Here is a 72,089-nt window from a genome sequence, read left to right on the forward strand (position 1 = left end):
CAGACGAGAATTCCGGTGTTGAGTGCTGTCAAAGTTGGATTTATGGCGCTACTGGGTGTTAGCCACGAATGCGCAGGGAATTTGTCGACAGTGTTCCGCATGCTGTCGAAAAAGAGAAAGAAAGGAGAAAGGAGTCGTAAAGGAGAAAGAAATAAGAGAAGCCAGTAGTAGACTGCGTTGCGGTATTGAAAGCGTGACTGACATACAGAAGGATTAGGTCCCAAATCGAGTGGATGGAGCGACGTACATAGAGAGCATGTCGCCAAGGGTACTATTGAAACGCTCACTGAGGCCATTAGTCTGGAAATGATAGGCAGAGAAGGTTCTATGAATAATGTTGCACTTGGTGAGCAAGGCTTTCACAACGTAACTAAAAAAAAACGCGTCCTTTGTCGCCGAGCAGCTCTCGAGGTGCGCCGTGGCGACGACCAAATCGCTGCAAAATGAAGAAGCTACTTCTGACATTGTGGCGGATGGAAGGGCGGCGGTTTTTGCATACAACGTCAGATGATCAACGGCTACGATAGCCCAGCGGCTGCCGGCTGCCGTGTAGGGAAGCGGCCCGTACAAATCAATGCCGACGCGGTCGAAACGCATGGTGGGCTGGATAACGGCAGCAACTCCCCAACAGAACGTTGAGGAGATGGCTTGCGACGCTGACAGGTGAGGCATGAGCGAACGTACTTGAGTACGAAGGTGTGCATACCCCGCCAGTAGTAACGCAGCCGGAGACGAGTGTATGTTGACGCTCGCGTGACTGGATTGTGGATCGGCGTGGAACAGATTTGCGAACATAGCTGCCGGTGAATAAATAGCAACCACTTGTGGCTATCTGCGCAGTAGTTGCGGCGGTAGAGGAGGTTATCACGAATGGCGAAGTGGGAAGCATGGCGACGGAGAGCACGCGATGGAGATGCAGCCGTAGGATTGGAGATAAAATCGCGAAGAGAATATGTCTAAGGATCTTGCCGCTGCGCTGACGGCATGTCTTTGATGTGAAGCGATGGCGGGAAATTGTCGGAAGAGTGAAGGCTGGCGACCTCAGCTGTAAGGGGGCAGCGGGAAAATGCATCGGCGTGTTGATGCTGGTGGCCGGAGCGGTAAATAACGCAGACATCATATTCCTGAAGGCGAAGAGCCGAACTTGCCAGTCTACCGAATGGGTCTTTCAGTGAGGAAAACCAGCAAAGCGCATGATGGTCCGTCACTACCTCAGAAGGGCGGCCATAGAGCTGAGGGCGGAATTTAGTAAGAGCCAATTAATCGCTAAGCACTTTTTTCAGGAACAGAGTAATTGGATTCAGCCTTCATGAGTGTACGGCTAGCATTGGCGACCACGTATTCATTATAGCGTGATTTGCGCTGAGCGAGCACAGCGCCGAGACAATAACCACTGGCGTCCGTGTGGACCTCGGTAGGGGCTGTGGGGTCGAAACGACGCAGGACAGGCGGTGCCGTAAGGATGCAGCGTAAAGCATTGAAGGCATATTCGCACGCTGGCGATCACTGCGAAATGTCGGAACTGCCGGACAGAAATTCTGTCAAAGCAGCAGCAATGGAAGCCAAATTTCTAATAAAGCGGCGAAAGTAAGAGCACAGCCTGAGGAAGCTACATAGACCTTTGATGGAAGTAGGTTTGGGAAAGGCTGCTACAGCACGAAGCTTGGAAGGGTGTTGCGATACACCTTCGTTTGAGACAACGCGGCCGAGAATGGTGAGCTGGCGGGCGGCAAAACAACATTTTTTTTTTTCAAATTCAGCTACAGTCTGGCATCAGTCAGGCAGGTCAAAAGTGCTTCAGACAGTAGAGGTGTGTGTCAAAGCCAGGAGAAAAGTCCACAATGTCGTCGAGGTAGCACATACATGTCTTCCACTTCAGGCCACGCCAAATGGCGTCCATCATCCACTCAAATGTTGCCGGAGCATTACAAAGGCCAAATTCCATAACTGTAAATTCGTACAAGCCGTCGGGAGTTACAAAGGCAGTTTTGGTGTGATCAGCCGCTTCTAGGGGAACTTGCCAGTACCCGGAACGTAAATCTAGAGAGAAAAGAGCTCGTCTGCTTGCAAACAATCGCGAACGTAGTCGATGCTTGGGAGGGTGTAGACGTCCTTTTGCCCAATCTTATTAAGGCGGGATTAATCGACAAAGAAGTGGATACAACTATCTTTTTTTTTGCGAGGACCACAAGTGATGCCCAAGGGCTGCTTGAGTGCTGAATCACGCCGTTCTGGAGCATTAGGTCGACTTGATCTTCTATAGCCTGACGTTCGGCTGAAGACACGCGATAGGGGCGCTGTCGCAGTAGTGCGTGGGTACCGGTGTCGATGCGATGAGTGACTGTAGCAGTATGACCCAAGGAACTTTGATGAGAGTGAAAGGAGGAGCGAAAGTGATGGAGTGGGTTCAAAAGCTGAGTGCGGTGCGATGGAGGAAGATCGGCGTCGATGGAACGAAGGAACAAGTCTCTTTAGGGGGGGGGGGAGGGCGAGTGCAGGTGGAGTGGGGCTGAGCGCATTAATGGCCGAGTGCGGCGCTTCGTCGGGTTCCTCAGAGATCAGAAGAGATCAGAAGAGATAATATTGGCTGGACTGGATATTGCGGAGGCATTTACCATGGCGCAAAGCAGTAGGGGAGTTATGTGGGTTAGAGACCCATAATATGGAAAGGCCAGCGGAAATAGCGAGCGCAGCGTAGGGCAAAACAAGCCACTTGCGGCACAGGAAAGTATGCGCTAATTTGAAAAGAACAGTTTCATTGCTAAACGAGGCACAATCGATACAAACATGCACAGAAGAGCAGGCAGAAAAGTTGATATCTTCGGCGACGAGGGCTTTAGCACAGAAATTAGATGGATCAGCGTCTGGTAAGGCATCGGGGAAAGTTGAGAACCCCACTTCAGCGCGAGCACAATCGATAATAGTAGCGTGACGCGAAAGGAGATCCCAGCCTCAAATTACAACGTGTGAGCAACTTGACAGCACGACGAACTCAATTGTGTAATAGTAGTTTTGGATTACTACTCTAGCGGTGCACGCTGCTAACGGCTTAATATGCTTAGCGCTGGCCGTTCGCAACGAAAGTCCCGCAATTGGCGTCTTCACTTTCTTCAAAGAACTACATAGGTTTGCGTCCATTATCGAAATCGCAGCACCAGTGTCAATTAGAGCCATGACAGTAACACCCTCGGCGAAAACTTCAATGAGGTTGGCTGGCGACAGATGAGGATTTGGGAAGTTCGACGGGGTCGCAGTTCTTGCTTCAGGAACTGCGGCATCTAGTTTTCCTCACGTCAAGCGTTCTGTCAACGTTGCATCGGAGAGATAGAGTGGCGTCGTGGCGACGGTGAACGAAAGTCGGACATGGCTGAGCGGTCTGGGGAGAAAGGACAGCTGGCTGGAGGCCTAGTAGGCGCGGAATACCGAGGCGTCGAAGTCCAGTACCCAGAACCATGAGTAGGTGGTGCTGACACTGGGAGACGGTTTCGGCAAAAACGGGAAATATGTCCAGCCAGCCCACAAGTGCAACAAATGGGCCGGTTATCTGTCGTGCGCCATGGACTGCGTGCTCATGGAGCCGGTCGAATAAACTGCGCAGATCCAGGAGACGGCTGAACGTAAGCCGGTTGTGGCGGAGCATATGTAAGTGGTGGTCCGGCAGCAGCAGCCGCATGTGTCAACGGGGCTGTGGCAAGCATGGATTGAAGTGCTGGAGGAAGAGATTCAGCTACCTGTTCTTGAATAATCTGGCGCAAAGTGGGCGCTAGGTTCGATGAAGGCTCTTCATGGCAGGATCTAAGGGAGAGCTGTTGAGCAAAGTCTTCCCGAATGAAGCTCTTGATTTATGGCAGGAGCGCAGAAAGTTCACCTGCATCTGTCAAGCCAGCAAGCAATTCAATGTGCATGGTGTTCGCGCGAGTTATGGCCCTTTTTTTGCGCAGTTCATCAAAACTTTGACACAGCGTGACAACTTCCACGATGGTGCGGATATCTCGAGCTGTCAGCATCTGAAAAGCGTCGTCATCGATGCCTTGCAGAATGTGCGTTATCTTGTCGGCTTCTGACATCTGTGCGTTCGCGCTCTTGCGCAAGGTGACGTTGTCTTCGATTTAACTCGTAAAATTCTCGCCAACCTGCTGAGACCGCACACGCAAGCGCTGTTCAGCGCGGAGTTTCCTCACAGCAGGACGACCGAAATTTTAGAGAAGCTGGCTTTGAACACGGACCATGATCGAATGTCCGCTTCATGGTTTCGAGACCATAGATTTGCTACGCCGGTGAGATAGAAAATCACGTTGCGTAGCTTAGTTTCCGCGTCCCATTTGTTTTAAGCGCCCACCCGCTTATACGATGTGAGCCAGTCCTCGACGTCATGATCGTCAGTGCCGCTAAAGATGGCGGGGTCTCGCTGGCGGAGGGAGCCGGGACAGATGATGGGCGAGTCAACTTGTACGGCTTGGTGGTTGCGGTCTTCAGGCATCGCAGCGGGTAGTAACCTGGGGCTGCGGAGTTCCAGGGCGAGAGGATAGATTATTAACCGGCAGCTCCACCAAATGCAAGAAGGGGTTTTAGTGATGTACTTAGACTGGTCAGATCGGCGACAGCGAACAATCAGGTCCAACATGCGCAGCGATCACGATGCCGCTGACTGGAACGTTCCCCGTGCACTTCTTCCTCTTCACATTATATTTTCTCAATAAAATCCTTTTGTTTTTATTCATGACTCGTTGTTATGGATGACTCGCTTTATAGACAGTTTTGGTCGGAAACAAAAGTGTCCATGCTCACGAGGCACGAATATATTCCTATTTTTTCCTTATTTGATGCATTCGGTCTACGACAATGTACAGCGCATTGAAAGCAATCTTGTAATCAATTTGTTTTTTCAAATTACGAAAAAGAGCACATAATCATTGTTGTAATCATCACTAGAATCAATAGCATTTGTCTTTTCACTATATAGTGAGAACTGGCTTGTTTTATTTCTAATACAAATATTGTTCACGTGGATCGGATGGGATAATCTCTTTGTATTGCATTATGGCCTATACGTAGCCATGTGCTACCCATGTAGGCATTAGAATGAAACCGACCAAAAAAATGTAGGCGAGGAGGGGGAGAGGATTGCCACTTTAGTGCAGAGTTGGACATGTAGTCTCCGGAGTTTTTCTGCTTTTATCCGGGATAAAACTTCTCGTATAAAATTAAAAGTAAAATACAGCCTTCGTACAACAAATTTCTGGCTTGCCTTTATATCCCAGGATTACCGAGAAATGTATATTTGCTTTAGGTTAAGGTTTAATTTAATTATTCTTTTTTTAGGTCCAGCGCCCGACCTCAACCGCACATTTGGAGTTTGAGTTGAGGTTGAGTGAGGTCTTCAAATATTTTTTTGAGTTTGAGGTGAGGTCGAGGTTTTTGTGGTTAAATGCCGACGTCTGCTGAGCACCGGCAGCAAAGCCACAAAATAGAAATCAAACGAAGTGAAAAGTATGTATTAATATTCAAAAACACAGCTCAAGCACCAACATGAAACGCCTCGAACTATTCAAACCAGATCACTTCCGTATCCTTTCTTATGAACTTTTTTAATCTTACATTTCTTACGTTGTCGCAATTTTCAAAATGCGCACCTAATGCGGCTCCAGAAGCACAGCTTCCTTCTTCGAGAAGGGTGAAGAGAAATTTTTTTTGGAGACACACACGGAACGTTCTTCCTGTACAGAGCTTGTCTTCATTAAAATAAAACGCCTGTTGACGGGCAAAAGCTCGTGTACATTTATCTATTGCAGTAGCTCCATCATCATCAGCGTGACTATACCAACTGCAGGGCGAAGGCCTCTCCCATATTTCTCCAATTAACCAGGTTCTGTGTTAGCTGCATCCACTTGACCCCTGCGAACTTTTTAACCTCATCCGCGCACCTAAGTTTCTGTCGCCCCCTGCTACGCCTTCCTTCCCTTCGAATCCAGTTTGTTACCCTAAGCGACCATCTGTTATCCTCTCTTCAAGCTACATGTCCTGCCCATGCCCATTTCTTCTCTTAATTTCCACTAGAATGTCGGCAACTTGATTTATTTCTCAGACCCACTCTGCACGCTTCCTATCTCTTAATGTTATTCCTACCATTTTTCGTTCCATTGCCCTCTGGGTTATCCTCTACTCAAGTAGAACCCTCTTGGTTAGTCTTCACGTTTGAGCCCCATAGGTGAGTACAGGTAAGATGCAACTGTTGTATACTTTCCTCTTGAGCGATACCGGTAAGCTGCTAGTCATAATCTGCGAGTGCTTGCCAAATTTGCTCCATCGGATATCTTATTCTTATTATTTCCTTTTCATGGTCCGTATCTGCGGTTACTACCTGTCCTAAGTAAACATATTCACCTGCTACTTCCAGTGCTTCGCTAGCTAACATAAACTGCTGTTCCTTCCCGAGGCTGTTGAACATTACCTTAGTCTTCTGCATATTGATTTTTAAGCCTACTTTTTTACTTTTCCTGTGTAGGTCATCAATAATTATTTGCAGTTCATCCTCCGAGTGACATAGCAAGGCAATGTCATCAGCAAATGGCTGATAACTGAGGTATTCTCCATCTACCCTTATGCATAACTGCTTCCATTCCAAGTCTTTGAATACTTCATTTAAGCAAGCTGTGAATAGTACTGGGGCTTCAATATCCGCCAACTCTCATTAGCAGCACCACATCCCCGTCCTGGCCAGATATAGCATAGAATAGGTTTTCTTAGTCTGCGACACCATTTAGGAGGTGAAGCTCCCGTCAGCGCGAGTGAACGCGGGCGACCAGATAAGGTCACAATTGTATCGCCGACAGCACAGTGCATGACGGGGCCGTATTCAGTGGCGGCGGTATGCGGCATGTCGTAGAAGCCGCAGTGACAAAAAAGAAACCTCGACTTGTTGCTTTGGCAACCAAAACGGCGGTAATTTCTTTCCATGCCACACACGCCACCAGCACGATAGAAGCGCCGCGGGCTTGTGACCTCTTCTGGTCGCCTCAAGCAGCATAGTTTCCACTGCTAAAGGTTTCTTGCTCCGCGGTCTGGAAGCAGCGACAATGCGTCGCTCCTCAACTTGGCAAGCCTCCACGCATTGGTGCTATATTTCGACTACTGTAACCGTAATTAGCTCTCCGAACATGAGGAAATTGGTTGAGTTCAGCCCGCTCCCGATTTTTTTTTTCGAAAAGTTTGCCACAAGGTATAAGTTGAGAAAGGGGAAATGGGTTGCAGGAGATAGAAAGTTAAAAGGAGTGAAGTCCAGTTGAGCTTAGGTATTTGCAGAGGTTGGCGGTGTAGCGATTGTCCGTTGTCCACTTTTCGTAATCACAATCGCGGTTCCACCGCAGGCCCACCTTCATAAGTAGCCCACTCCTAAAGGTTTCTTGCTCCGCGGTCTGGAAGCAGCAACAATGCGTCGCTCCTCAGCTTGGCAAGTCTCCACGCATTAGTGCTATATTTCGACTACTGTAACCGTAATTAGCTCTCCGAACAGGAGGAAATTGGTTGAGTGCAGCCCGCTCCCGAGTTTTTTTTTTCGAAAAGTTTGCCACAAGGTATAAGTTGAGAAAAGGGAAATTAGTTGCAGGAGATAGAAAGTTAAAAGAAGGAGTGAAGTGCAGTTGAGCTTAGGTATTTGCAGAGGTTGGCGGTGTAGCGATTGTCCGTTGTCCACTTTTCGTAATCACAATCGCGGTTCCACCGCAGGCCCACCTTCATAAGTAGCCGTTGTCTAATAGGAGTCGTTGCTGGACAGGTGCACGAGTGACGCACATCACATATCTCAGGTGCAGTGTCACAGTGAGGACACCTGTCAGTCACTGGCAGATCTTTATCACGCCAACGATATCGTACAGATGGGGTCAGAGCTTCCCCTGCCTGAATCCGGCGCACTGATACCTCCTCCTGTCGAGTAAGATTACGAGGGAGAGGGTGTGAACACGGAGGAATGAGAGCGCGTGTTCGCTGGCGCAGAACTTGAGAATCGGAAACGTGGGACAGGAACGGATCTGGGGGAAGAGGGGAAGGTGGTGGATCGCCTGATGTGTTTATGTGCTTCATAGCATCCGCTTGAATATTATGTGGATCGCGAGGATGGCCGCGAATCCAGTGTATGCGCACAGGACGTGGGTACTTCGAACAGAGCAAATGAATGGACTGTGTTATTTGGAATGTGCGTCGAACGGCCTTAAGCTGTTTAAGGGAAGTGAGAGAGTCTCTGTAAAGATGAACTGCATTGAATGTAGGAACTGGTGGAAGCGAATAAATGGCATTGTAAATGGTTTGAAGTCACAGTGCCAGAGGGGTGCACGTATCCGCGGTATATGTCACGTGAGTGTTCAGATGCGGATGAGAGGGACTATACACAGAAGTAACTCCTCGCTGTGCAGTATGTGATGCATCGGTATATAATATGCACCATTCAGGCAGATGTACGGATGATACGAACGGAGAAGCAGTGGGGCGATTTTTCGTGAGCTGGCAGTGCGACCATGGAGGTAGTGTCAGTAAACTATGGAGTTGTAAAGACTGTTTGAGAGCTCCGTTTGCCATCCGCTGATCAATGAGTTCACTGAGCGTATTTAGCTCGGCGTACTCCTGAAGTACTGGTATGTGTTTTAGACGGGGGAGACATGTTATTGCACGCATAGCCTCACGACTGATGGCCTCAAGGGGACCCACTGTCTGCGGGTGAGACGTTGAACCTGTGCCTGGTAGATTATACGCGGCTGGAGGAAAGAGCGAACAAGTTGGCGGCCGTGTGAGCACGCGCGCCGCCAGAGCGCATAGCTATGCGACGAATCAGACCTAGAGTAGCGTGAGCGGACTTACGGATGATTGTCAGCCACAGGGTGCCTGTACCAGAAGAATGAAGAAGACCAAGGATGCGAACGGTTTGTGCCAAAGGAATCGGGGTTTCATCTATAATAAAACTTATAGAGCGAGCTTTCCGTAAGCCAGCTTTATTCCCAATGCGAATGAAACAAGATTTTGTATGCGAAAGAGTTAGACCCAAAGGAGGGCGGCGAAATGCCAATCCATCCAGCGCATGCTGGAGGGCCGCCTGATGGACAGGCGTATCTGGGTGACAGCACCATAAGATTATATCATAGGCATACGCAAGCACGCGTACAGAAGGGATGGTCTCTAGGGCTTGAAGAAGTGGAATGAAGGCCACAATAAATAATGTAGGGGAGAGAACGGAGCCCTGGGGCACTGCTCTGTTTGAGGGGAAGTGACCAAACAGCTTTCCATGGACACTCACACTGAACGTTCTATGTGTTAGAAAGGCGTGAATGGAGAGGAGATACCTGTGAGGGAAACCGAGAGTTTGTAAGGAGGCAAGAATGACTGAGTGAGGAATGTTATCATATGCCTTTGTTATATCTGTAGCGATCACTGTTCTAACAAGATGACGGTGTGGAGAGTGGTGAAGCACGTCAGTAGTCAAAGTAGCAAGGCCGTATTCCATTCATATTTGCGGGCGGAAGCCGATTTAGGATTCTGGATAACAATCATAGGATTCCAACTACCACGATAAGCAAGTGGCGAGAATATTTTCGTAAAGTTTGCAGATAGTTGGCGTCAGGAAAATTGGACGAAGCGCCGAGAAAGATAGTGGAGGATGACATGACTTCGGTATTGGAACAACAATAGAATGATTGCACTCGTCCGGCATGACACCAGAAGGCCACACCTCATTGAAGGCATCAAGCAGGGCCTGCAAAGCAGTCCCTTCCAAGTTACGGAATAAGGAGTTAGGTATGCCGTCGTGCTCGGGAGAAGAGTTAGATTTCAGGCGTTAAATGGAGGCCAGCAGCTCTGCCATGGTAAGGTCAGACGTAATCTCATTGGGTGGTTCGGTAACCGGTAAGCAAGGGGGAGAAATCGAGATGGAATCATAGTGTGGAGAAAACTGTCTGGATGCCTGTTTTGCAAATGCTCTCTATGTAATCAGAAACTTCAGAAGAGCGCTCCATGGCTGTAAACACTCGATAAATTTGTCGATTACCATTCTTGGATTATAGGCGCTCAGACCATGCAGCCCAACATTGCCTTCCTAGACGCTTTTCAACCGCCTCGCACGTGCGGTAGCCCGGTGAAGAGCGGGGATAGCCGATGGGTAATCGGGGTAACGAGCAGAATATTGATCCGCCTGGCGACGCAGAGCCCAAAGATTCAGGAGGTGATTGTCAGGGTTTGACTCGTCTTTATTTACAGTGTTGGTAATCGTGTGGGACGCAAGAACAGCAGATAGAGTAGACAATGCTGATGATGGGGTGAAATAAGATAAGCGATTGTCTGCGTGTACAGAGTCCCATGATGTTATTCGTACGCTACAGCGTATTTTACATATTCGCGAAGGAGCATGAGACCGATAAAGATAGGACTGTGATCACTACCCTAGGTATCTGGTTGAACAGCCCAACGAGGGCTACCAGGGACAAACTACCAAGTCAAATCAGGTGAATAAGGCCCATCTCGTTTACGGGTAGATGTATTCGGGTGGTTTAAAAGATGAAGAGAATTATCTGAAAGGCTGCCCTGGATATGTGCACCCCTGGAAGAATACGATGGGTAACCCATCCAAGATTAGGAGATGCGGAACCAGGACAGCCATAAAAGGAAACTACAATAAGTGGATTCCAAGGGAAGGAAAGCGTAGCAGGGGGCGGCAGAAAGTTAGGTGGGCGGATGAGATTAAGAAGTTCGCAGGGGTCAAGTGGATGCAGCTAGCACAGAACCGGGTTAAGTGGAGAAATATGGGAGAGGCCTTCGCCCTGCAGTGGGTATAATCAGGCTGATGATGATGATGATGATGATGATGATGATGATGATGATGATGAGAATAAGTGGCGTGCGTAAAGGCTTAACTAGGAGGGCTACAACCTCACGTGCAGGCAACTAGTTAACCGTGACTACCCCGACAGTGGATAAAATATTACCCTTATGGAGCAGGTGACCTCCCTTATCGTAGAAACTCTTCGGCCTAGCAATGGATAATGCACTATCTCTGGTGGTGCAGTGGAATTATCGAGGCTTTGTGAATAATGCCTCTGAAGTGAACATCCGTCTTCGCGACAAAAAGCTAAAGACGTGGGCCTTCCTACTTAAAGAGCATAACTCACTTCCTCGCCTTTCAGGATTCTGCGCTTATCATTCACATTCCATTCCTGATCGCCGTTGTACCATCTCTTCCTTCATCCCAGGTAAATCTGCAATTTATATTCATAGTTCAGTTCCCCACACACCGATCAACCTTTCACAGTGGTGTAACACACGCCAAGAGGTTGTAGCTCCTGAGTTCCCCGACATTCGCCTCTACCCTCTCCTTTCAGCCCCCGCGGTGTATGCAACAGTGTAGCCCTGGGTTACAAATACTGTACTCCCCAGCGCTCGATCACTCTGAACCCGTTCTGAGTGCTCAACGCAGACACCTGGTTTTTCCCCACTGAAGCGGCATGGAAACACAGAAACATCTCACTGCCACACTGTATACAGCCAAAAGTGATATCTTACCACCAGGCCCGCTAAACTAACTCGACAGCCTGCCAATTCGGAAGTCGAGTGTACACTCTCTATGTTGCGGTTATATCTTTTTTAGCGATTTATTAGAAGCCTTTTGAGTGAATTTTTTTATGCTAGATATATGAAGCCATCTAACCGTCAACACTGAGCTCTGTTGTCTGCATCCGCCCGCTTGCCGCATGCAAGGCTGTCTCTTTTGCATAGATTGTCCTGCAGAACCAAAGGTACTTTTTTCTTGAAGCCTTGTTTTGACTCTGAAAAACACATCCCTAGAGCCTCAAGAGACGGCCATTCCAACCACCTACAAGCATAAGTCTTCCTATATTGCGATAATGCACAATCCGCAGCGGACGTTTGCAGGATGCGTGTGGAAAAAATAATTACCCGTGATTATAAGATCGAGCTACCTGAAATAGACAGTGTTGCAGGCTGAACTCTCTTTATAAAAACATGAAAGCCAAAAAGCATACTTTTCAGCATTACCGCGTGGCAATGTAGTAATGTGTACTTTTTCAGAAGTCCTAAGGATTAGATTTTTGGTCCTACCTTGAGCACTGTGTGGGACTTTCACGAAAGCTGAAGGAACCTCACTTCTCAAGACTGCTGCCGCTGCGTGGCCTATACCATACACAAGAGAGAAACCTGAAAGACATCCACACCGGTGATGTACACGATACTACTTGACAGTTGATTTCAGGTAAGGGGGACTGAAGAAATCTAGGCAAACATAAAGAAAATATTGGTTAGGTGAAAAACAAAATGAATGGAAACAACCAATGAACTAAGCAAACATTCCCCCTATCTTGTCCTATTTCTTTAGTATACTTATAGTATAAGTTATATATTCTGCCTTTGTGCCTGCGGAATTGTCACTACCACGTGAAAAGGCTTCCTACACGAATTAAGTCTGGCAGTGCATTAAAGAAACTCTTTATTGGGCTGACTTGCGCCATCAAAAGAACAAAGCAATTCGGCGGCGGCGATGACAGTAGACCTGCTCGCTAGTCATTGAACGGAGAATTCCCGTCGCACCCGCCAGAGCTCAATTTAATGGTTGCGAAGAAACATCTACATAAAGCTTCTAAGAGTGACTAGAACTACTTGGAACATTGTAGAAGCATTTATGGGCAGCTGGAACCTTCGAGTTACATCACAGCGCATCTTGTGCGACAATAAAATGATAAAGCTGCGTCTCAAAACAACCGGCATGAACACAGTACAGAATCGATCTGTGCGCTGCAATAACAGTGATAATGCCTCATGCCAGCATTCCACATTTGAAACGTACGAGGCAGTATTTCCCCTTAAAAATCATCCCCTCGGCGTCCAAGACAAAAGAGAGTGAAGGCCGAACACCTCAGGAGCAAATGAACAAGACTGCTCTTGATTGGCACCAGAACAGGACTGCCTGCCGAGGCTGCATGAGCCACGACCAGGCACCGTCTTTGTTTTATTCGCTGGGCGGCGCGCGATATCCGGGTTCCCAGCGCCACCCAAGAGGGCGCTACAGGGCCCCCCTGCCAGACTGGTAGTCGAAATGGACTAAGGGCCGGCGACTGCAGGTAGCGATGCGAGATCGCCGACTGCGCTCTCTATGTAATCCGGCTTAAGGTGGTCTAGGCTGATGGTCTCTGCCCGGCCGTTCTGTGCGAAGGTAGCGGTTTGCGGAGTGGGGTGAAGTACGTGAAACGGTCCGTCGTAATACATCACCTCTGCATGCAGCTGAGCATTAAGTCTTCCGGATGACATCCGGTAGACAAAGGAGCACAGACAAGGAGTCGACCCAGATGGCGCAACTGAGGCTAGCCCCTAGGGCGGCCTTCTATTGGGAGTGAAGGTGTTCCACCTTGCCGTTGGCACACGGGTAATATGCACTGATACAGCAGTGCTTCGCGCCGAGAATATGATTAAGAGAAGCAAACTGGGAAGGCTCAAACTGGCGGCCACGGTCAGTTGTCACGGTACCAGTTCATCCATATCATGATACCCACGCAGATATTAAGCTGCTGGAATCTGTCCCGCATTGATATCAGGAATGGGAACGGCCCCCGGTCAGCGAGAGAAGCGGCCGACCATGTCATGATATAACGGTAACCTCGCGACACCGTTAGAGGGACCACGATGTCGAAATGTACATGATCAAAACGACAGCCAGGTGGCAGGAAAGCCTGGGAAGGCGTCTTGGTAGGACGGCAGGCCATAGTCGTTTGGCAGGGCGGACACAACAGCGAACAAGTGCGACATCAGCTTTCACTGCGTGCCAATCATAGCGCTGCGCGAGAAGTTGCTTAGCAGCCTGGGTGGCATCTGTCTTGTAGAGAATGAAAGATGGGGTGATTAGCAAAACCGGAACAAAAAGGCCGAGAAGGTCTGTTGACATATCGCACCACAAGGGCTCAGGCGAACAGAGATGGGGCATGAGCCGTAGTCGGGGAACGGAACGGGGGTTCTCTCGAAAAGCGGCGAAGTCATGGTCATTATGCTGGGCGGAAGAAAATGCGGCCCAGTCGACGGTCGGAGATGGTGTCTAGCGCAGCAATATGAAAGAGGGTATCAGGGGCAGAGTTGGTGTCACCTTGCACATAGCGAATGACGTAGTAAACTCTGATATATAAGCGAGTTGGCGGAGGTCCTGTGAGACGTACTTCGAGGAGTTGGTGCGGAATACATACCCCAGAGGCTTGTGATCGGTCAGCAAGTGAAACTGGGATCCTTCTACAAAACGCCGAAAGTTCAGTATCGCGAAGTAGATGACCAAGAGCTCTCGGCCATATACGCTGTAGCGCGTCTCCACAGGAAGTAGCTTCCGAGAGTAATAATGGGATGGTCTCCACTCTGAGTTCACGTACTGCTGTAAGACGGCTACGACGGCCGAACTGGAGGCCGGAGGGGCGTTGCTGCACGGACAGACCAGACGCACGCATTTCGCGACTGCTTGTTTTGCGGCTTGCGCTTCTAGTGACCAGGAAATGACGGACGACGAGCCAGCAGTTGACCAGAGGAGGTCGCTGAGCGGACGGAGCAGCTCTGAACAGTGTGGGATAGGCGCCAGGAAAGATTTACCAACCCAGGGATTTGCAACAGTGGCGCAGTGTTGTAGGCTGGACGCAAGAGTGCGTATATCCTCAGACGATGTGTTATGACCCAAGAACTTGAGCTCAGAGGCACGAAAACACACATGGAGGCGTTCACAACCAAGCAGTACTTCTGTAGATGCTTGAACAGAGCAGGCAGGTGCTGCTAATGAACCTGAGGCATTGGGCTGGCGATGAGGACATTATCCAGGTACGCTAAGAAAGGCGGCAGGCCCCGCGTGACCGTAGTCATGCACCGCTGGATGATTTGAGCTGAATTGCGTAGTCCAAAGGTATCCGCACAAAAACAAACCAAAGTGCGTCGTAATAATGGTCTTACGTACGTCGGCGGGTTCGAGGGAATTTCGTGATGCGCCTTCAGCAGGTTAACTTTGCTAAAAATGGCGCAGCCGGCGAGACGTGCCGTAAAGTCCTGGAAGTGGGATAGCGGATAGCTGTTTGGAAAGTCTTGGCATTCAAAGCCCAATAGTCGCCACAGAGACGCAAGTCACCGGGATGCCGCTTGGGCACTAGATGCAGCGAAGCCGCCGACGCGTTGATGTCGGGCGTATAATGCCGAGCTGCAGCATGGGGACGAACTCACTTTTCGCGCTAGCGAAATGCTCTCCAAATAAGCGGCGTGGACGAGAAGGTGCGAATGGACCCCGGGTGCGAATGTGGTGTGTCACCTTATGTTTCGGCACCTGAGTGAGGTTGCATGGCTTGGGCAGCTCCGGGAATCTGCCAGCACGTTTTCGAACTTGCTGGAAGCCATAGAAGTGCGGATGTCATGGGAGTAATGTAGGTCAAGACTACCGAGATAGAGAGATGAGTCAGACCGTCAATAAGGCTTTGACGCTGCAAGATGACTCCAAGTCGAAGTATGAAAGGAAGTCCGAGCCTATGCTGGGGTGATCCATGTCTGCGATGTTGAGACAGACCGTCAATAAGGCTGTGACGCTGCAAGATGACTCCAAGTCGAAGTATGAGAGGACGTCCGAGCCTATTATAGTGTGATTCATGTCTGCGATGCCAAATACGCACAAAAAGTGCGGTGAAGACCAAATTCGACGGTGAGAGATGTTAGTCCGTACGTGGCTATAGATGCGTTGGCAGCAAGGAGCGTCCTGATGACTTGGAATGATCAATCTTAGTCGGTGGAACCACACTGATTTGCGCTTCTGTGTCTATAAGGAACTGGCTGCTTGAGAAGGTGTCAATTCCAATAAAATGGCGGCTCGGAGGACTGACTGGACCTCACGCCGCCGTTATTGATCCCGGCAGGCATTTCTCGGACACGAACAGGTTGTGTATACTTCGTGACCTGGTGTCAAAAACACCGGGGGTACTGGCTGAGAGCCGGAGGGCTGGGACTCTAAGCGTGACGCGTGCGCAAAAGAGCGCAATGATCGAGACGATGCGGCCATATCTCCTGGGGCAGACTACGAAGCAGAGGTTGGCATTTGACCTCAAAAACCTCGACCTCACCTTAAACTCAAAAATATTTGGCCACCTCACTCAACCTCAATCTCAGCAATTGAGGTTGAGATCCCCCAAGCAACCTCACCTCACTTTTGAGGGGACCATTGCCGACCTCACTCAACCTCACCTCACACTGAAATTGTGAGGTTGAGGTCGGGCGCTGGACCTCAAAAAAAACCCAAAATGAGTCATTAAGCCGTAACTTAAAGCGTAATCCTGGGATATATAGGCAAGGCAGAATTTTGTCGTATGAAGGCTGTATTTTACTCTTAATTTTATACAACAATTAATATCCCCGGCAAAAATCAAAATAGTTCCGGAGACTACATGTCCAACTATGCACTAAATTTGTAATCCTCTCTCCCTCCTCGCCTACCATTTTTGGTCGGTTTCATTCTATGGCCTACATGGGTGCCACGTTAATACGCATATAGGCCGATAATGTAATACAAAGAGCTTATCCCGTCCGACCCACGTGAATGAAATTCGTATTAGGAATAAAACCAAGCCAGTTCTTACTATATACTAAAACGACAACTGCTGTTGATCCTAGTGACGATGACAACAATGACGATATCCTCGTTTTTTAATTCGAAAAACAATCATGGTTGCCAAGCTTCTTTTTTAATAAACGTTACATTATCTTGCGACTGAATACATGAAATTAGAAAAAAATAGTAATACCTTCAAAAAAATCAGCAGAGGAATACTGTTGATGTTATGAAGTAGAAACTGGCCAATTACTAGGTGTTTGTCGATAATTTTGTGATCCCGTGGCGTATTCCAAGAATTGGCGGAATTGCTTGTTCGAACCCCACGCTTATATTAAAAAAAACTACGGGGATCGGAAGTTCTAGGACAGAAGGTTAAACATGAACCACTTTTCTGTGGTCTTGTATGTCCGAATAGAATGCTGGAGGCCATCTCGCCAACAGGCCTGAGACGAGCTTTTTTTCACTCGTTTTTTTTTAAAGGATGAACTATTAAATTGCACCGTGTCTCTGACGCTTCTTCGCCGCTTGCACCGCGCATGCACCCAGAGAAGCCGTTTCCACGTTAGTGTCGTATTATTATCGCACATAAACGCAAAATAAAGATAAGAACAACAGAAAAAAGGCGAGCACGCAGCCCCAAGGGACCGCGATCCCAGCTGTGTACGCGCTCCTCCCTTCGCCGTCCGTCTCTAGGCATCTGGTTTTGCTCATGCGGTGAATGCCGAACTGCCACCAATACACACTGAAGGTAGTGGCGTATATGCGTCAGCTCCACTTTCAGTGACTACATCGCGTTTTGCAATACTTGCCACAAAAGAAGAGAAAATAACTAAACGACCGTGCCGGTAAGTGAAAAGGAGGCTTGTGCTATGTGCCTCTAAAGATGCCAAAGAAGTAGCCAACTGTGAGGGAAGAAGTCTCCTCTCTGCTGAAGTGACATACAAGAAAGTGCATAAAAAGAAATACCATGTTGACGAAATTACTAAGAAATGTCGCCAACTAAAACGACCGAGAACTGCGCTTCCCAGAGCGTATGTAAATGCCTCGGGACATCGACTTAGTACTGCATTCCTCAGTTCTAGCATTTAAGCGGTTTTATTCACATATATCTCAATTGATAAAAAAAAGAATGTCAGATTACTTATAAAAAAGAACTAAATTACATCATTTATTACTTTGCCAAAAATCGCAGAAAAGTAATTAAATTATATTACTCATTACTGCTTCCAAAAAGTGATAATATTACATTACAATTACTTCTCCTGAATAATACAATTACATTTAAATTACTTTCTAGTTTCCGTCGATGCAAAAACTAAGTAAAGCTAATAAACAAAAGAACAACTTATTATCCAGACACGAAGCACACACATTCGTCTTCTCGCCAAATTCCGTCCCAGAGAGCTCTTCCTTCCCTCTTTCTTACAGCACTTTCCATTACCAAAACAAGACAACGGCAAAAAATACAACTACAACAAAAGCGAAGCATGGTCTAAAGATCGTGAAATGACCGACGAACCCAGTGTCTTGCTGGCCCGGAGCTGTCTCCGCCATTTGAAGGGCACGAAGAAGCTAGGTTATTTATTGCTTCCACAGTCCCAAGAATCGACTTTTTCACCTTGTGCTCACTGCTCAGTAACTGTCAAGCAACTGTGGCTTACGCCATGAACCCTTCCTCCTATCTCCCCCAACCCCAATCCTCCCTCGCCTCGTGGTGACGAGTGTAACATGGCACAACTGTGCCAGCCGACGCAACTGGAAGTGTCACGGCGCCGTGCTCCCAACTAGTTTTCAATCAGCCTTCTTGCACTACCTCTCCCTTCGGCATTCCCTTGACGCCTTGTATCCTGCTGCTTGGAGAATGGTTGCCATGGGATAGCCGCACTAAGTGACTCTGTTGCTACAAACGAGGTCTCAGACTCATTGTTCTTATCAATTCCGTCTTTTTTTGCCGATCCGTAACGTTGGATTCGGCTTGCCGCACGTCGTTCCTGCTTTCGCGGCCAATTGAAGGAGTAGTGGCGCACTTTAGTAAAAGGTTGGTCTGGTTTGGTTTGTGGGGTTTAACGTCCCAAAGCAACTCAGGCTATGACAGACGCCGTAGTTCAGGACTCCGGAAATTTCGACCACCTGGGGTTCTTTAACCTACACTGACATCGCAAAGCACACGGGCGCCTTGCTTTTCGCCTCCATAGAAAAGCTGCAGCCGAGGCCGGGATTCAATCCCGCGTCCTAGGGAACAGCAGTCGAGCGCCGTAACCACTGCGCCACGCCGGCAGGGTAAATTACTTTAGTAAAAGTAATTTCAAAAGGACATAATTATTTGGCTGCAAAGTTACTAGCAAAAAGTAATTCATTATGTTACTAATGTAGCAATGTTACAAATTACCAAAAAAAGTAATTAAATTACAATAATTTATTACTATATCTCAATAAGAGATTTCGAGAGAGACCTGATATTATGAAGTTAAGAATCTCTTACAATCCTCCTTCCTCCTGCATTGCTTGGTCTCAATCGAATGTGAGAAATGAACAAAGGGCCTTAGCGAAGCAAAAAACATTTTTTTGTTTAATTGGGCTTTACTGCATACAAGCACCATATAATTTTTTGTCTCTTCTATTTAGGTAAATGGTTCAAACGCGCAGACTTCTTTCCTGTATACCGGCTGGGTCTTATAAGGTGTACTGTACTGTCCGTCTCATGCTCTTACAGGTTTTACTGCAATATTGGTTATGTAAGAACGCTAGTACCTTCATCCCATGCTGCAATGATTCGGCGCTTGTTGTTATTCGAGGCCACCTGTGAATCTATGAGAAGCAACAAGGAGCCCAAGACCAAAGATAGGTTATTCTGGAGAATATAAGAATATAAATTTACAGGACTGGAATATAGAAAGATAGAGTACGATAAGAAAGGGAGGACCTCGATAAAATGCTCAGACGATATTGTGCCGGTTTTCCTGGTTTGTTCATGTTTTGTTCATATCAGTATCACGTTCTCTAAAATTTCGTTGCACCATTTTATGTTACGTTTCCGTGTAATGTAGAGAGGGATCCTTCATTGAATGTAAGGCGGTAGCCGTGACGTTAGTACCTGTAAACGGGCTGCAGACGACAAGCAGTTCTTCTCCGCGCTGTCTACTCAAAGACAATTTGGTTTGCTTGTTTGTTTGCGGTATCCGTCAAAAGCACCGCTGGCCACCGTTAGTTATGTGCTTTTCGCGCTTCTGGGTGTTTGGCCGGCTGCAAGCGTCGGCACAAGCAAGTCAGAGAGAGCTGGAGAGGAGGCCGGGGGGGGGGGGGGGGGGGCACGAGGAGATCATGCCATAAAATAAAAAGAGAAAACACACACCTTCCACGAAGACCAGAGGAAAGCGTCCTCGGGCTGCGTCTATTACGGTTGAATACCGAAATCTGGGAAGGGGCCGCGGCATCCCGTCGTGCGTACCGGGGGTAACCGAACCCCAAGTCTCCGCGGTGCACACTACGACAGTATGCTCGTATTCCGCGTCAGAAGGGGCGCTCTTCAAAGTAAGCCGCTGCAACAGCAAAGGACTGGACCCCACAATTTCGACCTCGTACAATGACGACCTCACTCAACTTCAAACTCACGCGTGAGATTGAGGCCCAGTTTTGTGACCTCACTCAAAACACTTCGAGCTGTAGCTGACCTCACATTAACATCACATCATTCGGTGAGGCTAAGGTTAATTTGAGGTAGCCGTCCCCACCTCATGAGGTTGCCCATCTCTGCTACGAAGTGTGGCGATTGAGGTGAGAAGCTCAACGAGATGGGCCTCCAGGCCAGAAATCGCCGGGTCTGCAGGCGGCAAACGTGTAGTTTCGGATGGGTAGGTCGCCTCATGAATGTTATCGGCGAACTTAGCCAGGCGGTCGAGGGTGACGTCACCGGCCCCGCCAAAGTGAGGCGAATGGGATGGGAAAGGCGTTGGAGTAAAAGCTGTTGAAGTAACGCTGAGTAGATTGAGATATCGCTCTCATCGAGAAGCTGGCACGTTCAGCACTGAAGCTACTAAGGGCGGCGATCGCCAATGTCTTCTTCGGTAAGAAGCTACTGGAGGCGGCAACGCTCCGATGGTACAAATCTCTCCAACACGTTGAGTTTCAGATCCTGATATGGTGTATCACCCAGGGGGGCGTTGCAAACGTCGAAGAGCTCGCAGACAACGTCGAGTTATAGGCACGAGGCGATATAGTAGTATCACGTCATCTCCGAACTGATGCGGCCAAGGCAAAGTTACGCCTCAACCTGGCGGAACCAAACCTGCCGGTTCTGGGACCAGAAAGGTGAAAAACTCGCATGCAGTTACGAGACTTCTTGAGGACGTGTGTCCTGCAACGTGGATGCACCGGGATCCGTCATTTTTGTCCTAGGCCAACAGATGAAGCCCTAAAGACTCAGGAGCGAAGTAACCAGACTGCTGTTGATTGCTACCAGAAGAAGACTGCCTGCCAAAGCTGCACGAGCCACGACCAAGCGCCGTCTTTATTTTCTTCGCAGGCGGTGCGCGATATCCGCGTTCGCAGCGCCACCCAAGAGGGCGCTAGAAGAGAAAGCTAAACGTAAACATCAGAAAGATTAAACGTTACGGATTCTTCAACGCACGCAATGCGGCTTCAGATGTAAAACATGTATGACTTCTGGGCGCTCGCTTCGCCGTTCGGATGCGGTCCCACTGTCGCAAGTGACCTCAAAGTCCTGTTGTCCGACGCGGCGAAGGATTTTGTATGGCCCAAAGTATTGACCTAACAACATTTTACTGATTCCGCAATGGCGAATGTGCACCCATGTCCAGATTTGGTCTCCCGGCTTGTACTCTGCGTCGCGTTGTCGCAAGTTGTTTTATCGGCCTTCGGTGCATTGTTGGTGTTTAATGCGTTAATCAATGGGCTTCCTTTGCCCGCTGCAGGTAGGCGGCGACGTCACAGTTTGCTTCTTTCTCGTGCGGCAGCATCGCAATGAGCCTTCGTCATGGCTTCCTGCCGAACACAAGCTTGTACTGCGTCACTCTAGTTGTGTGCTGGAAGGCTTTATTATACTCGAGGATCACGTACGGCAGGATAGCGTCCCATGTCTCGTGTTCTGGTGTCCATTTCAGTTCAGTTCATTTGAGTCGTTCAGTCGTGTCCGACTCTTCGTGACCCTGTGGACCATATCACGCCACGCTTTCCGGTCTCTCACTATCTTCCTAACATCACATAACTTCATCTGCAGCGCCTCGAGGATGCCATCTAACCATCGCGTTCGCTGCCTACCCCTTCTCCGGTGACCCTCAACCTTTCATAACATCAAATCTTTCTCCAGCGACTCCTTCCTTCTCATCAGATGACCAAAGTAACTGAGCTTGAACTTTAGAATTTCACTCTCCAATGAGCAGTCAGGGTTTATGGTCAACAATATCGACTGATTTGATCTTCTGGCCATCCAAGGAGCTCTCAAGATTCTCCGCCAGCACCACAATTCAAACGCGTCAATTCTTTGACGGTCAGCCTTCTTCACAGTCCAAATCTCGCATCCATACATCACAACTGGAAATACCATAGCACGAGTTATACGGATCTTGGTTGACAGACTAATGTCTGCTCTTTACTAGGCGGTAAAGGCTAGCCATGGCTCTCTTTCCCAGAATTAGGCGTCTCCTAATTTCATGGCTGCAGTCTCCTTCCGGGGTGATTTTGGAGCCCAAGAAGAGACACCCTGTCACAGCTTCTAATTCTTGTCCCTTGATGCTCCAGGACTTGATGGGGCAAAACGCCATGATCTGTGTCTTTTTAATGTTCAGTTTAAGCCCAAACTTCTCACTCTCTTCTTGTACGCAATTATGTCTGCAATCGTTTATAAGGCGCTCCGCAAGCCCATCGGTCTGCGATTGATATGCTGTTTTTTTATTCTTTATTGCTTGGTCTTGTCAGATTGCACATAACGAAAACAAAATCAACAGAAATCAAACAAAACGCTATTTACATATGGCGTACTAATATTCACACATACACACACACCACAAAGGCCTTAGTCCTAAGACACACTCAGGAGGTTCGGAAGCAGCTGTCTGGATTGTCAAAAACCTGTTGTACGTCATTGGCTTGTATTATTCTTGGTCAAGATGACTTGCGTGAGCGGAGCAGTAAATATTGCTCCCCTCACGTTGATGAGCACTTTGCGCGCGCGTGTCGCAAGAAAATCGTTTGACAAAGAACTTTGTAATTATTGCCTCAGAACCATTAGGCAGGGCTTTTGCTTCGACTTAGCGGATATGGTTGTCAGTGGCCACGATGATATACTCTTCACCCAGACGTGAATTTGAAATTGGGCCGAGGAGATGCATCCTGGTTTGCTGAAATGACCTATTCTGGGGTGGTAAAAGGCTCAGTTGCCCCGTGGGACTGATAGGAGGCGTCTTGTGTCGCTGACACTCACGGCATGATTTCGCGTAAAGGGCAAAGTCGGTCGGTAGTTTTAGCCTGCAGTACTTCTGGTTTCAACTTATGCGGCAATCCGAGATATTCTGCTGACGGCTCATCGTGCAACGCCTGTAGAATTTCCCGCTGAAGGTTTTTAAAAGCTGCGCGCTCCTGTTGGGAACGAATTTATTCGCGAAGATGTCATTGCTCAACGCAAATGAATAAAATTACGTCTGATGAAAGCAGGTGAGGAAGCAGTCTTCCTCTCCTGATGAAACTGCTGGCCCTTACCGGTCCCAAGAAAGCATCGGTGATTTGCCTGAAATTTAAAATTACCCAGATGACCTCGAGGCGCTCTTTCTCGGTTGTCGAATAATTCGCTCCGACTTTCGAAAGCGAATGGCAGCGATACGCTATAGCTATTTCCTGTTTTTCACTTCTGTGAAGAAGAACTGCGCCTAGGCCTGCACTACATGCGTCGTGCAGGCGTTTCTATTAAATTTTCCTGTGACAAAAAGGGACTGTAGCTGCCCTTAAGTTCCTTAAAGGCATCTGATTGCGGCGCTTTCCATTTAAAAGGTACACCACGATTGGTAAGTTGAGTCAACGGTTCGGCGATGCGAGAAAAGTTCCTGACAAATTGCCGGTAACAAGCACATAGTCCACTGAATCTGCACACAGCCCTATTGTCGGCAGGTTGTGAAAACTGAACGATCGAAATTGTTTTGTGTGGATCAGGGCGAACTCCTTCTTTACTTAATATGATCCAGGAACACCAGCTACTTGTAGGCTAAGTGTCCCTAATTTCAGTATTAGCGCTTATAATTTGATTGCTCCCAGCACTGTTCGAGGCTTTTTTGATTATCGTCAAAGCTTGGGGAGAGACAAGAGTCTAAGTATACCAGAAAAGTTTGCCACTTCCAGCAAGACAAAGCTTTATCCATTGCCGGCTGGAACGTAGCTGGTTGTGGAGCAGAGACCGAATAGCATTATAGCATTGTTTTTCGTGTCTCGTGTCTGATGTTATTTTAACTCGGTTTTGTATAAATTTCGTGTTCCTTTCTTGTATTTGACTTGTACCGCGTTCTTGTACGATATTCTTGTACCGATTTGCCCCCCTCACCCAATGCTCTTCGGGGCCTGTGAGGTACTAATAAATAAAAAATAAATAAATATACCTTGAACTCCAAGAGGTCGCCTGGCTTGAAGAACGTGGTCTTCCCCCCTCACCCAATGCTCTTCGGGGCCTGTGAGGTACTAATAAATAAAAAATAAATAAATATACCTTGAACTCCAAGAGGTCGCCTGGCTTGAAGAACGTGGTCTTCTCGCAGTCTCTTTAGCCGACCTCAGTTCGCCAATGCCTCTTCGTTAGGTCGAGCGACGAAAAGTACTAGACGTTGCAGAGCATATTCCGTGTGTCGTCGATGTGGGGAAGCGGGTAGACATCCTTGTTTGTAATGCAATTCAAAAGGCGGTAATTAGCGCGGAAACGAAGTGCCCAGACTTTCTTCTTCATCAGAATTGCAGAATTGAAGCCGCCACGAAGAATTTCATCTACTTTTTTCTTGATGTCTTGGCGTTCTTGCGGCGGTGCACGATAGGGGCTTTGATCAAGAGGTCAGGCCTATTCGTCTGTGATAATGCGGTGTTTTGGCAGCAGAGACTGTCACACATTCGACACTGACCAAAAGTACTTGCTATACCTTTAGGAAGACAGCGAACCTCTTGATGTCTCCTTCTAGGCAGTGCTATGCTGATGTCGAACAGGTGCTGATCTATTGAGGGTGAATGATCTGTTAATTGAGAGGGGAGGGCGAAGATTTGCCAGGTGTCTAATAGCTCGTCGAGGAAATCGATCTTTGTGCCCTTATTGAGATGCCGGAATTCTTTGGTAAAGTTTGTCACCAGCACATCAGCTTGTCCTTCTCGGATATGGGAGATACCTCTTGCGATGCACACCCCCCCTCCTCCCTCCTCGTTCCAAGAGCAACTGCTAGTTGCTTTCGATGATGCCGTGGATGGTTTCAATAGCTGTGTTTCCCATGCACGCGACAACGCTCGATCGAGGCGGCCCGGCCAAGTCTCCGTCGAGGACGTTTAGATCGACGTGATGCGTCGATGTCGTCGTAGAAGGTATGGCGTTGTCCATCAATCGCTTAATTAGCTTTGAGTGCATGTTTTCTGATGTTCACTGAGAATATTCATACCCAGATTAACGTCTCGCGAGCAGTTTTTTGGGACCACGAAGCTTGTAGGATAAGCACGTACATTCAATGTCGCTCTTGCGGTGCATTGTCCGGAAGCGCAATAAATTTACCACCCTTGGTGCGGATCAACAGGCCATCTCAAGGGTTGTCACATTTTTTAACTAAGCTGCGAATGCTCCACTGATGACATAATAGTCGGCTCCAGTCAGCATTAAGGCGGTAACCGTGCGACCGTCGACAGCAATTTCGAAGTCACTTGTTCGTGGTGTTCGGCATCGGCTTCGCCATTAGCCGAATCATAACTGGCCACGCCGTTGTGACGTCGCTGGGCGGCAGTGTCACTTTGTAGTTTTGTTGCGTGATCGTCTTGGATATCTTCATAAGGATCGCCAGCGTAAAAGCGATTTCTTCGTCAGTCATCCCCGGCGCCGGAGGATCTTCGTGTTTTTGCAGTGACGTAAGCTCACCTCCAAAGGTTGCTCTTTAGCTTCCCCTTTGAAGGCTAGGGGGCCTCCCTTGCATGTAGCTTTGGCCCGCCGACGCAAAGCTGGAGCTGAACGGTGATGGGGGCATGAGAGATGACTTGGCAGCACGTGCTTGCCCCTCCGCAGGAAGTTGTCAATTTCCTGGGGTCGGTGCCAGGACGGGGTCGTTGGGCGTGGATTGCAAAGCCACATAGCCCGATAAGCTATATGAAACGTGATAGATGATGTTTGCAGCCTCACTGCAATTGAAGAATGATGAGCGATTGCTGGAAGTTCTCCAGGCTTCGCATTTCCTGGGGCTACAGAACTTCTCGGACAACGTCTGCGAGCGCGGCAAACTGGGGATGTTGGCAAGATGACATCAGCCGGCGAGGCTCTTCCCGAACGACCTCGCATATAAGGTCTTACAGGCTGTACACCGCTTCAAGTGGCTGGCTGTTGGCACATGCAAACCGCCATAGTCATGTCGGTGCAAGATGCTTCTTTTTAGAATTCGACAACTATTGACGGATTTTTGACAAGGAAATATGCGTGATATAATTTGTGTAAACTGAGTCCCTGAGCTCAATGCACTTTATTTGCGATACTTTTGGCGTGGCTGAGGGGTAGGATACTGTCTACGTCAACCGAGACGTCGAGATTTTGCACGCTACGAGTGGTGAAATATACTGCGGGCTTAGCTTGGCGGATATTGCTCCATGGAAGCTGCCTTCATCACAGGAGTGTTCACAAGAAGGCATGCAAAGCTATCGTGTGCCCTGATAGAAGTCATGCGGAGAACTGTAAGCTGCATCAATTTGCATATTTTATTGGAACCGGCAACGTTTCTGCGACAATTCTCAGGGTATCTGCTATGACCAAAACCGATTCAGGCGCGTGTTCCTCGGTTTTTTTGTGTCGGCACTTGTCGCACGTGTGCGGAGGGAAATAAGTTCTCTCAGAACGCCGCCACAAAGTGTGCGACTGCGACAATTATGAGGGACTACGTTTTTCTTTATTGCCCTGGCTCACGACCCCCTTCAGAGACAACCAGAACGGTTTTTTACAAATATATATTTCCTCAGGGCATCAGCAGGATAGCAGATGAAGAATGTGAAAATGTGTAAATGCATAAATAAATGAAAAAGGTTGGCTTATTTTATAAAATCTAGGAGTGAGTGATAATGTGGTCCCTGCGCCCAAGCGAAATACGAGGCATGATTGCTTGCTGAAAGGCCAGCTGTCGCCGAGTGCCGGATCCGTCTCGGTTTCATAGCTGGGCAGACCCACAGAAAGTGGTGAATGTCGGCTTTAACATTTTCGTCATTAAATATCGGATACCCTGTGCGGGGATATAGGCGTCGGAAGTAAGACCACGTCAGAGTGACAGCTGGTGTGAGGGCAACCCCGACCCGTATCCTCCTAAGCGCAACCTCCTCTGCACGGGTGAGACCGCCGGGGATACCGCACACGGAGGGAGAAGGGCATGTGTGCGGCACCGGAGGTGTTCCTTTCTTGATAAAAGGAGGATAGCATTTTATTTATTTGTTTATTTATTTATTTGTACATACTGCAGCGCCATCTGAAGCTATAGCAGGAGTGGGGCGGGGGAGTGCATGTTTCAAGAAATGACAGAAAGAAAAAGAAAGTAAGGTAATTATGCAGTAAAATGTCAACAAGCAATGGAGCAAACAATCAGACAAACGCAGACACAAACTAATCATTCAATTCAGGTTATGAATAGAGTGATCAACAGTGGCTGATTACCCTAACAAATTCATGCAATGGGAGAGAACGATGTGATCCAGGTATTTTGTTCCATGCCTTAGGTTTAGTTCATGATAATTTCTTGTGGATGTGTGATGCACTGGATTAATATAACTGGTAGACGACAGCCGATAATGACCATGCACAATGCAGTAAAGAAGTTTCAAAAATTCTACTTGCTGGCGACTTGATAATGTTTTAGCTGCTATGAAAGAAGAGTGGAAGTTGATGGGCAAAAAATTCCGGTGATCCCGGTGACAAATGAAACGAACAGCATTTTTTTTTTGCACTTTCGATCTGGTAGATATCCCTTCGATTATGCGGATTCCATATAACGAAGCATAATCAACTATGGGAAGGATTAACGAGATCTAAATGAATACCTTAAAAGAATTATATGTCGCACGTGAATAGTGAAAAATTATCAAACATTATCAAGAAGAAAAAAAATATAAAAAGACAGAACTTTCGGTAAACACGTTGAGTCATGCATTAGAAAAAGTATTCATTACCTACTGTCTAGAAAAACAAACATTGGAGAGACAGGGCAATGAATGAGAATAACATGAAATAGTTGTCGGGCAGGCACAAGCGAAACCTTCCTGAATGCAGTCTATAGCCTTTAAATGAAATCGGCCATTATTTTGATGAAATTAGGGTATTTATCTCGAGTAAGCTTTAATTCTGCACAAACCAACTATACGGAGCCATTTCTAATCTATGAATTTGGAGCAGTGGAAAATAAATATCTCGAAAGGAACGTTTGAATCCCTTAAATACAATCCCTCCCACACCATAAGTAGTTGGCTAGGCAGTCACATGCATCATTAATGGTGCAATATATTTACAGCAAGTGTATCTCCACTAGCATAAGCTCAACATGTTTATTAAACATTTCCTCTTTATCACTGGTGACTTTGGTTACCCCTTGAATCTTTCGTCTGATAATGCCTTTTTTGGCAGGTAAGGCTTACTCAAATTTATTTTTTCAGTTGTACTTTCTCCTCAGCATTTCATTTATGTTTTGCATGGCATTCTTAGCCTATGCTACACTTAACCATTTCCAAATAGCTCTTAACTATTTAACTGCACCTGTATTGCCTGTTCCTATCAAGAAACATGTGCCAGCGTTGAACCTGCTTTAGATGCTGAATTTTCTACCCCATACTGTAGTTTTCCCTGCTACTCCCACCTTTTTATTTTGTTTTTCTGGTGATAGACCACCCAGACCAAAGTCATAGAAGTTAATACTCAGGCAAACATAATTTCATCTCTCGCTCTGCCGCTCTTTCTCTCCTCTCCCTCCCTTTCTCAGTTTTCTTCTTTGGAAGTAAAAGGTTCTTCCCTGCCAGTGATGCTCATGGTGTCCAGATAGACATGCGCCTCTTCAAACTTTTGGCTTGGCTTGCAAACTGAAGCTTTTCTACTACCCTTCAATTGTCTTTCATGCTATGTAGTCACCTTGCTCTTGTTCTATCCAGGATCATCTTATAACAAGTAGCATGTTTATGTGCAGGTAATGGCCCCAGTTGTATGGGCGTCTACCGCCCAAAAGGGAGTCTATAATCTGAACAAATAACAGTAGTCCTGTCAATCTACATGCAAAGTAAAACCATAAATAAAAGGTGATCTAAATGCCTAAAGCATATTATGAAGAGCTGCTGAATGTCATTTTGATTCCATAGCTGACTGTCTTCAGGATTTGTTATAAGCTTTACCATGTAGCATTTAAAATTGTATTGTGCAGAAGAAAATAATTCCTTTAGAGCTATGACGGTAAAGAGCAACAGAAGCATCAAAGAGCTCTGGAACTGTGAGCAAGAGCAGGTGGCACATTGTATCTGCAGGTGGAGCAGTTTTCCAATCATACAAAATGAATAAAAAACAAATGCTGCTTTCAACTAAACGCTAAGTTTTAAAATGTGCAGTCTTCACGCACATACCTATTGTCAGCATTCCACCTGCACTCGTGCCACTTTTTTTTCAGTTTCATAACGAATTTTTAATGACATCTCTAAATAACATGCAGATTACAATTGGCAAAGAAATTGTGTCATGTGTATTTTCATCAGTGTTTAATTAAATTACAAACATATTGACATGAGTAAATTTGGAATAATTACAAATAAAACGAAATCTGCCAATTTAGACATTGTAGGTTTGCTGGCCTTTGCCCACAAATTTACATTTGGCTTAAGCAACTTTTGTGTGCATAAATATCAAACCAGCCATTTGTATTGTTGACATTCTTTGTATTATCGTGAGATAATTTGTAGCATTTGAGTACCTATAAAAGAAGTGGGTTTGAAGGAATACTTTAACAAATCTTGAAGATGGGCTAGATGTTGCATTGCAACTTGACGAAAGGTAAAAGCGCACAGGAAGACACAAACCCAAGTGAAGACGACACAGGACACACGGGACAGTGCGTGTCCTGTGTCGTCTTTACTCAAGTGTGTCTTCCTGTGCACTCTCAACTTTTGCAAGAATACCTCTTCAGGAATCGGCACTGATGCAATATTTTATTGCTACTGCAGGACTCGTGTACCAGCTTCTCCTGTCAGCATATACTCTGGGGAAAATGTTGAAGATGTCGACCTGCTGCACATCCAGGTGGACCGAGAAAAGCTGTTCTCTGCGACAAGTGGGTGGAGTGACTGGCAGCGGTTCTGTCCGCCAGCATGGTCTTCAACATTCAGTATGACTGCAAGCTATTCAACACATGTCCTAGGTGCCTCGTCTTTCATTATGCATTGTACCTAGAGTGGTGGCTACCAAGTTCTTGAACAGTCACCTAAAGTATCTCAATTTTCATGTGCTGGGAGTTGTATGTTCTGCTGTCTTGCCATAAATATACATGCCTTTTTTGTATATCTACACATTTCTTAGCCATTTGTGTAGGGGAGGGTGCCATGCACTAAATAAGTGATGCAATATTTTGCGCTTGCTCTGACATGTCATTATGCTGTGATACTACACTGCAATAAATTGTAGACATTCCTCCAGCCTAAGTAATTTTGAGTTGTCCAACCCTATAAACCAGCCAAATAACTTGCTGATAGTGTGAATAAACTTTACTACCAAAACTGTAGGTGTCACTTGTATATGATTGTAAATCTGCCTCTGAGTAACTTTGCAGCACACACTTTTTCCAATTATTGTTTCAAGAATCTCCATGCCCTATTTTTGGTATGTATTTGCTCAGTATGCTTGTTTGAACAGTTGCCAAGCATCTCTATGACATGCACAGATAGACCTTCAAATTGAGCAGTATACATGTCATTGTGCCTCATCAAAATTACGTATACTTAAACATGGAAAGTATTTGAGTTAGATGCTTATAGGATGTTCTTCATAGACTCACACTGAAGCCGAAGCCTGGGATTGATGTGTGGCAGGAAATGCATGCACAAATATAAAATTCTGTGGCTCAACATTCTTAGTTGCATTGTTTTTGCCCTCAACTTATTGATACAAACACAGGAACTCCTCGTCAAGGTTGACTAGCAACCGAGCAGACATCTCTGCAATGCTTTAACCAGTGCAGGGGAAAGTGAAAATGACACTTCGGACAGATAATGGGTGCATGAAAACTTTTGAATATGAGTTTTCATGCACCCTTGACCTGTCCGAAGTGTCATTTTCACTTTCTCTTGCAAATGGTTAAAGCATTTCAAAGATGTCTGTTGGGTTGCCAGTCAGCATTGAGAAGGATTTCCTATGTTTGTAGAAGACATCTCGAGCTAGTTGGTTCACCACAGAGCAAAACAGCGCAAACTTCACAACGGACAGAGAAGGGCAGACGAGACACAGGCGCTGACTAACAACTGAAGGTTTATTGTTCTGACACATCGGAATATATACAGCAAGCATAAAAAAAGAAGAACAACAAAGCCTGATAGACACTCATCTCAGCCAGACATCAAGCAGGAGCACCATGATCAGGAGCACCTATCGGGTGTTGGATGATCATGGTGCTCCTGCTTGATGTCTAGCTGAGATGAGTGTCTATCAGGCTTTGTTGTTCTTCTTGTTTTTGATGCTTGCTGTATATATTCCGAGGTTTCAGAACAATAAACCTTCAGGTTTTAGTCAGCGCCTGTGTCTCGTCTGCCCTTCTCTGTCCGTTGTGAAGTTTGCGCTGTTTTGCTCTCTGTGTTTGTCCCAATCTGTTGAGAGCGAAAACGATGCAAACTAAGAATATGGGCCCACAGAGATCTATGTTTATGCTTACAATTCCTGCCGCATATCAATCCCAGACTACTGCTTCAGAGCGAATCTATGCGGTGCACCCTCTGCCACCTATTTCGTAAGGGTGCAAAGGAAAAAGTGCACCCTTAGAGAAGGGTGCAACAATTGCACCCTCTAAAAGTTTAAGCTGGGCACCCTTCCTTAAGGGTGCGGTATCTGCACCCTCTTTTTTGCACCCTATTGGTTGCACCCTTTAGGTAAAAAAGGGTGAGCGTCTGGGGACAAGCCAATTTTCACCCTTAAGGGTGAAAAATTGTTTAGTGTGCTCACCGCCTGCCTTGGCAAGCAGACGGCAGCCACTCTCAACATCATCCCGGTATGGGACCAAAACCTTGTCATCGTAGGCACCCAGGACCCACCCACAGTGGACCGCCGAATTCACGACTTCAACTTTGACACCGTCAAGGGACCCCTCCCTATGCGTGGACATTTGAAACAGGCCGGCAAAATATGCCGAGGTGTGATCTCTGTGGCCAACCAGAAGACAAGCAGCACTGAAAGACAAAGTGCAGAGGTGATCTGGCGAGCTCACAGAAGTACTCAAGCTGGTAAAGATGAACGTCACGGTTCTCACTTTTGTGGGGATGGTGGTTCCGCGGCTTGTACATTGCAATTTGAAACTGGCTGTCGTGCGTGAATACAAGCGTACTTTGCCGGCGTGAGAGAGAGAGAAATAACTTTATTTGCTCGAGCTAAATACGACGTCTGCTTAGACGCCGTCGATGGGAGTGGTTCCCTCTTCACGGGACCCATATGCATCCCTGGTCGCCTGGCCCCTGGAGATCAGGACGAGCTGGTCTTCTACGGCGTTGCTGGCATGTGTGAGGTGCGGTACTATCGGGCATCAGGCAGACACGTGTCCAGTCCCGGACCCCTCAAAATGCGGCCTGCGTGCAGCCACGTCACGCCACTCGCAGAGCCAATGACAGCGCGGAACGCTGCAATCGCGCAACCAGCTCACTAGACGTATATTATGGTGAGGCTACCAAAACAAATACCTATATAAAATAATACGCCTCTGTCCGTGCCACTAGGTATAACGGGCTTAAACCAATAGTAAGAAAAATGAATAGGGATTGCCACAATAAAAAATTTCGGATTAAAAAAGAAGAGAACAGAAATAATAGAAATTATTGAATCTACTATCCAGTCCAGCCGCCGCCACGGGAACGGGCCAGCTCATAGCGGATTTATTCCGCTAGATGGTTTCACTGCGGTTGTGGCGCGTTCTACATGTTTCTTGCTGGTAACATTTTGTTTAGATGGTTTTCCGGGTTGGAGAAGGGTCCGTCGAAGAGGTCAAATTCTTACCGCGTGGAGGGGGCTGGTGGTAGGGGGCTTGTATTGTCCAGCTGTTGTTCCTTGGGGACAGTTGATGGATGGCTTGAGTACCTGTGAATTCTTGATGTAGATTAGATTAGATGCCCCACCCCTTAATTTTGTTTCCAGGTGATTTTCCCTTACTTCGTTTACCATTTCCCTCCCTTTCAGTTTTCTCTCTTTCCTTTTTCTTCTTGATTGGTTGGTGGTTCTGAGCCTCGGGGTTCCAGGGAAGACTGGTTTGTTGGAGGAAATAGGGCAAGGCGAGGTGAGGGAAGGCCACTGCTTGGGGCACCCCGTTGAAGATGATCGAGATCTCGGAAGAGGGTGAGAAAGAGGGAGTTGGAGGTTAATAGGACGGAAGGAGGGAATAGGGATGGAAATGAGAAAGGAAAAAACATTTGGAAGGCGAGGTTGTGTTGCATTGATAATTTGATTGAGGCTAGGGAGGTTTTGGTTATAGTTTACCTAGTTTAATTAGTTTCCTCCATCCCCCTCTCCCTCCCCTTCCTACGTTTTTTGGAAGTAATAGGGACGATAGGCATGTCCCCATGCAAGCAGTCGAATCCGAGAGTGCGGAAGCTGACCTCCGCACCAAATGACCTCCGTTGGTGTGATTGCCCATTCATGCTTCCTCCTCCCCCTCTTGTAATTCAATTTTTTGGTGGCTGGTTGGAGGGAACCCAGCCTTGATGATCTAGTAGACATTTGAAATTCTGATAGGTCCCGGGCGTGGTTACGAGCCTCCGTCTGGGAGCCCCTTCAGTGAGCGACTGACCACCCCCGTCTTACCGGATATTGCTTGTGTCTTCCTCCCGCAACCTGACGTCATCGAAAGACAAGAAGGCGCCCCCGTCGCCTCCAAGCAGCAAGAATGACAGACACTTCCCGGCACTTCAGACAACCTCCTTACTTCAGAACAAGCATGATATATAAACCTTGATGGAGTGGAAGCCGCCTATAGGCGCCTATGCGGGAGAGTGAAGCCTCGGCGGCCATTTTCCAGTGGCGCTCGTGCTTCTTCGCGCAGCCTATGAAGTTGCTCGCGTTTACAAAACAATGAACGCAAGTGTTTGTGGTCGTAAACGTTTATTTTCCATCCATCAGCAGGCAACTGGCATGGAGAAAGCAGTTAACCTTTAAAATATTAAGAAAAAAAGCCTTAATAAGTCAGACGCACAGTAAACATAATTTCGAGATGCTCCCTACTGGTGATTTAAGATAACCACCTTGACAGAACTGGTCTGACTTTAATCTTGATCAATTCCCGGTTTCGTTCTTTCGCCATGTGGTGTATTCTCAATTTCACGTTTTCTTCAGTAATTTTTTTGCACAAATTGTAGGTATGATATTCAAGCGGATCGAAATCAAGGATCTGCTCCTCCAGTTTCTGGAACCACTTTTTCTCGGAGGACACACCCAGGACTTCCAAAAAAAGTGTTTTGCCCTTTCCTGCACCGTCGTATTGGCATCACATTCATCCTGCAGCCGTCGCAGCCCCTTATCAACTGCTTCGGACAGGCCAATGACGTCATGCGACGGCGAAACAAGTCCACCTCGGCTCTTCTGATTAGTTAAAGGCGCAAGCTCATCTGAGTACTGGCTGTGATGCACTGATCACACGTTGTTGTTTTTGAACTAACGTTCGCTATATATGGCACCACGGCACGGACCAAAGCAAAACGACTTTCGGGCCAGTCAATGCGATGTGTGTAGTCTTGGTCATCGGGCTGCAGGACTGATGACCTGCGTATGTCAGTGACCGTGCTTTTCGTATCTACCATACCTACAGTTGTGGTTGAATTCAAGATGGAGACGATGACTTGGGAGCAGTTTTCAGAATTGGAATACGTCACTTGCGTCTGAACCAACAGACGCTCGTATGCAGCCATAAACAGCGCAGCTGTTGGATTTTTGTTATGTCTCTCTCGTCCACGTATGGGTCCGAAAAGGTTCTCAGCATTATCTTGACTGCGTATGTAGGTCAGCAAGTATTTCATTTGATGCTGGCCGACAAGCTCGTCGAACATTTTTTCGGTGCTTGCCATGCGTATCAAGAAGCCAACAAACCCAGCCTTTTTTAGCCCTTCTGTAACTGGACGTCCTGCCGGGTCTCTCAGCCCGTTTATGCACGCCCGGATCTCTGAAAAGAATGCTTTCTAGCAGGCTTCATTCTGCGCGTAGGGCTCAATTGAACTTGCTTTCGTGTACTTACAGGTGGAATGTAAGGTCACAAGCCTTCTTCAGCCTGTTTGCACATCTGTAGGCAACGCAAGAGGCAACCATTATCAAACCATTGGTGTTTGCATACCCGTCGCGTCAACTTGCACTCAAACGGCGCGCAAAAGCAGCAGCGCGAGCCGGCGTCTAGCGCGCTTTCTGCCACTGGCAAGATGGCGGACGCCGGCTTCAGTTGACGAGCGCCCCCTCCACACCAGCACCTTCGCGCTCCGCTGCTGTCTTCCCCGCTCCTCCTCCTTTGAGAAGTTAAGCCGCTGGTTGCCGAGAGATGGCCACAGCGACGTAGGGTCATCCTCGTCAGGCGGGTGCCTGGTGCGCCTAGCTGCAAAGCGGTCCGGATAGCCCCGCGCGGTTGCCTTGTCGCTCTCTTCCTGTTTCGTGGACTATTTTTCGGTGTGCAAGGTCATGCTACTACTTTTCTCTGCCTTCGGGTGCTGCAATAATACATCATTGCAACAAATGATAAGTGCCAGCTTTGCTTTATCCTTCCGGCGATTGCTGCGTAGTGTTCCGCTGCTTTGAGGCTTGTGAAATGTAGTGACAGCACCAAAAACTGTGTTTATTAGGCGTCAACAATGCAATAGTAGTATTAGATGTGCACGTTTGATTTCTAGGATGAAATGCTAATTGCTTCTCTGCCTTGCTCGACAGCGCAGTGTGTTGGATGTGCTCCTGTGCAGTTTTTTTCTTTCTCGCGGTATACGCTAATTACGAAATTTTGTGATAAAATAGAAACACGAGCTTTACCTATTGTGAAGATTACTACGTTAAAGTGAGGTAAACCCAATTTTGCGAAGCCTGTATTAGTTTCCCTCGTCAACTAAATCGCTGTGTCCCTCTCTGGCAATGGAAACCGCAAAACTTGTACTCAACCGCATTGATGTCTTTGAAAAATAATGGCAACACCAGAATATATATTTATTTCGCGTCAGTAAGGTAATATTATTGTTAACTGTGCCCTTTATTATCTGGATTGTGGTGCGAACTTTCTACCTGGTTAGCTCGTCTATGTGTCATATGTCACGAGTGCTCCAGCGCAGTATTTTTTGTTTCGCTAACTGCGCAATTCTGTGACAAAGTAAAAACACAAGCTTTGCCTATTGTGAGTACTACTTCGCAATAAGCGAAACAGAAAGATGCAACGCAGATATTTGTTTTCCTCGTTTTTCAAGTAAAAAAAAATAAAACGTTTTTACGACGCGCTGTATTATTGAAAGTAACAGCTGATACCGAAATTGTTCTCCTTACGGATGTCAATGGCATACTGCGATGCAGTTGTTCCAATCATCTGTAAATCGAGATGGCTTCTGAAGTGCTCCATCAGTGACAGCAGTCCCCGTGAATTTTTTCCCTACTTGTGGCAACTATTCATCCCACCACTTCTTGTAATCGTATAGCCCAACTGCTGTTGTGAAATGTGTAAATAAATACTGGTGCCTTTCTTCTTAAATTTTGTTTTACCGCAGCATAGATTAGCATTGTAATGTTTCGATTACCATTGGCGCTGGCGGAGCAGTCTTGCAGTTTTTCGAGCCATGCTCAGTTTCTTGAAACTGCCTCACATTAAATGTCATAGCGTTGGTGTCATTGCCTAACAAGTATCATGATCACATAGGCAGGTGAGCAGCTGGGCAAGGGTTGCCTCCACTCCTATCCCCTCCTCACCTTCATTCTCTCCCGCGGTGCTCGCCGTAGTTGCCGATAGCCGCAAACAAATCGAGCTGCTCAGGGCACTGAACGAGCAATTGCTAGCTACAATTCAACATTTGGAAGCTAAGCTCACAGCCGCGTCGAATCCCCAGATCTCAAACGCCATGGAGAGTGAGCCGGAGCTGCCGGCCGCCTTTGCGGAATCTATGGCCCTTATGGAGGTGGGTGTGGACTCCCAACTGCAAAACATGGTGGAGGCCGCCATGGCGAGTGGCATGACCTGGCTTTTTGCCAGGTGTGTCCGTTGTCAAGACGCCATGTTGCCTGGGCTTGTTTCTGGGCGTCCGACGTCTTTGGAATTTCGCCGTGCAATCCTGTGAGCCTGCGGGGTGGCCAAGTCGCAGACAACCTCTTGCTTCAGACAGACGGCGCTGCCGGCGCCCTTGCCTCCGCTCCGCAACATAAGCAGGTAAGCAGCTTGGCAGGAGTTGCCTCTCACCCACGGTATCTGGCGTAGACGCCGAGAGCCGCAAACAAATCGAGCTGCTCAAGGCACAGAACGAGCAATTGCTTGCTAAAATTCAAAATTTAGAAGCTAAACTCGCAGCCACAACGAGTCCCAAGAACTCGGATGCCATGGAGAGTGAGCCGGAGCTGCTGGTCGCGTTCGCGGGAGCTATGACCGCTATGGAGGCGCGTCTGACCTCCCAACCGCCATACATGGTGGTGGACGCCATGGACCGCGTAGCAGCCAAATGATGGTCAATGGTTCCAGCAACTGTCTCCAAATACATGCAGGATCATCCTAGAACGGGCCCTCGAGCTGGGAACCTTCAAAATATGTCCCGCCTCATAAACTCAGGCCGCCGAGCTGGAACTGAGAACCTTAACGATATGTCTCGTCTCGCAAAATGCTCCCGAATTAAAGATTCGGATGACGATGACTCTAACCCCGCACCTACTTCATTTGCCGGTTCCGGGGAGGCGTCTGATCTCAGTAAATATCACTCATAGCGGGACAGCCTAACCAACAGTCCCCCCCCCAAATAATCTCAATCCCTATTGGTAACGCAATGAAATTGTAGGGGCTTCAGGAACCGCCAAAAGCGCGCGAATCAGTGTCTATACCTAGGAACATTCGAAACTTTGCCCGGCATGGTCGCCCTTGAGGAGCCTGGAGCTGCGGCCAAGTTAACAACCTACATGACGTACCAGCGAGACTCTTCGTCGTGTCTGTGCGTACACAAATCATACATGGCCACAAAAAAGAATCTAGACCTAACACTCCCCTATTCGTATGTCAATGTGACAATCTTACCCTCCTGCCGGTCTGATCCTTCCATGCACATACAGAACATATATTGCTCCCCCAAACAGAAGCGAGTGACGTTCGCAGACATCTTTACCCGCGCGCTGAAGACAGCGGGTCGAGACCCCGTCCTGATCATGGGTGACATCAATGCCCCCAGTCAGCTGTGGGGATACCGTAAAGAAGAGGTGCAAGGACGCTACACTGGGCCTCACCCTTCACACCGACCCCGTTTACCCAACACGCGTAGGTAACTCCGTGACGTAGGAAACTTGTCCGGATCTTACCTTCCCTCGACAAATACGACACGCAGACTCCGTTAACACCAAGGAAACCCTCGGCTGCGACCACTGCCTTCTCAATACCACGATCTACACACGGTCCTTCAAGCGTCCTACCCCACACGCCCACACCCCTCATTGGACTACCTTCCGGCAACATTTTCCCGCCGCTACCAACACGCCCATAGCAGAGCAAGAATACACGAACTGTCCGCGGTCACTGATGGTGGTGGTAAATTTTTTATTGTGGGAACCAGGGTACATTACATGGATTGAGGTGGTTCCTGACCTCGGGTGGTGTCTGTCAAGCCGTGCCTGGCAGCAACCGCTTCAGCCCAGTGAACCAGCATCTTTTGCGCTACTGGGTCCGAGCTGGAGACCGCGATCTCCCAACCCTCTTGTTCCCTGAGGCCCCATTTGGGCGGTTGTTTGAAATCTTCGCATAAAAGCGTTATCTGATTGAAGGTGGCTCTAAGTGCGCCACATAGAGCATGTGGGGTTGTACCGGCCCGGGTGTGCCAAGGCCCACCAAGCTGGGGAGGGAAAGGTTTTGGCTTGTAGCTGTCGCCAGATTATTTGATGCAGTTTTGAGAGGGATGTATGAGGTGGGGAATATAAGAGTCGGTCCCGGTAGTGAAGTGTTACATCATGATAGGTGTGAAGTCTGCCTCGCTTGCTTTCCCCACTCTTCGGTATGCCCCACTCGGTTGACATGTGCTCGAGCAGTTGAGTGGGCTGCCTCGTTACCGGGATTGCCTGCATGGCCTGGTGCGCAAACAACGTGAATGGGTCGGGAAGCTGTTGAGCCACAGTTAAAGATTTGATGAGGGACCTGGTGTATTTTTACTCTTGTAAAATTTGAATGGCCGATTTAGAATTGCTGAATATGAGTGTGGCAGTGGAAGAGGAGATAGCTAGCGCTATGGCTACCTCTTTGGCTTCTGTCGACGTTTTTGTTTTCACAGAGGCAGAAACTATGTGATTGAAGTTATAAGAAATCACACTGATGGCATATGCTGTGGGGTGACTGTATTCTGCCGCGTCTACGTAGGCCGCTTGGGTGTCAGTTGCATCGGCTTTGTATAACGCCTTGGCTCGAGCTTCTCGTCGTGCCTTGTTGTGAATAGGGCGCATATTTTTAGGTAAGGGTTATACGGTAAGGTTGTCCCGGATGTGTTGGGGGACTAGAAGGTTGTTTTCAGTGGGTGGATCAATCGGTTGGAGTTTTAGCGCGGCGAGAACGAACCTGCCCGTCTCTGTGGAGGAACGTCTGTTGATTTGGGCAGTACGATAAGCCTCCACTACTTCTTGGATTGTGTTGTGTACTCCCATGTTCAGGGGGTGTGTGGTAGAAGTATATTTCGGGAGGTGAAAGGCTGTTCTGTATGCCTGACGAATAAGTGCGTCCACTTTCTCCGTTTCTGCCTTTGTAAGATGGAGACACGGGAGTGAACATTCCCTTAGGCTGATAACGAATGCCTGTACAAGGCACCGGAGATCGTGCTGTCGTATGCCTCTGTGCCTGTTCGCTATTTGTTTGATGAGTCTGATAGTTTGATATTTGGTGGATAGTTTCTGTGCGGAGTCCTTTGTTTTACCGGAACATTCCCAGAAGTCGCAGTTTGCTCACCTCGGGTACTTGGAGCCCGTCTATGGTGATGTGTATGCAGGCATGTTTTTACTTACTAAGGCGGCGGTTTGGGTAGAGTAACAGGAGTTAGGATTTGGTGGGGGAGCAAGCCAGGCCGATGGATGCTGCGTGCGTTGCCACTACGTGCGCTCTTGCTTGAATAGTGTCCACTCTGTTTCCTACATTTCCCATGGTTGTCTACAAGGTAGTGTCATCCGCATAGAGGGTGTGGGAGCGGTTTGGGCTTTGTATTATTTTTTAGACCTTCGGGATGGGGGTGATGTAAAATAGTAGTGAGAGAGAACTGATCTTCGGGGTGTTCCATGATTGCCTAGAGAGAAGAGAAGGTGGGGGATTCTATATGACCGAGTTTGAGTTCTGTGGTGCGGTCGCGAAATAAGGCTACGATATATGAGTGGGTGCGTTCTCCTACCCTTAGGCTGGAGAGGGCATCAAGGATTGAGTCAAGTTGCATATTATCAAATGCTTTAGTGAGGTCCAGAGCAGTAAGGCTGTTGTGCGGTTTAGGTGCTGCAGATGTAGAATTATCTAGGAAATTTAAACTATGTCTTGTGTGGATACGTGGCTTCGGAATCCCAGCATCGCGTGTGGGTAGAGATTTCGAGTATACATGTGGTTGTGTATTTTGTTAAGGATTACATGCTTGGAAAATTTGCCCATGCATGATGTTAGAGAGATTGGGCGGAGGTTGGTGATGTCTAATGATTTGCCTTGTTTGGGAAGAAAGGTGACTCTTGCGTGTGTCCATTCAAGGGGAACCGTACCTGCCTTCTAGTGCTTGTTTAACTATTCTGTCATGGCTTGGACAGAGTTGTCGTCGAGGTTGCACAGAACTTTGGTATCCCACCTAGTCCAGGGGCGGACATAGCGCGGAGTTTATGCATTGCTCCTCGAACCTCCTATGTCGCTATGTCTGCATCGATATCAAGGTTGGGCTTGTCCGTGTATGAAGGGAGGATAGTTCCTGGCGTAGTTGCAAATCACTTGGCTTTTAGGGTTTGTATTAAATGTCATTATCGATCTTTAAGCTGTCGATGAGACGAGTTCCGTTGCGGTGTTGGGAGCTTTTTGTTTGATTAGGTTCTAGAAGGCACCTCAGAAGATTCCACGCGTCTCGAAGTCCGACGTTGCCTTCCATGCGGTCGCCCATCTGTCCATACTGTTGTCGGGTTAATTGAGCTGCATGTGAATCTATGTCCTTAAACAAGACTGAGATTCTTCTTTCAGGGATCGGTTATGCTTCTTTTTGAGCCATCGCTTTTGCAAGCTGTTGTGTGCCTCCCACATATTTAGAAGGTGGCTCTTGGTGACGTCTGACTCTGGTGTTCGGGACCTCTGACGTGGCCATGGCTATGTTGCGGGTTAGGTCACTGACCCAATTTACGAGGTTATCTATTTGAGTGGGCGCATCTTTTCGAAGGTTTCGCAACTTGCCCCAGTTTGCTATTTTGAGGCGCTTTTTGGCATATGGAGGAATGGAGCTTTGAAGGAGGAAGTTTTGATAATGTAGTGGATGCTGCCTAATGATGTCTGCGTGTTCGTCCACTGGCATTGTGTGAGATCGTTTGTAAGTGTAAGATCAGGTGTAGTGTTTCGCTGCACACTGTTGCCAATTCATGTATGTTGCTGCGGTTCGTTCACCAACGTAAAGCCCTCGTTTTGTAGGAGCGCCCAGAGTTGGCATCCCTTGCGGCAATTTTATGTATAGCCCCAACTAACGTGTCGAGCATTGAAGTCACCTGCTACAATCAGCGGGTGGAGTGTGTTGATCTGCAATGTTTTTTTGTATTGCTGCCATAAGGGGCGCTGCGTTACCCTTTGGGTGACTCTATTTAGGATGAAGAGATTGGGGCTCATTGTGGTTCGGGGCAGGAGTTAAATTAGAGGACAGCGATGTCTTCTAATTCCATTGGGTGATCTTTAGCGGTGTAGTTGCGCTGTACCAATGTAGCTACCTTGGGCACGGTTGTGTTGGTTGGTATGGGGGGGCGTACTTGCGGAGTGTAAAAGGAGCATACGTTTCTTATAGCGCGATGACTGTAGATATTCCTGCCTCGGACAGAGATTGAATGTGGAGTTGCAGGTTGATGCGCTTGGAGTGAAAACTCCTGCAATCCCACTGTCACACTCTAATTTCCTCGTGGTTTGCTGCTATCGTTAGGTAGGTTGCAAGTTGGGGTAGCCGATGTTTTGGGGTGAGCGACTATGATGTGATTGAGCTTGGACTGGAGTTGGGCTATGATTTTAGCTTGGGAAGATTGCTGCTGCTCGATCGCTTGCAACCGAGTGCTGGTCAGTGGCCCTAAATTTGAGCTTTGGGTCAATGTTTCTGTTAAGCAGGGATCCAGGCACTGGTAGCGGGCACTGGTAGCGCGAAGAACCGGAGTGGTCGTGGCTTAACTTTTAGTCAGCTGGTCCGCAAAAGCACTTCCTCTTCTTCCTTCTCGGCTATCTGTCCGCTTACTCGGAACTTCTTTACAATGGCCCTCGCAGAAAAGAGGAGTCATCCTGGCGACTCAAGGAGTCGAAATGATAGCAGGATTGTAATACGGTTTTAAGCGGTCGACGTGAACAATCTCACGCCCACGGCGCAAAGGTCGGTAGAAGCGGCTAGCAGTTCAACTAGGTAATTGACGGGAGAAGTCTGTTGGAGCACTAGATAGGGTCCGTGGTACTTGGAAGTAAACTTACTGGTCAGACCGGGTGGTGTGGATGGGACCCAGAGCCATACGTGAGAACCGGGAAAGAATTGGAGGACAGAGTGGCTGCTGTCGCTGTGCACTTTCTTCTGGGCTTGCTCGTCCGAAGTAAGCGAGCGAGCCAGCTTGTGACATTCTTCAGCGTGCCTAGCAGCTGCTGAAAGTGATGTATACTCTGAGATATCAGGATGGTAGGGGAGGATGGTGTCGAGTGGAGACGTAGGTTCACGCCCGTACAGCAGAAAAAATGGGGAGAATCCGGTAGTTGATTGAATGGCGGTGTTGTACGCGTAGGTTATAAATGGGAGAATCTTGTCCCAATCGAAGTGGTCGGAAGCGATGTACTTGGACATCATGTCACCGAGTGTGCGGTTGAAGCGCTCCGTGAGGCCATTAGTTTGAGGGTGGTACGCGCTGGCTGTCCGGTGGATGGCCTGACATTCACGTAGGAGCGCTTCGACAACCTCGGATAGAAAAGATTTGCCTCGATCACTTAGAAGTTCACGAGGGGCCCCGTGCCGCAGAATGAAATGATGAAGAAGGACGCAATATTGGGTCCAGTGGCATCCTGAAGTGCTGCTGTCTCCGCATACCGAGTAAGGTTATCGACGGCCACGATGATCTAACGATTCCCTGCAGGTGCATATGGCAGAGGTCCATACAAATCGATGCCAACACGATCGAATGGTCGGTATGGGCACGGAAGATGCTGTAGTGGGGCCGGCTGATGGAGAGGAGGCGGCTTGCAACGCTGGCAATCGATGCACGAATGCACATACTTACTGACGAAGGTATACATACCACGCCAGTAGAAGCGCTGTCGCAATCGTTCATAAGTCTTAAATACACCCACAAGGCCACACTGTGGATCGTTATGATAAGATGCGCAGATATCACTACGGAGGTGCTGAGGTACGACTAGCAGCCACTTACGGCCATCTGGCATATAATTGCGTCGATAGAGGAGACGGTCACGAAGGGCGATATGCTGCGCTTGACGACGAAGGGCGCGAGGAGCCGGTAAAAGTGACGAGTTCGCTAGAAGGTCGATTAGTGATCTTAGCCACGGATCCTTGCGCTGTTCTGATGGCATGTCGTCGATGGACAGGGAAGACAAGGCGGAGCTGGAGGCAGAGGACAACGGAGTCTCAGGAGGCACCGGCGAGCGAGATAAAGCGTCTGCATCGGAGTGCTTGCGCCCTGTACGATGGATAACTCGTGTATCACACTCTTGCAGTCTAAGCGACCAGCGGGCGAGATGGCCGGTGGGGTCTTTTAATGAAGACAACCAGCACAAAGCGTGGTGGTCTGTTAACATCGAAAGGGCGCCCATACAAGTATGGCTGAAATTTCTGAAGCGCCCAAACAATAGCCAAGCATTCCTTTTCTGTCACCGAGGCCTTGGTCAACGTTCGACTTGCGTACGCCACAACGTATTCATCAATACCGGGTTTTTGTTGGGCAAGAACAGCGCCGAGGCCGGCGTTGCTGGCATCGGTGCGGACTTCGGTAGGAGCAGCCCGGTCAAAATGGCGCAATACGGTGGGTGAGGTAAGTATCGGGCGCAATTTTGTGAAAGCAGTATCGCAAGCCGGCGACCAGGCAGAAAGGTCTTTGTGAGCGCTGAGAAGTCGCGTTAAAGGGGCAATGATGGTCTCAAAGTTCCGAACGAAATGCCTAAAATAGGAGCAGAAGCCTATTAAGCTGCGTAATTGCTTGATAGATGTCGGCTCCGGGAACTCAGCGACAGCGCGGAGTTTAGACGGATCCGGAAGGATGCCATCCTTGGACACTGAATGCCCTAAAATAATGAGATGACGAGCGGCGAAATGGCACCTTTTCAGATTGAGCTGCAGGCCGGCATCACTAAGACATTGCAAGACAGTTTCAAGGCGAGTTAGGTGGGTCGCGAAGTCTGATGAAAATACAACGATATCATCCAAGTAGCAGAGACATGTGTGCCACTTCAAACCGCGGAGAATATTGTCCATCATGCGTTCAAAGGTGGCGGGCGCGTTACACAGGCCAAACGGATTGACGTTGAACTCATAGAGCCCGTCGGGGGTGACAAAAGCTGTCTTCGGGCGATCGTGCTCAGCCATTGGAACTTGCCAGTAGCCAGAACGTAAATCGATTGAAGAGAAAAATTCTGCTCTATGCAAAGTATAAAGCGCGTCGTCTATGCGTGGTAGCGGATAGAAGTCTTTTCGCGTGATCGCATTAAGGCGGCGGTAGTCCACACAGAATCGAATAGACCCGTCTTCCTTCTTGACTAAAACGACCGGGGACGCCCAAGGGCTACTGGAAGGCTGAATGACACCCTCACTGAGCATCTCGTCGACTTGCTCATCAATAATGCGCCGCTCCGAGGCTGATACACGATAAGGACGTTAGCGCAATTTGGCATGCGTAACGGTATAGATGTGGTGGGCAACAGTTGATGTACGACCCAAGGATAGCTGCTGGTTGTCAAAGGAAGCTCGGAATCGGTTTATCAAGTCGAGGAGTTTGGCGCGTTGATCTGGAACGAGAGCACTGTTGATGGCTTTGTCGAAGGCAGCCAGAGGTGACGAAGGAGACGAGGAACGAGGTGGGCTAAGGGCACTGACGCTGTCGGAGATTGTGTAGGCGCAGGTGGAGAGAAGCGGCGGGACGGTCACAGAATTTTCTGATCGAACAGGCTCGGCATGCCAAACACACTAGCCACGTTGCAAAGTGAGTGTATAGAAAGAATCAGTACTAATGACGAGTTCGGTGCGGCCGCTTCGTATGCTAAGGACGGCGCAGGGGAGGGGAAGGCAGCGTCGGGAGACGAAAAGGGAAGATGGGGGGAAGAGCACTGTACAGTCTTGTAGAGAGGAACAGTTTATAGGCACAATGGCTTCCCAAAGAATATTATCGGCGGTCGGTGCGGTGCACAACGGTGAAAGCTCTACTTCGGCACGAGCGCAATGAATTACGGCGCGATTGCGACACAAGAAGTCCCATCCTAAAATAATGTCATGGGAGGAGTCATGGAGAACGATAAAACTGATGACATAGAGAACGTCCTGAATGGGGACTCGAGCCGTGCAGTTACCGAGTGGTTCGATGTGCTGAGCAGTGGCGGTGCACAAAGAAATCCCAGAATACGGCAGAATAACTTTTCGTAACAAGCGGCACAGTCTAGCGTTAATAACCGACACAGCAGCACCAGTATCTACAAGCGCAAGAGTACAAACATTTTCAATGGTAAGTTCGATTAAATTGTTCGGTGGCGAAGCAGGACTTTCACTTGTCGACGAAAGCGCAGTTCTTGCCTGCGGAACTGCGTCTAGTGCTTTTCCGGCATTGGCGAGGTAGAGCGACGACGCATCAGTGACGGCGAGCGACGACGCGGAGAGGTTGAGTGGTGGTCGTGCGAGAAGTGGTCAAAGTTGGACGAGGGCTGAGGTGGCGCACGCGGTGGGGACGGCGGCTGTGCGTAGGCAACCGGGATCTGAATGAAAGCGTACGGGGTCTGGCGACGGCGGCACAGACGTGCAACATGACCAGGGAGACCACATGCAAAGCAAATGGGCCGGTTGTCAGAGTTGCGCCAAGGGCGTTGATTAGGTGGCGCACGGCGCTGAGTGAAAAATGCGCGCTCAGGCGGACCATACGATGGCAAAGGCGTAGGAGGGGGTGGTCTTGTGCCAACCTCAGCATAAGACAGTAGAGTGGGTCCGGACGTCGGAGCAGCGTCGGCATGAATGAGCGGAGCTGTCAGTGGAGCGGCATGTAAACTTTGTTGTCGAGGGGGCGGAAGTGCGCCGGCAACTTGTTCCTGAATAACCTGGCTTACGATCGGAGCTAGGCCCGAGCTGGAATGCGCAACGTGTGGAATTAGCGATAATTGCCGTGCAATTTCCTCCCGTACGAAGTCTGATTTCTTAAATAAGTGTGGTGCTTACAGTGGCGCCTGACATAGCCGAGATCGTAGGTTCAGGTTGTCGAAGGACGACGCGTTGGCGACGAAGGTCGTCGTAACTCTGACACATCGTGATAACATCACTTACAGTGCGGGGCTCTTTTGCCATCAGAATGTTGAATACGCCTTCGTGGATGCCTATCATAATATGGCCAATCTTCTTGGCTTCACTCATCGATGCATTTACACGGTGGCGCAAATCTAAAACGTCTTCGATGTAGCTAGTGAAGGTTTCGCCTGTCTGCTGCACCCGCTCGCGCAAACGGTGTTAGGCGCGAAGTTTGCGGACCGCAGGTCGACCGAAGACATCCACAAATCGGGATTTGAATGAGGCCCAAGTTGGAATGTCAGCCTCGTGATTTGTGAACCACAGCTTTGCTACTTGGGTCAGGTAAAAGATTACGTTGTTAAGTTTCAGGATCTCAGCCCACTTATTGTGGGTGCTTACGCGTTCATACGAAGAAAGCCAGTCCTCGACGTCCTGATCGCCGGTACCGCTGAAGATCGGCGGGTCCTGCGGTCGAAGTACCCGGGTGCATGGAATAGAAGGGGCCGAGGGAGCGGGGCCGGTGGTGTTCGTGCTGGACTCAGTCATTGAGGACGGAATTCGACGGCTGCGGAGCTCCAGGGCGAGGAAATAGAAGATAAATCCCGCGACCTCCACCAAGTGTTAAGCGGGGATCCAGGTACTGGTAGCGGGCACTGGTAGCGAGAAGAACCGGAGTGGCCGTGGCTTAACTTTTCGTCAGCTGGCCCGCAAAAGCACTTCCTCTTCCTTCTTCTCGGCTATCTGTCCGCTTACTAGGAACTTCTTCTTTAGACATAAAAATTTTCGGCTAGCCTGCGTTCGAGGAGAGCCAGGGATGTGAAGATGTCTGATTGGTTTTGGTCGGTCGTTTGCTGTGGGGTCTGTTCCGTAGCGTTACGCTTGGTAGGGCGTTGTGGAAGGTGGATGGTGGGGAGCTTGCTGCGGGGACAGGACATGGAGACGTGGGTGGAAGGTTCTGTGCTGGATAGGGGGTGAGGGGTTGGACTTCCATTCGCTCTGTGGGGGACAATTTATCCAGTAAAAACTGTAGCAGATTACTAAGCTTTGCTATTTGCGTGCTCTGTTGTTGAATTTGTTGGTCTTGTTTCTCCAGCCGGGCTTTAAGAAGGGCGTGCTCACGAACGAGGGAGGAAGATCGTGGGCCCCAGCTCACCCGTTTATCTGGAAAGGGCTGGTCTGTCAGAGGCGGGAAGGATGGCGACCGGCTCCGCTACTTGGGTGGTTTGGATTTTGTCCTCGCTGTCGATTCAGAGCTGCTTCGGGAGCGGCTGCGATTAGCAGAGTTTGACTGGTGCCTGGTGCGTGACATGCGGGCAGTCGATTGATCTGCTGCGTCATCGTCAGCGGCGGCTGTTGTTCTCTTGTTGCCCGAGTGGTTGTAGCGTTCTTTTATTGCAATTATAGCAGGCTTCAGCTTTGACCAAAAAGATCTAGCAATGATATAAAGTGCCATAGAAACGGAGTTGCCGGGGGACGTCTTCGTATTGATGAACGTAACCAAGAACTAATTTAGTTCATCCCAGCTTTTGGGCGTCCGTGATGATGAAGGGTTGGTTTCGGTTGAACATCTGCAGTTCTTGGAAAACGTTTTGTGGTGTTTTGTCATACAGGCGTTGTATATCATGCCTCTAATGGCGTTGTCAGGCTGGGCGATGTATGCCTTCATCGGGTATTGTTTATCCGCAACTTGGATGAATGCAAGTTGGGCGTAGCATTTTGTTCTGTCTTCGGAGGGAGTACTTATGGGGAAAGAGTTGTTTCGGGGATTGATTCGGATGACGTCTTGTTGACGAACTGCTTTCATTGGGAGCTGCAGAGTAGTCTCACTAGGGATAAGATATACCCTCCGTTATGCTTGCTGAGGCCTAGGCCTCCATTTGGGCGGTAGATAATCTTCAAATCATCGGCAGGTAGCTTATGTAACGGGGCGTGATGCCTCATAGTGTGGATGAAGCCCTGCCTGGGTGTAGTTGTGCCGTTGTGGCTTGGCCAGCCGGTGGCGAAGGCATGCTGGGCTGCCCGCACGCGAGTAGCGTCAGGGCATTCAGCGTTCGGGCTTCAGTAGCCCTAATCCATTTCGGATCGGTGTCGAGTTCCTCAAGAGTGACCGCTTCTCCGTCAGTTTGATGGGCCATGCTTCTGCTGGGCACGTCCATGTACCAGAAGAGGGTCTGGTTGCACGAGGGAGGCGAGGCACAGCCGCGCCTGGGTTCGGCGAAATCGCTAGGGCTACACTAGGCCTTGCGGGCGGCCGCCACTTCGGGTAGAATATGGATGGTTTCTGGCAAGTTCGTGCTCGAAATACTAAAAAGTAGTAGTGTGGCGGTGCAGAGAGTTTCACAAACTCTTTGAAGCATTTTAGTTCATAGGGAGTCGATCAAACCGCATAAATCAGTTGAAAAATTGAGGAGTCGATGCGAACGCATCCGCTCATTACGCGGCCCGGTGAGCTAATCGCGGTTACTGATATCACACCTTTGCACACAAGAAACGCAGATCCAGCTCACAGAGGCAATAACTGACGTGGATACCCACCTCCTTCACCTCTGGGAGGCTCGCTGCCTTACACGCCACTGGAGTCGCCAAAAACACAACCGCAACCTAAAGAACATATTGCCGATATCCCCACCGAGCCACTGAGTACGCGATCCAGCTCGCGGACTCGAACTTGGTGGCTCGCTGCAATACAGCTGCCCGACAAATGTCTAGACGTAATACATGGAGGCTCTTCCGAGCTCTCATCAATCCAACGCAGACCCGCCCTGAAACCCAAAAACATTTACACCTACCAATCCACTACTGTAAAGGCAAATAACACTATGCAGCTGGCATAGTCGCTCCTGGACAGCCAATTGTGCACAGCTCAATATCCCCGTGGATCGGTCTACTCCTACGCAGGTAAAGAGAACTCGGAGCTGGACAATCCTTTACAGCTTCACGAGCTTCGGGCCAGTCCATTAAATATCAAGAGAGAAACCGCGCCGGGTCGAGACAAGGTTACCGCCAAGCTTTCGGCGAACCTGCCTGACTCGACATACCAGTGCCTACTGGAATACATTAATGCAATCTGGACAGGGGAAACCCCTTTCCCATCGATTGGAAAACGGCACTTGTGACCTTCATCCCGAAAGCTGGCAAACCAATCGACATCGATAACCTCTACCCCATCTCTCTCACCTGCTTTGTGGGCAAACTAATGGCGACTACAGTGCGCGACCGGCTATCCGAGTATCTTGAACACAGGCTCACTTTCGCGGACACCATGTTCGGATTTAGCCAGGATAGATGCGCACAGGATGTTCTCCAACTTAACAGAGAGATTAGCCCATTCGAACGCCCCCACAATGACCGGGTTCTACTCGCCCTAGAATTCAAATGCGCTTTCGATAACGTCACACACGAAGTCACATTGGCCCACCTAAGTCAAACACACTGTGGCAGCAATACTTTCAATTATATAAGACTATTCTTCTATTCTTTACAGACCGACAATCCTACATAAAACGCAAGACTAGCAGCACGGACCATTCATGCTTGGTACGCGGGGCACACCTCAGGGCGCAGTTCTCTCCCCGCTGCTTCTTAACATTGCCATGATGTGTATGCCATCCCAGCTGGCTAAGGTCGCAGGCGTGCAGCACGCGCTCTACGACATCACCCTCTGAGCCACGCAGGGCAGCGTGGTCGACATTTAAACCTGCCTGCCAACAGCGGTGGGCATAGTGGATCGCTTTGCCAGGCGCTGTGGTCTTCTACGTTTCCCCAGAAATTGCAGTCGGTGCATCCCGCCCCTCTTTAAGATGTACCACACAGATCTCGCTCTCGCTTGGATGCGGTCCCATTCATGAATCAAAAGAGATCACAGTACTCGATCTCTTCATCCATCACCAAAGACGCCCTGACACAACACTAGCCAAGCTCCACTAGGTAGGGGACCAGGTGTGTCGTACGGTCTGCGGGGTATCTAACAACCGCAGGGGTTGCGAAGTAAAGATGCCTTGCGGCTGGCAAACGCCTTCAAAACCAGTGGAATCCTGTATTCGACTCCTTACCTTCACTTGAGGAAGCACGAGTGGGAAACCTTGGGGGCGATCCTACGGAAAATCATAAAACATGCCCTCGGCCTCTCGATCTCCACCTCTAACAGTCGGCCCATGCCGCTAGGGATGCTGAACACTTTAGGGAGATCTGGAAGCACATTTGAGGAATCAATACACCCGCCTCACACAAACAGTGTCGGGTAGCCGCATTCTTGACCGGCTAAACATTCAACGTGAACAGTTCAAAGAGGAGAGGCTCCGCATCTCAAAACTCTGGAGACCCGCCCTCAGGGTGCGTCCTCTGCCTGCCAACATGTCACGAGAAGACCATAATGGGTGGTGCCTGGATCGAGCGGAAGCCTTGGCTCGCCATTATGGCAAATCAGGTGTGCTCTACGTGGATACCTCGGGCCTCCATCCGGGGGGCAGGTATACAGCCGCAGTCGTTCACAACAGGAACACAGTGGATGGCCTTTCCTTCAAGGCCAAATTTACAATACACGCTGAAGAGGTAGTCATTGCACTCGTCGCCTCAGACACAACCTCTAAATAAATCACCACCGGCTCACTATGGGCTCGAAGGAATTACGAGGGGAAGAAGGAATCAGTGAGCGCGGCAGCATGGCCAAGATGCTGAATTTAAATTCGTTCCTTTTTGTGATTGAGGTGAGAAAACGCTTTGGCAAAACTTTTCGTAGTAACAGCCTTTGCTTGCTCTTGCAGCCATGCCCACTCATTGCAGTTTGAATGTCTTGTTATTACGTTGGTTTCTTTATCATCCCTATTGTTACTGGCGGGCGACGTCGAGACACCCTCGCCCATAAACGAAACGATTGAAGAGCAACTGAAAGTGATTGCGAAAGATATCCAGGAGATAAAGCAAGGAAAAACAGTGACCAACCAAAAACTAGGAGCAATTGATAAAAAACTAGAAAAAATCGGCAAAATAGAAAAGCAGGTCTTGGAATGCGTAGAGAGGGCGGACAAACTTGAGAAAATGGTTGTATCCTTCACTAAAACATCTGATCAGCTAGTTATAAGGAGTCGCAGGTCCAATCTCATTCTTTATGGTGTTAAGGAGCAGGAGGATGAGACCCCCAGGGCCTGCAAGACACTGTAGAGAAAGTTTTCCAAGAAAAATCAGAAATTAAAGATGCATGCAGACTTCGAAAGGATCCATCGTCTTGGTGAAAAGCAAGCATTTGACGATTCAAAGCATCGGCCAGGTATCTTGAAATTATTTGACTACAGAGATAAAGCTAACAATCTCGGAAACTGCACAAAAGCGTAAACAAACTGGGTACTCAATTGGTGAACACTTTTCCCGGGGTGTACGAGAAGTTAAAAAGAAGCTTTGGGAGCGAACGAAAGTAACCCGTGACCGAAAAGCCAAGGTGTACCTGAATTACGATAAAATCAAGATAAATACACGCTTGCACAGATGGGATGAGGGGAGCATCGACATTGTTGCCTGGACGATGCTTCAACTCGAGCAACTCGAAGCCGCCGACGTCCTTGACTCATTATAGCTAATGCTCGTAGCCTCGCGAACAAAGTTTAAGAGCTAGGGGCAGTTTTGATTGCCCTAAACCCTGATATATTTTGCATTACGGAAACATGGCTGCATGCTTACATTAAGAACCATGAAATTGTTCCACCTGGCCACAGCATAGCTCGGAAAGAGAGTTACTAGATTCGGGGGCGTGGCTGTGCTCCTAAGGCAAGGAATATGCTATTCGGTAATGTCAGACATTCCAGGCGTAGAAGCAGTCTGGTGTAATATTCAGCTGTGTCAGTGCTCTGTCTACGGTGGTACAGTATACAGACTCCCAAATGCAGAGGTCTCCTATCTTGAGCCGCTTCTTAAGTACATGCAAAATATCTGCTTGGAAGCGCCATAATAATGGCAGGTGATTTTAACCTTCCAAACGTTATTTGGAACTTATTAAGCCCCCCATCCATGGTAATAAAAAACATTCTGGTAAACTTCATGTTCATTTTAAATCTAACATAAATCATTTGCAAGGCTACTCGTGTGCAGGGTGCTTCAAGCTCTGTTTTAGATCTCATTTTTGGAAGCGATCATCACCTCAAGAAAAAGGCTAGTGTGAATATTCTTGATGGCTTATCTGATCATGACATGATTCTTTGCACACTATCGTTTCCGGGAAGAATCTGCCAACGTGCGTCCGCAAAAAGTGTATATGCACTTAACAAAGCAGATGACGCCACTATCATGACTTACCTTGCGCATGAGTACCTTGACTTTCATGAACTATGCACAGATGGTTCCGCAGGCATCAATGAAATATGGCTGCAGGTGAGGGCACATGCTATGCACTGCGTGAGGCAGTTTGTCCCACAAATAAAAAAAATACAAAAAGCCTCAATCCAAGGGGAACATGCGAACTAATTCATTTAAAACGCAGAATTAAAGGGTTGAGAAACTCCAACAAATTAAGCCCGGTCTCAGACTTCTGCGAAAAGATGGATAATTAAACAAATAGCTGAAAGAAAAGACAAAAGAAGCAAAGCAGTGTTACTGCAGTACAACACTATTCCATTTTATAAAAGAATCGCCCCACAAATTTTGGCACCATATTGAAACGTAACGTTACACAGAAGGTGGTCTGACACTCTGGCACCAAAGAACACCAACAACCAGTCAGGGCAGCACAAAAGCGGAGCACCGTTTCGCTTCGTAGTCTTCTCCGAATCGCCCGTTGAAATCTTCGTCGTCTATAAATGCCATGTGTCATTGCCCCCCCCCCCCCCTTCTTGGCAGCATCTCCTCGATGCTGCAAATGCTGCTTGATGCGATGAGCTGACAGATAGTATGCTAGGTTGGTATGGAATACCACAACACAAAACGGGGCGCCATCAGTCTCAAGATTAGTCAGCGGGGCGATCGCGGTAAGGTTTCCTCCGGACGACGTGTACATCAGTGAACTTGCGTTGTCTGTGGCTTGAGGGATCTTGGGTCGCAGATTCAACTTCGTAAGTAACGTCGCTGAGTCGGCGGAGGACACGGTATGGGCCGAAGTACCGGCGCAGCGATTTTTCAGAGAGCCCACGATGAGCAATGGGCGTCCAAATCCAGACATAGTCTCCAGGTTCGTAGGCAGCGAAGCGCCGTCCCTTGTTGTAATGGTCAACGTCTAGCTGCTGTTGTAGGTATAAGCGCTGCCTTGCCAGCTGCCGCACTTCTTCCGCATGCTCAGTAAAACTAGCAATGTCCAGGTCAAGCTCACGTGCGTCGTCGGTGTATACGGGCAGCATTGTATCCAGTGGAGTGGTCACTCGACGGCCGAAGACAAGCTCGAAGGGTGTGAGCCGCGTCGTCTCCTGAAGTGCCGTATTATATGCGAACGTGGCATATGGGAGGATTTGATCCCAGGTCTTATGCTGTATATCCACGTACATAGACAGCATGTCGGCCAGAGTTATGTTTAGCCGTTCCACCAAGCCATTAGTTTGCAGGTGGTATGCCGTGGCCCGTCTATGTCTAGTGTGTGTAAGGTTTAGTACAGCCTTAGTCAAGCTGTCCGTCAAAGCTGCCCCGCGGTCGGTAATGATAACAGCCGGAGCGCCATGACGCAACACGATGTCGTAGACAAAAAACTCTGCTACTTCGGTGGCAGTTCCACTTGTGAGCGACGCGGTCTCAGCATATCGGGTCAAGTAGTCTGACGCGACATCAACCCAACGCTTTCCATTAGTTGACTTCGGGAAAGGACCAAGAAGATCCACCCCCACTTGTTGGAAAGGAGTTTTCGGTGGAGCGATCGGCTGAAGAAATCCAGCTAGTTTCACGGGTGGAGTGTTTCGCGTTGATAGTCATTGATAGTTGATAGTGACGTTGATAGTTGATAGTGACGTAAGATCGTACTGAAGGTAATAATTTCGGCCAATAATATTTCTCCCGAATTCTTGCAAGCGTACGACTAACTCCCAAGTGGCAAGCGGGCAGTTTGTCGTGACAAGCGCTTAAGATATCAGACCATAGTTGCGTAGGTACTACGAGTAGAAATGTCTCTCTTGATCTTTCAAAATTGCGCTTGTAGAGAACTCCACTTCGTAAAGCGTATGACTGCAAGCCACGACGAAAAACAAGCGTTACTCTACCACCACGTCCTTCCAGATAATCGATGAGCGGCGCCAGCTCCGGGTCCTTGCGTTGAAGGTCAGCCATATGGGATTGGGTAATGGCCCCAATAAAGAGAAAATCGTCGGCGTTTTCCACTGCTTAGAGTCCAATGGCGCGCGTGACAAGCAATCCGCATCTTGGTGTTTATGACCCTACTTATAGACAACAGTAACATCATAGTCTTGAAGACAGAGGCTCCAACGAGCTAAGCGTCCAGACGGGTCTCTAAGGCTTGCCAGCCAGCACAAGGAATGATGGTCGCTGACAATACTGAAGGGTCGTTCATACAGATATGGTCGAAACTTGCTGATGGCCCAGATTACCGCAAGGCATTCCTTCTTCGTTGTCGAATAGTTCGCCTCCGATTGTGAGAGTGTTCGGCTCGTGTAGGCGATAACCCGTTCTAGTCCGCCTTGCCACTGAATGAGTACCGCGCCGAGGCCAACGTTGCTGGCATCAGTATGAACGTCGGTTGCGGCGTCTTCATTGAAATGAGAGAGTATTGGGGGTTTGTGTAGGCGGCTTCTACGCTCCTGGAAGGCTTGTTCTTGATCGTCTCCACACAGGAAGGGTATGTCTTTTTCTGGCTAGTGTGGTAGTGGTTCAGCTATCTTAGAAAAATTTTAGTCGAAGCGTCGGTAGTATGAACAAAGACCTAGATATCGTCGAAGTGCCTTTTGTCGGTGGGGCGTGGAAAATTTGACACTGCGGTAGTCTTCTCGGGGTCAGGAAGAACGCCCTGTGCCCTGACAACATGGCCGAGGAAGCGTAGTTCCTTGAAAGCAAAATGGCATTTCTCAGGCCTGGTCGTTAGTTACGCGCCTTTGAGTGCTTGAAGCACGATGCGCAACCGGTCCAAGTGTTGCTCGAAAGTAGGCAAGAAAATAAAAACATCCTCTAAGTACAACAAGCACGACTGCCAATTCAGACCTGATAAAACCGTGTCCATCAAAAGTTGGAACGTGGTCGGTGCAGAACAAATACCAAACGGAAGCACCTTAAACTCGATAGGACGTCGGGCGTCACAAATACAGTCTTCTCGGTATCTCTGATCCACCTCGATTTGCCAGTATCCGCTTTTGAGGTCTAATGAGGAGAAGTACCTGGCGTCGCGTAGTCGGTCGAGGGCATCATCAATCCTGGGCAGCGGATAGACGTCCTTTTTGGTTACGTTATTTAACTTTCGGTAATCGACACAGAATCTCAAGGTACCATCTTTCTTTTTAACAAGGACCACTGGCGACCCGCATTTGCTCGCCGAAGGCTGGATCACGTTGTCCGCAAGCATTTTACCCACTTGCGTTTTAATGACGTCACGTTCCTTAGGAGAAACGCGGTACGGGCGCTGGCATACCGGTAACGTGGTCTCATCGGTAATGATGCGGTGCTTGGCGACAGGAGTACGACCGACCTTAGAGCCTGTGGCGAAGCAGTCTGCGAAATCGCTTAAAAGAGCCGAGAGAAGATTCCTCTGATTGGGCCTCAAGTCGGGGCTAATTTTAACGGTTTGCAGAGCATGACAAGGTGCGGTCTCTTCTTTAGGGTTTGCTCCGGCGGTGCATATATGAGATAAGGCAGTAACATCGCGAACGACAGCTGCAGCCGTATCCTTCGCGAGATGCCGCATCTCCTTAGCAAAATTTGTCAGGAGGATAGTAGCACAACCGTTCTGGAGTTGTACGAGTCCTGGAGCAACGGCTAATTCCTTCTCGACTAGTAGCGGAAGCTGCCCATCCGCGATGCCCTCGTAATCGTGGAACAAATCATGCTTTATAAGAACCAGCACACTAGAACGTGCCGGAAACCTCACGTCATCATCGACTATACGCAAAACGTTCAGGCCCGGATCTTCGTTTTCAGTGCGCGCCACTGCTCGTTTCGTCGAAAAGGAAACACGCGCTTCTTTCAGGTCAATGACAGCGCCATTGGTCTGCAGGAAGTCTAGACCAAGGATCAGGTCTTTCGAACACTCAGGACGCACGATAAATTCTCCGACATACACAAAACCACGGATGCCGACCCGCTCTGTGGACTTGCATGCAGGTTCAATCAAGTGACTTCTCGCAGTACGAAATTTCGGGCCGGACCAATGTGTGAAAACTTTCTTCAATTCTCGGGCGAGACCACAACTTATTACTGAATAATCGGCACCAATGTCGAGTAACGCGGTGACATCCACTCCATCAATCGTTACACACAAATCGGAGGTAGCATGCCGGATGCTGTCGCTGCCTGACACAAGCGAAATCTTGTCCGGTCAGCCTGACGATGACGGAGGATCTTCACATTTCCCGACATCAGCGACCCTGCCTCCGAAGGCCGCTGGTATTAGTTTTCCCGGCCAGGGTTGGGATTGCGGCGTCGGGAAGAGTTGGGACTGGTCGAACGGTAGCTCGTCGGGGACGTAGGCCGACGCTCTTGGTAACCGGACGTGACGGGGTACGGTCGCGCCGCAAGGTCGCTTGCAATCTCAGTAGACCGTTCGGCATTTCGAGGGTAGAGGTCCTCCGAGGTGAAACCCCGCATGTTGACGCGGCGGTACGGGCCCGCCCGGTAAAGGTGACTTGCTTCACCGCAATGATAGCACAGGGGCCGACGGTCCCGGGGCCGCCATACTTGACTTTTACGGGGTCGCTGGTAGATTGGCGGAGGGGAGTAGCGAGGCTCCATATGGCTCCATGCGATGACCTCCATGCGAGGACCCTGCGGCTCCATTGCTGGAGCAGCGGCGTTGATACTATGGTCCGGCGGGGGAGCCTTACGTAGGACGGACGCGTTGGTGGGTCTCGCGTCGAACGTCTGGTGGGGAACTCGCTGCTGGGGAACGTCAGCAACTTGCTCAGCTGCCACACGCACCTCGTCCTGGATCACTTCAGCCAGTGAAGGAAATGGTGTTTTGTTGCAAGGCATATATCCTGAGCGCTTGCATTTTCTCCCGCACGACAGAACGGATGAGATTTCGTAATGCGCCCATGTCGCTGCCGACATGCACAGGGGGTGCGTCGGACCCAATGATGTTCACATCACGGTTGTACTGACGGGCTCGGTGTTGCAGTGTTGTCTCTATGGTCACTGCCTCGCTGAGAAACTCCGCCGCAGGGCGCGGTGGACTGCGCACAGTCCCGCGAAAAGTTCTTTTTTAATGCCCCGCATCAGGTGACGCAGCTTCTTATCTTCTGGCATTTGTGCGTCTGCACGCTTGAAAAGGCGTGTCATGCCCTCAAAGAACATACGCACGCTCTCGTTCTGGCGCTGACTGCGCGAGTTTAGCGCAGCTTCTGCTCGCTTTCGGCGGTCGGCGCTAAGAAAAGTGGCTTTCAAATCACGACAGAAGGCTGCCCAGGATAGGAAGGAAGCCTCATGGTTTTCAAACCATGCCCGTTCAGACTCTTCAAGAGCGAAGTACACGTTGTGGGGCTTACGCTCATCAGTCCATCCGTAGTAACGAGCGACTCGCTCGTAGGTCTCAAGCCAGTCCTCGGCGTCCTCGAACACGTCGCCATGAAAAGAGGGGGGTGTTCGCGGCTGATGACACAAGATGTGGGTGGGAAGCCTGCTCTCAGATGTTATTGTAGCAGGTTCTACGGCTGTCTGAGGGTACGTCGTCCTAGTAGCGGCCGGAAGGGGTCCGAATTTAGGGGGCTCTCCACGTAGGCGGCGGCCGAGATGTTGATGTACGGGGGTAGGCTCCGTAGTGATAGGTTGATTATGCAGGATTGGATCGACACCCAGCAGCTCCACCAGATTTGTAACGTAACGTTACAAAGAAGGCGCTCTGGCACTGTGGCACCGAAGAACACCAACATTCAGTCAGGGCAGCACGAAAGCGGAGCCCCGTTTCGCTTCGTCGTCTTCTCCGAATCGCCCGTTCAAATCTTCGTCGTCTATTAATGGCATGTGCCAATATTTGCGACAAAGAAAATCGTCCAGACCCTTTGCCTCCTCTTGAAGAGAAAAAGAAGGCAGAAGCATTTAATGTATTTTTTTATCCTTATTTGCACCTGACAGTGGTATTATCCATCCCTTTCAGCAAGAAAACAGAAACCAATATGGTGTGATAGGCACCCCAGTCGTAACTGAAGAGGAAGTATTATCACTGTTGTTAAACCTAGACGGCAAGAAATGAAGTGGTCCTGATGGAATGCGTACTGTCTTCTTCAAACTGTATGCCGAACGTATGAGAGAGTACTTATGCCTTGTTTTCAATAAGTCTATCCGCGAGCGGAGCCTCCCTATGAAATGGAACATTGCTAAAATAATACCAGTTCACAATTCAGGTAATAAGTCTTGCAACAACAGAAGGTTTGCGTACCTGGTTGCTTGTTTGATGTACTGGCTCGGTGTTCCGGCGTATCTCTCTTTGCTGGTGAGCGTTGCTCTCCGCTCGTACGGTGATGTCGCAAGCTTTCTCGAACGTGAGATCTCTCTCGGCGGACAAGCACTGCTGTAGCGACTCGTCACTGAGTCCGCACAAAAATCTGTCACGTAACATGGCGCCAATGGAAGCATGGCGGTGTTATAAGCTCCGTCCCTTTCCTGCCCGGTAGCTGCCCTAGCTGTGGTTAGCGTCCCAAAATTGCAGTCAGCTGCAAGCTTCTCGAGCGCTGCTACCTAGGCGCTCACAGTTTCGCCTTCCAGTTGATGTCATCGCTGGAAGCGGACTCGGCTGTAAACTTCTGATGGCCTCGGATGTTAGTTCTTTTGCACTTCCGTTGGTGTGCTTGGCTGAATAATGGCGCGGACAGTGTCGTCTGTCTTCTCCCCGCACAGCGTGAGCAGGTTGGCCCTTTTCAAGGCTGGGTCTGTGATTCTGTTAGCTTCAAAGTAGAACTTGAGGCGTCCAATCCACGAGGATCATGATGAGCCGTTGAATTCTGGTATTAACCCTCGCGTAGCCATGGCTTGTCAATAGCGTTGCGTAGCGCGGGTCAAATCCATTTTCTCAACGCCACTGTCATGTTTGTGCGTCGTCGCTGTAGTAAAGACGTACGCGCTACTGTTAAACTATTAACTTTGTTTATTCACCAGAGAAAAGGGTACGACCAGCGTCTGCCGAGGCATAAGCCGAACTGGCCGGGCGAAGAACGGAGAGAACGGAGGCCGGAGATGGGGATGGGGCTTACTTCCCAGAACTAGAGGAGGGTGAGGGAGCCGGCCTTGGGGGGCGTCCCGCTGGCCACAGGCAGTCGGCGAGTTCTCCCAGCGAAGCGCGGAGAGGGTGCCGGGGCTTGTCCATTTACTCGCACTGCTCGACAGACAAGGACAAAGCAGTTCGAACACCACAGTTTCACAGTGTTATGATTTGTCGACTGCACGTCAACAAACGCACTCCCGTAAAAGACCCTGAACGAATTGGCAGTGTGTTAAATAAATAAAAAAACTCATTACAAAAATTAAGGGCTTCGTTATTTTTTCCCTCAGGGTGTGGTTATGTGATCTATTTATATTTTCCTGTTTTTAGAAAACTATAAATAATACGAATATTTACATCTGTGAACCCATCCTCCTTTTTCGCGCTTTATTACCGCGTTTGTAAAAACAGCTACAAGTTTGCTCCTACCATTAACATGTTACCGAACCTGGCTCACTCCATTTTGCCACATGTACTTGACAATTTTACATGTACCCTTCCTGGAATAATGCCGGATAGAATTGGCAGTATTTGTAAATAAAAAATATAATAAGTCAAATTTACAGTCGGGACACGACCCCCGCGTGCCGATATCTCGTTTTGGCTCCTAGCCACCAGAGTCTTGCAGGGAACAATGCAGCTGACGCAACCAAACGCGCGCTTTCTTTCCGGGCGGTTTCCTCGGGACTAGAATCGGCTGAGGACATCGATTCCAATCCAGCCTACACATTCAAAGATATCGTAATTTTCCATCAAAACTCAAATCGCAAATACCCTAACCTCTGCAAAGGGTTAGGAAAAGCAAACGAGAGGCTGCCCCTTCGCTTCTTCACCAACACAATGCAGTACTTCAACATTTTAACTATCAAGTTAGTGGCCAGTGTCAGTACAGTGGGGAGGTGGCTGATACCTACCACATAGTATGGGCCTGCCAAAAAAGCCCATTCCTTCCACCCCGTCCCTAACCCTTCCCTGGAGGACTGAGAGGCAACCCTGCTCGGCTGCTGCGACCTACAGTCTCAAAGGGCCTTAACGCGGCGTGCGCGGACGGCGGCAAACGCCAATCGGGTCCCTGACTAGGGACTCCACCCAATAGTGTAAGGCCGAGGCCCTCAAGGCTCCACGCCACACAAACCTCCTTCAAAACGTATAAATGTTTTTACCACCACCACCATCCCGCTCTAGCCGTGGTAGCTGAAAACATTCTGTAACGAAGCGGCAGAAATAGCGAACGTTTTCGCTTGCAAGTAAACAGCCTATACTCAGCCCGCTAATTCCAACCAACGTCTAGGTTCTTTGCAACGTGACGACGTCAGTTAAAAAAATTGCTAAAAGCGGCGCACGGAGGCGAAAGTTATTCAGTTTATAAAATTATAAGTACCACAAGAAAGTAACAGCGTGCCTGAGCCGGTGTGAAAGGGCGCCCCTCGTCCATTTCACTCGCCAAGCACTTGACTTGGGCGGAACGTAAGAGAAAGACAGCTGTCTGCTGACATATCGGAAGCTATGCACCATGGCTGCCTGTACAATTCAACCTGTAGCCGCGCGTTTTGGCAGCGTTGTTAAAATGGTAACGACACTTGCCAAAGCCAGCCTAGCCTACCAGATTTTGCTCAACACTATCTTTATGTAGGGTACCTTTGCGGGGGTGTCGACGAAGTGGACCCGAATGTCAGCAAATCTGCGTCGACGTTTTGGTATTCCGCCGGCGTCCATCGTTGCTGCAGCTGCGGATCACTCGAGCGCTACTTGTACAAAAGCTCAAGAACGAGTGCGAAATGGAGACCGAGGAATGGCATACAAGAGCTAATCTGAAGCCTAAACTGGACCTGCACGGGGCAGAAAGGAGATCCTCTGCCAGGAGCGACTATATGAAAACTCCCATGGGCACCTCCCTGCTGGCGAACGCCCGCTGCGGAGTGCTATGGACTCGGGTGTGGTGAGCGCGCTTCACTAGCGATCTCGACACAACTTGGGCCATCTGTTGAGCGTCGGCAGAAACAATCAGCTACGTGATTTTGGCCTGTCCAGCGATGTTTCCGACATTCGAGATTCGAACCGCTTCTTGTCAGCTGCTTGGCAGTTGAGGAATCTGCGGGAGTGAAGACACAAAGTGGCATCTGTAATTCTGGTGACAACGAGGAGCCGTGCGACCTCGGCTATACCTCAGCGGCGGCTGGCGGCGGCTGTGTGGCGATTTGCCAGACTTTTTTGTTATTTTTCTTTACTCCGCCACTCCAGAAAGCAGCGGCGACCCGCTACAGAGGGTGAAGCTACCATCATCATCATTACATCAAGCAGACGCTCCGCAGCGCTTGTTGACAACACCGCATTTACTTGAGTTTACAGTCCCTGTGTTTACAAGCACTGCAAGAACACACGCTGAACTAAAACGCCTTTCAATTGTTTTCTGCTTAGTAACTTGCAGAACATTCGATTGTAAAATCATTCATGCTCAATCATTCAACGAAGCAGCGCCCAAGCGAGAAGGAAACGTCATATCCGTTAATGAACTTCGCTGGCGTGTGTCGCTCACATCAGCGCCAAAACACTGATTATTGAAGCGGAATAAAATATTAATCGCTACGATATCGCATTTATAATTAAGCTTAAGGGAATCAGGAAGTTGTAAACAACCTAGAGGCCGGCTAAAATTAGTCGTCTGGCGAACGTCACGGCACCTCTTTAAGACTAGCTTTATGCCCCAGAGTATTTGTTAGAAAACAGAGGCTCTCATTGCTGGATTAGTGATTACACGAGTGTGAAACTACATGTACATGAACGAGGATCCGCAAGGAAATCGCGGGCGGGGAGCAGTCAACATTGGCGGGCCATACCCATAACTATTTCGTTACCAGATAAAGATGGCTGTTCTTCATAGGCGTCCGACAAACTTTTGCTGCCGATTATTCGAGATAGAAATAAGTAAAATGCATACCTGTGGTGGAAATAGAATGCGCATACGAAAAAACATTTCTCTCAACGCAAATACTGAGCGCGAATATTTGAAAAAATCTGTGAAGTACAAAATTACATGGGGGTGAAAAATTGGAACGCAGAAGATAATAACGGGAGTGGAAATTTTTAATATACATTCTAGAAAATGCAAAATGTTTTAAATCTTTCTTGAAGTTCACCAGAAAAATCCTAAACTTATTACAGAAATGCCTTTCGAGGAACAAATATTTTCCTCATACTACCTGAATAAGGATCCAGGGTAGAAGGGGAGAGCGTAGATGGCTACGCAGCATGAAAGAACACTGAACAGTGGTTGAATGGGGGCCGCACTTCGCAAGCCGAGCCTACGCTTCTGCAAAAGGACTTGTGTTCATCTTAGCAGAGCGATCATTACTGGCGGAGTTTTAAATACGCTGTTGCTACTGAAAAAAAAAAGCCAGCCGGGAGGGGAAACAGGGGTGTGTGTGTGGGGGGGGGGGGAAGGAAAGACTCCGTGCCCTGTTTCGCCGTCGCAGCCAAACGACTTCCTACAGAGATTCAAACTAAGATTGATGTCCGGAGTTATAATCGGCCAAAACAAAATTATTTGCGGTGGTGGAAGGACGTGCACACCCAATTGATTGCCTTGGCACTACAGATTAACAAAATATCAATCATGGCGCAAGAAAGAACAAATGCGAGGCAGAAACTGAAACATAGGCACACGCAGCCGCCGCCAACATATGGGGCTATTTTGGTGAGTTTCAATATTTTAATGAATGTCCGAAAATGCAATATCGTCTTCTGAGCCGCTGATGCTGATAGCATCCAATAAACCTGCTCTGGAGACAACGAATTTGCCTGAAGCACTTTATTTGTGAGCGAGAGCGATTCCGGGTGTATTCGCTATCTTGGGAGCATTCCACACCATTGCCTCAACGTCAAAGGCGTTTGAAAAATAGCCGCAATGCGGCAAAAATACAAATGATATCGAAAGCAAAAATGTGATGTAAGAACTAAATAGTGTAGAAAATCCGTTACAGCGCTAAATGCACAATATTCGAACTTCTAGTTTCCCGATCGCTGATGATCAACGAAGTGGCGTGGTATCGAAAGAGTTTAAGATAGAGCGTAATCCCCCCCCCCCTCGCCAGTACATTTTTTTAACAGAGATACTAATGCTTCCACGTAAACAGAAATCTCAGCCGCAATGCCAATGCAGCAATAACAGTACATGTAATGATGCACAGTTGCAGAAATTATACTTTAGACATCGGAGACGCCGCTCATTGGCTCCACGATAGTGTATGAATTTGTGGTTTCTAAACAGATCTCTGTTATATATTTCTCTGTGCTGCATTGTCCTCTATAGCCACTACCATCTCAACTGAGGACGTACACAAATTTTACTTCTCAGGTTAGCAAATTAGGCTTTCTGTTTACAGCCTTACCTCGTTTAGTTGATGGTTTCGAAGTTCAGTTGTACTCGAACATAGTTGGTGCAGAGCCTGCTTTCGAGCTCCTGTTGAACACATCCTTAGCGGACCAAAGTCTCCTAAAGCACACGCGGTCTTCGTGCCGATCTGGTGCGAAATGTTCCGATGTCACATGGGACTTATTTATTGGGGAGGTTTCACGCCGAACACAGTTTTTACTTACATGTCACAAAGGTCCTCCTCTTTTAAAAAATTATGCTAAATCACGCCGTTTTCACACCAATTCATGTGGCCCAAACTCTGAGATATGCGCAGCAGATGAAGGTGAAAGCAGCAAGCTAAACTGGGTAAAGAAAGCACAAATGTCGCGAACTCGCTAGCGAATCCTCGGCTCCGAACATAGCTGACCGAGCCATCACGTTTGCAGTATGGAGTGATTCGAAAACACTGAAGTGAAACTTCGCAGGGCTAGTTGATGACTCCGGCAGAGTACCCTCCTCACAATCTGCACGCACCATGTTAGATCCATGCTGACTCCAAAGGCACCTTCTAGCTTTGCAATGGGTGCAAGATTTACCATTAAATTTCAGCTGTATTCTAGTGCGCCTTTCCTTTTTATTAGCAATCTCTTCTCTGAGTAGTGAGAAATACGCCCAACTTGGCATCAGCTAAACTGCCAAGACTTAATATTTCCAAAAGCTATCCGCTTAATGACCCTCAGTGTCACGCTCACATGTGGCTATTTACAGCCTTGGCTAGAGGTGAAAACGAAAAGTCTAAAGTACATTGGAAAATAGGCGCTCAATGCTTCTGAAAAAAAGACATGCCCTATCAGGCATCATTCCTGTATTAGAATATTCACAGTCAGAAGATGATTCATTTTTGTAGGGAGGTAAAAGTAGCGGTGATGGCGTAGCAGAAAATCCGCCTCGCATGCAAAAGGGCCGTCGTTCGAATCCTGGTTCCACACAATGCTCCACCGGATTAAAAAAGAACATCCGCGTGTCGATGGAATTGCATAAACAGGTTTGGGGTGCGACCTGATGCCGGTGAACACCTCCGACAACACACTCCCTCACCAGAACAGGAATTGGCCACCCTGGTGCTGTAAGTGGCCACAACCTGCCACTGTTAGTCCTACAAAACCCCGGCCTTCAGTCACCAGCGGCTGCTGAGCAACTGACCACGGCGGCGGTCAGACCTGTCACGCAGGGGGGGGGGGGGGGGCGCTAAGAATATCTGGCTCCGTTGGACAGGCCACCATTGGAAATTGACTCTGACAACGTTTAACGCTAGCATTCTAGCTAGTGCAGCTAGTTTAGCAGTGATATTAGCGGAGCTAGAAGTTTTTAAATGGGATGTCATAGGGCGTAGTGTGGTTAGGATGCCGAATGAGGCAAATACTGTAGTGAAGAATGGGCATGTACTGTGTTATCGAGGTTTACCGGAGAAACGAGAACTAGGGGTAGGTTTCCTTGTCAATAAGTATAAAGCTGGTAATACAGACGAATTATACAACATTAATGAGAGGGTGGCAGGCCTTGTAATTAAGATTAATAAGCGGTATAAACTGAAGGTTGTACAGGCCTATACGTACAGGGGGGGGGGGGGGGGGGGTCAAAAGTTCCCAGGCCACAGGGTCTGCTTCTGAGCAGTATAGTCAGGCAACTATGATGAACCTCAATCTAAAAATACATATGGAGGGTAGAAGAATCATTATTCTAACCTCTGAGATAATTTAGAACTTTAATGAGATCTCATGTGTCAGAATTTGCTGACCAGTAGCAAATCCTGCGGCCTGGGAACTTTTGACCCCCCCCCCCCCCTTTACCTACATGTAGTCATGATGGCCAGACTGTAAAAATATTATAAGAAGATGTATAATTAGCAATGTGCAAAGGAAAGACGCAGTAGGGCTATATTTTTATTGTACACCAGCCTCCACTTTGTACAGCGTGGTGTAGATTTGTGGAGGGGCTAACGGCTGTGACGTATGAGCTGCACTATTATGTGCAAGCATCGACCAAAGGCGAGATACCGAGTGTCATCGTCTGCTCAAGCAGACAACATATTAAAAATTTCATCGTCTTACAATAATAAGCGAAATAAAGACATATTGCGACTTTATATCGTGTTTTTATGCGGCGACGAAATGCAAAGAACAATTCTGGGTCGATTTCGTTATCATGCCGATTTCACGACACAACCGCATCATCTCCTTACTGCAAACATGGAACCTGCGGAACTTTACGGGATCGTAAAGTTTTCTGCCAGGTTTTCTTTGTCAGAAGATGACACTGACGACGAATTAGAAATCTTGATGCTTCAAGCATTCTGGCTTATGATTCTGGCTTTATGTTGAGACCGTCGTTCCGCGATACACGGAGCGCGAGTTCCAATGGCTCTTCCTGCTTACCCACAAGACAGCCCGCAATCTGAGGGATCGTTTCGAGGCATCATTGTACTAGCCGAGATGAGAGCATGGAAGGCCGCAGATAACAGCCGAGAAGTCTGTTCTGATCGGGTTGACGTATCTGGCGACGCAGATGACTATGATCCATATCGCCGACAAGTTCGACATCGCGGAATCTTCTGTCGAAATCTGTCTTAACTGCTTACTTAAATTCTTATTCAGCATCTGAGCGGAGATAATTCGGTGGCCCACTCCAGCCGAGCGTGAGCATAGTCATTAAGAATTCCAGACCTTGGCAACCTCGAAGAGCGGCAGGCAAGGCTTTCCCAAGGTCATCGGGTGCGTCGACGGTTGCCACATTGAAATATCCAAACCTGGAAATCGGCGCCGTCATAATTCAACCGCAAGAAGTACTACTCTGTAGTATTGCAAGGTATCTGCAATGAAAACAAAAAGTTCATAGCCATTGCGCCGGCTTTCCGGGACATGCGCATGACGCGCGAGCGCTTTAGAACAGCTTATTTTATGAGGTGGGATCTAGAAAGTGCGACGGTAATAGCACACACATATTGTTCTTCATTCATGAAACGTTGTAGCGACACGCATGCATGGCCAGGAAGAGCAGAGAGTCAGCATACTTTGTATTTGCAATGCACTTTTAACCCTAGAGTATTAATTGATAGGTTGCGCAAAAATATATATGCCCCCGTAGATTATATGACAAAGCCAGGAGGGCAAAATTTTCTCTCATGCAGCCAACAGCACTTTATCAACAATATATGCAGACGGATATCTTCTTGGCGACTCCGCCTACCCCTTGGTGCCATAGCTTCTCACTCCCTACAAGTGTGCAAGCATGAGCTATGAAGAGAAGTTCAATTATGTTTACAGTCAGCAGTGAGTCGTCATTGAAGGGACGATTGGCCTTCTAAAAAAACCGTTTGAGGAGGCTTTTTAAATATACTTCAGCACCGATTAAGCGAATTGTTCTTATTATAATTGGGTCCTGTGTCATACACAATGTGTGCAGTGAGACGCAAGCACTGATGAGGACAGTGAAGAGGTGCCTAGCCATGGCCTGGATGTTGGCAACGAAGAAGAATAAAAGGCGATTACATCTTGAGCAAGCAACACTCGGGATGATGTAGCGAAGTGTCTGTAAAAAATGCTGTATTTTTTCAATATTTGTATCACACGTGCTACGCTCACATGTATATTCTGTTGATAGTCTATAAAACTAATGGTGAATGAGAACACACGTGCTCATTTATGTGTGTAGATATGAAATAATCCCAAATTTCACCATTGCAAAATGTTGCACTGCTTTACATTTGCTTCCATTGTTTAAACATACGTACACATAGTGTTTGGACACATGAGTGGGCTATGACAACTTCATCTTGCTTAAAAGACTTATGCACTTCAATATGTCGTTCACACAATGCACAGGTAATTAATTGTTTGAGCATTCCTTACATTGTTATGTATTCACAAATCGTTAATATAATACACGCTTGTTTGTAAATTCTAACAATGTTTTTACTTAGCATTCTTATCTACATGCATGTGTTTTCATGACTGGCTCTTGTATTGTAAGACCCAGAAAGGTCTTGGTATATTATTTGTAGGTTGACAGGGTGCTCATACAAAAACTCATTTCCGGTACTGTTTGTTGGTTGCAGAAATTTGTGTTTGAGAACAAGTTCACAGCAGTCGCCTACAGATGCATGTTTGTAATGTATAGTACTGTGCATGGCATAAAAAAATCCCTGATGAACTTGGCCAAAAACTCGGCTACCCAATATTTCCAATGCAATCTTGCCCAGTGGTTTTGCATTATTGGCATCCAGCCAGAGCAATTGGCAATCCGGCACATTATAGTGCTGAATGTTTCAATAATTAGTACTACGGCTAGTTGCTATTTCGTGCTATGGCTAATAGGCAACTGCAAAGCCATCCCATACGTATGCAGTGCTGATATTTTTAATGTAGCTTTTTATTTAAATAAAGCATGCTGAGAATATCCATGCACAGAAAATAATACAGCTGAAAGGTACATTGCATGGTGATTTATTAGGTGTGCATGGGTTACAGGGCGTGGAAAAATTTAGGCAGAACTCTTAGACTTCAGTGCTCCTCCTGTTTTTGCATCCCTTGGCAAGGTGTTCTCAGGTCCCAGGTTCGAGGAAGGCCCTGAGTTCATCGTAGCTTCTTTTGTGGTCGGTTGTAGGGGCAGCAGCTCCCAGCAGCCTTTAAAGATATGGACTTGAGCAGCGTGCATAACAACGTATTTCCTTTCGCAGATGGCACCTGGAAATAAAAGCAACATTCATAAATCCCATTAAGAGAGAAAGCTTTTGGAAAGTGGAAGTACAGCTAGACCGTGGAGTAAAAATGCAAAATAAAGCACCACCTGTTGGCCCTCAGACAACTTTCTTGTCTGGTTTACTCAGGTTGAAATAACCTGCATACTCGGTGAGGCCGGCCATATTAACTTGGTTACATTGGTTGCGACATCTGGCAGTGCACTGCTTCCCATGTGGATGTGTTGTTGACGCCGGAAACATAAAACAAAATGTATTTGCTGCTATCTATTCGTTAAGCGGTAGTCAGTGCTTGCCCCCTTCTACTTGCAGTGCCTTTGTGATCGAACACCTGTAGACGAAAGACGTCGTCATAACTGCATGCTTCAAATCAATAGCTTTCCTTTGAATAGTTTTCGTTAGGATAGATTGCCGCAAGAACTAAAGGAAAGTACAAAAGAAAAAAAGACGCAAAAAATGGAAGTCGCACTCCGACAGAGGCTGCTAAAATTAGTGTACATTGCATCATTACTGCAAACAGAACATTTTAAAATTTGTCAAAGCTGCAGCCAAAACAACGTACGACAGAGATGCTTTGGGGTTCATATGATATACTCAAATTCAAAAATAAAGAAATCCATAGCTTACCATCACTTTTGTTGTGGGAACAAGTTTGTACGTGTGGTAAAGTATAAGAACTATGGTAGCAACTGTAAATAAGAATCCCCTTTTCAGATTTTTTTATTCATAGAGTTCTTCGCGCGGACAGTAGAAGCTCTTGCACGTAGAAGAAAAAGTGTCATGTTTCAGGCAAGCCCCTTTTTTCTTCCAGATATAACAATGTATAATTGTGGATACGAGCATTTTTGAACGAAAACTTTTTTCCATTATTTCCGCAAATAATCAAATTTAGCAGTAAGCATAAGTGCGTCGGCAGATCTTCTTTCCGGACGCATTTAGTTTTCTACATTTGATAGTAAAACTGCACCTGCTGGATATTTTATGACACTTCTACTACTCGGGATTAGCGCAGGAGAAAGATCAAACACGTGAATAAGCTACACGTCGTTTAGACCATTCGAAACGCGCATTCATGACGGCAAATTACAATGTTAAATATTCGCTCGCAACTAACAATCATGTTCCAGAAAGCTCAACTTAACCATGAGTTTTGAATAAAGTGTGTAAAAGAAATTGATCACTTCAGACACACAACACGCGCGATGAAGTTGTAACCTGAAAATCACACAAAACACGCATCATGTTTTACAGGGTCACATTTTTCTTTTGCAATACAAATTGGCCACCTCTGCGCAGTTAATTTTGTCTTTGTGGCCAGAGTTTATGCATACAATATTTTGTATGCATAAACTCTGGTGCGCTGAAAATACAGTTCAGAATTGACTGGCGTGGTGCGGTCGAAATAAATGGCTTTCCGTTCTCGTAAGCATATCGGTTATTGACACGATGATCAAGGCTGACAACATACAGCACCAAATCATGCAAAAAAAGGTATCTTACCGTACGGCTAGAGCAGATTCCCAGATCTCAGTTGCAACAATCCAAAATGAATATTGCCATTTGAAGTACATCCCAGTGATCTGATGCTTTATTAACCTGGTAAGAAAAAGTAGCGATCTTAAGACGACACAAAGCAAGAAATAATCTCGGAAAGCTCAGTTATGAACAAACAACTTAAAATGCTGGTGGTACTCACAGATATCCTCTTTCAGGCATGGTCATTAAAACGAATTGGAACTTTCACAATGCTTGGTTTTTCGGATCTGCTGTCCAAAGCTGCAGGAGCTCGAACAGCTCGAGCGGGTGGGGATTGTGTGGCCGGCCCGACGCCTCTGAATCAGCCGCTTGTGTCGAGTTTGAGGCACGGTTGGAAGGGGGCAGAAGGGTTGGTGTGATTTCACTCTCTCTCTCTCTTTTTTTGCTTGAGATCTGTCCAAAGAGGAGGCATAAAGCTCCAAAGGCGGTGAGAGAAATGAAAGAGGTCACGTAGGACCGCGTGAGCCCAGAAGGCTGCCGGCCAAGAATGTTGGCTCCCCCCCACCCTTCCCCATGTCCCATCTCCCCTTACCCGGGATGCCAAGAGTGCCGCCGCGATAGGCTGGTATAACGCGCGTCCGGTAGCCCCCCCCCCCGCCCCCCCCCCTCAAGAATATCCCACAGATCCTAGAAGGAGAGGTTGGCGGGAAGGAAAGGAAGAGTGCGGGGGAGTAGAGTGGGAGGCATTGTGAGCAACCCATGCCTAGCCGGGAAGAAAGAAAGGGCAGTGAAAGTCGCTGCCCTTCCGCGATGAATGCTTCACGGGGAGAAAAGGCTACGAGATGTGAAGTTGAAAGCGGTTTGGAAAATTGTTTTAGTCAAGGCCCTCGGGCGGAGAGGCGTCGAAAGGACGAGAGAATGGAAACCATATGTTCTTTGCGCCAAGCTTGTGAGGAGGAATGCGAAGAGTTTTGCCCTCGGCTTCGCTAAAACAACGAGAAGTGCTTTCGTAGCTCTTTGGTCGCCTCGACTATTGGATCGGTAACGTTTTCAGTGGCACGATAATTTCGCTACATTTTTTTGTTAATGAAAAATGCGTTACCTATGTGTTTCAGTAATAATCACATACGTAAAACAATCTTCAGTTTTCACGGAATCGTTCTCCGTTCGAACAAATGGACATAATTTTTAACTAAAGATGGCACACAGGTTCATGACGGAGTGCTCTAGAAACGTCATGACGCGTAACTGAGCGATGCAGAAGCCCGTAAAGAAAAGCGAAAACGACCATAACTACGGGTACTTCAAGGTTAAAATTCCCATG

At 48.1% G+C, this 72,089-nt stretch overlaps 1 pseudogene; it reads right to left on the minus strand.

Annotated features, from left to right (window-relative positions):
• Nucleotides 1-15,454: 15,454 nt before the first annotated feature.
• On the minus strand, nt 15,455-34,924 carry LOC146209609 (uncharacterized; annotated as a pseudogene).
• Between the last annotated feature and the right edge of the window lie 37,165 nt (nt 34,925-72,089).

Source organism: Amblyomma maculatum, chromosome 1 (assembly GCF_055883805.1).
Source record: "Amblyomma maculatum isolate TAMU_Amacu chromosome 1, ASM5588380v1, whole genome shotgun sequence".
Classification (NCBI taxonomy): domain Eukaryota; kingdom Metazoa; phylum Arthropoda; class Arachnida; order Ixodida; family Ixodidae; genus Amblyomma; species Amblyomma maculatum.